The following is a 61,980-nucleotide window of genomic DNA, read 5'->3' on the forward strand; positions in this document are numbered from 1 at the left end:
CGCAGGATCAGGCGGACAAGGGGAGAGGACGAGTGGAGTTAATGAAGGGAAGAGACAGTTCAGGTCTCCTGAGGGCCTCTAGGCACCTGTCTTGGCAAACTCCCACCACCCAGTCTGCTCTGATTGGCTAATTATCAGCATGGATTTAGCCCTGAGTCAAATCACTGATTGATTGGACTGTTTTAAATCTGTCTTTGGTCTCTTGCTGTCTTTCCATCTCGCTCTCTGCGGAAACTCTTAGTTGTTGGAGTCCTGCTGTGGGGACTCACACAGCACGATAGCAGTAGGTGACCGGTCCTTCTGCACAGTGTTGACATACAGCCTCAACTGTGGTGATTTCGTCTCTCAGCGGACACATAATTAATTTGTTAACTGCACAAAAGAAATTATTCGTATCTACAGATAATTGCTAATTACAGCATAATAACTGACAGAACATTTTTCAAATGGGAGCCAGGGAAGAAAGGCCGTGGTCTCACTCATATTGGGTCAACATCATTTCAGTAATAGATGATATTTGCCATTACCATAGCGGCCGTGGAGGTGTGATTAAATAAGTGTTGCTACAGTGTGTTTGCGTATATTCATTTATCAGCAATTAAGTAGCTCCTGTTCCAGTAGGAATCTCAGGCCTGGTTCATTAGAGTTTACATTAAAAGCCAAAGGATATTAATGCTGTACAGCTTATGACACATTGGCATTAGTCACAACTGTTGTTTCTCTGTAGAATCTTTTTCTTTACCACAGATCCAAGGGAACTTGTAATAGCTTACTCAGACATGGCTCACAGCATTTTCTTCTTTCTTACAATAAAAGCAATTAATTCCTCCAGCATAAGCCAAAGTTAATATTATAGCAGTCTAGAAAAAGCGCAAAATAGAATTTAAATTCGGTTTTGCTGGATGTTTTCCTCGCGTCTATGAGTATTCAAATACATTACTATGTGTGAGTGTTTCTGAAAAACTTTCCCTTTGTATCCTTATCTACCTCTGGTTCAAACTGTGTGCGTCAGACGTCGTGTTTCTCTCCTGAAAGAACAAGAGATGAAGAAGCAGCAAAAAACAGGCTGAGCACATGTTGTTTGTAAAAGTATGCAAGCAGGTACGTCTCTCTATTTTTCCTCGCGTCACATTAGTCAGACAGACCATTCTCTACTCTGAGAGGAAACACAAGAGGGATGGGAATATTTTGGCAGTGCACAACCACAGCTGAGAGCTTTACTGGAACACTAGAATCCTGAATCCCAACCTACATTGGTGAGGAGATGTAGAGTGCAGATTTAGCTCCATGGTTACAGTCCACAAAACTGTTCAGGATGTCTCCCTCTTTTTTGATGCAGTGCATCCTGGGACAGGACATCTATAGCAGTCCTGGGAAGCCCCAGGGGAGGCTGAGGGATTAGCACTGGCCTATCTCTTCAGAGCTGGGAATTAATTAAGTAATTATGAAAGCCAGGCAGGGGGATGAAATATGCATGAGCCCTGATTGGGACGTTTGTGATTGTGTAATCTAATTTCAACCGGCGGCTCGTCCCTGTCAACCAGGTAGAACACCATACGTATGCTCGCACACACACACGCACACACACACACACACACACACACACACACACACACACACACACACACACACACACACACACACACACACACACACACAATAATGCTTTCAGGGCACAGAAAACATAACCAAAGATCACATTCACTGTTAGCAGAATGAGCATTCTGAGTATCTCATTGTGTTAATTAAAATGAGGTAATCAGTATGGATTAATCACCATAGTAATGAGGATTGAACAGCAGATTATGTCTTCTTACCTAATCCATATAATTGTATTTGTATAAGCATGAGATTAATATGCTAGCATCCAATTAATGATGAAATAATTGATTAAGCACGTTTTTCACTTTGGGATTCTTTTGCAGTGTGAAAAGTAGATTTTTGCTTTTCTGTTGTTGTAAATGTTTTGGATTCCACAGGGTTTTCTGTTTCTCTCTCTGTTCTGTTACTCTCTTTCTCTTTATTGATGGACTCAAAGGTCTGTGTGTGCAGCAAAGAGCTCACTCCCTGTTCATCTGAAAAATACTTACTGTGGAAGACTCAAACAGAGTCGATACCAAACAAGATATCAGTAGCCACAGGATAAACCACAAGAACAAAACTGTCGCATTCTTTATACATGAGCGCAGTATAGCTGTGTAATATAGGTCTTAAGTGTAACCACAAGCATACACATGATGTTAACACACACGCGCACACAAGGACACAGCAGGGCTCCCATTTCCTCTCAATCACCTGCAAGTGTATCGACTAAGGTGCATCCTCCTTCCTTTCATTTATTTTGCTTTTTTCATGTATTGATTCGTACATCGGTGTATTTGAAAAAAGCTGCATCACATATTGCTGGAATATCATGTTCTAGGTTTTACCATTTGTGTCCTTTTGCATCCTTACTATGTTCTGCCTGTCTTTAACAGCATCAGCATTCAGTGTAACAACGCTGCTTTATATTATACTTTAATTAGGAGAAGGGGAGACTATTCATAGAAATGAGAGGAAAACTATCCCCAAAAAAAAGTGAGCTTTTTATGTTTCACTATATGCTCTAGTTCACCGGAGCACTGCAGTGGGAACCTCCAGTATTTAAACTGGTCCCCAGTGTTTGAACTCTGCTCAGAAAGCAGAACATAAAGCAGAGAGATGAGAGGATAGATACAGAGAGGGGAGCAGAGATGAAAGGCGGCGGTGCGCCCTCCAAAGGGAATGTGGGAGCCCGGGAGCACGCTTACTCACAGTGATAGTTGTATGATTGTTCCTTTGTCTCTGTTAGTCGCAGAAGCAGCTACTTTAAAATGGGAACACAAGAGATGTGGCAGGAGAAGGACTGAAGTTCTGATTTTTCAAGTTCACATCCTTGTGACTCTTTACTTCACATGTGATCACTTTCTATAGGAACTGTTGAACTTTGTGAGATTGCGCTACAAATGAGGTCAGAAAGAGGGTTTTTTTGTCCAACTAATGTCAACCGTCATGTCATTCCTCAAGTAACAATTATATAGAAGCTGAGAGGAGCAGGTGTGTCTCCAGCATCATATGCCCACCTTTTCAACCCCGGCCTGTTCCATATAAGCAGCTGCGATACTTGCTCATTAACTTATCTCAGGTTGTGACCTACCTTAGAGTTTAGTGTGACCTGTTTTTTTTGTCTCTCTCCTACACCATTGCTATTTTTTAAAATATAAATCTGTCCTTTCTTTAAGATTCTCTCCACAAGAGTTGATTCATACTTAATGCTTTTATTATATCTATTTGTCAATAAAATCCTGCACGTGGTCTGTGCCTTTTGTTTATGCACCTGCTTTACTACTCCTTTGATGTCATTTACATCAGCTAAAGGAAATGCGTCACTGGTGATATTACTAAATAGATTCCATGTTTTCGTCTGGCTGTTTACAACAATATGACCTTATTCCATGCTGCATAATCTCTCCCTTCCTGATTTGAGGCTTGTGTGGATTCAAGCTCAACTGACTGCTTTGCATGGATTTGACTAGCAACCATAAAAGGATTTGCATCTCTTGAAAAGAAAATGCACCTCAACTGCCAGAGCACAAAGGTCAAAGAAAAAGACTCATACATGGAAACAAGATAAACTCCAGATAGTCCCTCTTGCCTCTGCTTACTCTAACAACCAGCCAATACATTGATTATCCCCATTTTCAGATGTCTAATGCAATTTGTGGAAAGGCCACTGTGCTCAGAGTGCACTGCAGTATATTTAATTCATCTAATGACGGACATGACATGTATCATCATTATTGAGTGCAATCACACTCATCTCAGAAGATGTTAAAGTCATTTAGTGTGAGAAAAAAAGTGCCATGATTTCCCTTCTGCCTATTTGTCATCCCTTTCCATCCTCCTCCCCCCTGTCTCCCTCCCCTTTCTCTCCTTCCCTGCCATAGTTGGCTCCCACCTCCAGAAATGAGGTGATATTGGTGTGATGGGAGACCATGTCCAGGCAAACAAAGCGCGCCCACACCTGAGCTTTTTATAGGCTAATAAGATGACCGCTGGCTGTCTGCACTGCGAGGTCAGCCCCTGTGTTATCCATCCTCTGCCTGCCGAAATCCTCCCTATTATGATCAACTTGATTGGCTGTCTAGTCAGACAGCTAATAATAGTGTTCATTCAGCTTGCGTGAGAAATGTAGAAAATTGTCACTCGGTTCTATTGACTTTTTTCTATCATTATGCCTGGAAAGGTAAATTGTACTAATATTAAATCCTTTTGACGGATATTGTGCTGCAAACTATGATATATAACCCTGCTGTGCTGTATTGCATTGCGGGATGCCACTGAGTCTTGTACAGGCTAGAACAGTACACATGTGGTAAATCAAACACTTCTTCATGCATTTGATACAAAAATCATAACAATTCAACGCTGCAGTTGTTTCAGAAGTGTGAAGCTTTGTTTTGTTGTGTGTAGCTGCTTAGAAACCGCTCAGATGTGTCAATTGTGTCATTCCAAACCCACAGAGATTGCCTTATAAATGTGGATGTTATTGGTGTACACTTTCTCAGGCAGTCCCTCCTTCTGCTATATTGGAAACGTATTAAATCGTGACACCAGCGTAACACATCACATCAAACCGTGAATTTTGTAAATCATCACACTCTTAAAGAATGGCCAATCCTCGTATAGCATGGTTGACTATATCCTGCTCTGTCTCAATAACAATAATCTGCTTGTGCAATTGTGTTAACGCACAAATTCCACACATATCACGCCAAGACAATTACTCTGTTTTCAGGGGGACGTTTTGCCTCAGTCTCCACCCATTCTCGGTGGCAGCTAGAAATGCAGTGGTGGCAGCTCTTGAGTATTATTTTCATCCAGAGCTGTCAGCGTTTCCAACCAGATCAAGGCTGTGATTAATAAAATGGGCCTCCTGGTCCCCTCCAGCCTATTCTCACCTTCTCCCTACACTGTCTTTGCAACACATGCTTGTCTCACAGTGTCTGCCCCTCTGTCAACTTTTCTCCTTATTCTAATTCTCTCCTTCTGGATAGCGCTGTTGCTCTCTTTCAGCATTCCCACCTGCGTGAAATAGAGAATTTCTTCCTTTTCCACTCTTTGTCTCTTTGCTTCTCTCTCGCCACCTCTCTGAGGCTCATGGTAAATGATGCATGGTAGACTCACAGCCGCTGAGCAATCATTAGTGAGGTGGCACAGGTGAACAGGAGCGATGGATGATGAAGAGAGGGAAGGACGGTAGGAGTAACAGAGGGAAGCAACAGGCATGTTTCCACCCTGAGGCGTTTCCCTATATCGTCACAAAACTAGAAGTTGTTTGTGTAAAACGCTATTCACTGGCATTCCTTATGCTACTGGTCATTAATCTAGATGCTTAAACACACACTCATACACACACACATACGCACATACAGATATGAAGCCACAATGTTGCTCTAATACATGAAACCCTGACTTACAGTGTCCTAAAGCCCTGTACAGCCATAAAAAACAAGTCCAGACTGGACTAGCATAGTGAATGTGCTGAGCAGCCAATATTACGAAGTGTACATAATGCATCCCTTATGAAATATAATAAGTCAACAATGCCCTGACGCCCCTCATCATAAACAAGATTTGGGTTTATAGTTCATATCAGGGCTAATAAACTGAGACATTACCTGACAAAGGCTCACAGTGGATTGAAAAATCCCACAAGTGAAGCTTGCGCAGGATGTTTTTCTTTTTCCTCGCTATCAATCAACTTAATGTATTCAGTTTGATAGAAAATGACAAAAACATTGTGGTTTGTAATAGCTGATGATTTGATCATCAGCATCATAGCTGCCAGACTCTCCGATTCCAATAGATGTAATGTTTAATTAATGTTCAAACCCACTCTTCACTGCAGTTGTCTGTCTCACCACCTCACAATTTACATGCACCCCCTGTTTTTAACTGGCAATAAACACTAACAGTATTTCAAACACCTTTTTCCCCTTTTGCGTGTCTAAGTAAGACAACTATAATGAGCCATAACGTAATGTGTAAAATAACACACATACACACACACACTGCATCTCATCTGTCGCTGGTGAGATGCAGCTGAGTTTCTTGTCTTAATGATCCATGCTTCTCAACATGCATCAATCAGTTTCTACTGTTGCGGGAGGCTGTGCACAATAGAGTTATGTCCCTTATCTTAACAGAGAGCTGAAATGAAACAGTCTCCTTGGGGACTGGCTTCTCTTTCTATACAAGTATTCAGCACAAATGACCATCATGTTGCTCCTCATTCCTCCTGTTTACTAATGAGGCCTGTGTACGGTTGAGAGGAGAGCTCAATCTGATCATGGCCATTAGAGAATAAGTTGAGCATTAAGCTTCCTATCTTTCCAGAATAACAACAAATACAATTTGGGCATGAAGGTAAATCCAGCAAAGTAATCATATCGACTTCAATGTGATATTTCTTGCTGATGATTTCTCTACTTAGAAATATACTTTTATGGATTGACATGAAGATGACAGAATCTGTCTACATTTAAATCAGCTCTTACTTTTCCCAACTTTAATAAACTCTGGTAAAAAAAAAAAAAAAAAGTCAGAAAAAAGTTTTGATTTCATCAGGCAGTAAGAGAACTGACCTTTCTATATATGAAACTCACTCTGATTTGTTTGTCAAGGGATCCATAAGGTACACTCAGATGTATTAAAAGCAGCTTGTGGACAGATTCTCTCATTTTCCACATTGTTCTCTCACCTTTAATTTTATTAGCGTTTCCCCCCCAGAAGCAGAGGGACAGCAGAGTTTCTAGGGCAACAATCAGTGTAATTGTCCTAAGTCTGACATATGCAATCTGCTAAAAGCCCTGAAGCCCAAAGGCCCAGGTGTACACAGGGATTACAACGGTGGAGGACAGGTGAAGTCAATGCTCACTGACAGGGACGCACACAAACAGACACCCGCACGCTGTCTTACTCTCTCAAACACACACATACCCATACTCACACAAATGTTTAACATACAGTAAACATGAACAGACATGGACATATGCAGTGTCATTGTGCACAGCTGTTGGACAGTTTAGTTTTTGTCTAACAGCTGAACAAACCTGACAAAAAATACCCAACATATTTTCTAAATAGTTTTCATTGGGAGCTAATTTTTGGCAGAGTAGTTCCAGTGAAATCTTGTCACATTGAGGTCTGTGGATGATCCAGAGAAGCAGCTGAATATGTTTTCAGATCCTTAACTTAAGAAATAAACATAAAATACTTCATTACATGTAAAAGTGCTGCTTTTGAAATCCTACTCACATAAAAGCACAGAGGTAATATCAGTGAAATGTACTTAAAATATATATAAAAAAAGTTCTCATTATTCTTCTTCTATTTGTATATATTTTTTATAATACTGCATTATTATTATTAATGCATGAACATGATAAAAAGCATTTTCATGTTGCAGCTAATATGATGATACTTGATACTTTCATCTAACTTTTTGGCTTTACTGGTAGATACAAAGAGGACATGGAGAGAGAGAAAGAGGGAGATGACATAAAACAAAACAAAAAACAAAAAAAAGGAGGACATTGCTTTGTTATGTGAACTGTGTGCACCATATTTTATAATATGTTTTATATGTGAAGCACCCACAGTTGTCATATGAATGCAGTGGAGTAAAAAATACTATATTTCTGTTCTGAAATGTAGTCAACTAAAATTGCCATAAGATGGAAATAATTAGGTAAATTAAGTCAAAATTATATTTAAACACATTTGACAAAAACATTTTTCTTGAGGCAGCATGTTGAAGCTGAGTTTCAATTATAATTTTTCAATGCTTTGAGCTACACAAAGGAAAATTCCTTCACCTTCATTGCATTGTGGTGGAGGGAGATATTTGAAAAGATCATGATACCAGAGTTCACGTCCTGAATCTTATACACATCCAAAGAAAGTGGCAGAGGACGCCAAATACTGCAAGGAAGACCTGTGATCGCCCCCAAACCCAATTTTGATTATCTGTATTTTCATTTTTCCACGGATGATGTTTTCTTGGTCTGCGGAAAGCCTGCAGATTGGCTGCTTTATTTTGCCTTATTCACTGCAACCAAAATCTATTAAACAAGTTCTCCTCTGGCCTGCAAGAAATAATTAGTCTACTGGATAGGTCAACTTAATCATTCCTGAAAATAATATTCAATTATCTCCACAGCAACTTCTAGAGCATGCCTCCTATTTTTAGACCCCCTCTGTTTTACAGAGATAGGCAGTTTGATCCTTTTTATGTCAAGCCTGCAACACAAAGCAACGGAGAGTCAGCGGTGCTAAACAGTCCTCGGCGGATAACCTATTATGTCTTAATAATAGCCCCAGCTTTCTCATTGTCTCTACCTCTGTATGTTGCACCGCATATGAGTTCCATCCTACTCGATTATGGCTCTTCTTTACCCCAGCTTTTCTCTCCAGTTTTCCCTTAGATGCCCTTGACTTATATCTTCAATTAGTCTTAGCAAAAGATTGAAAAAAGAAGAGCTTATGGCAAGTTAAACATTCATCAGGTCTTTTCTAATTGGGGATACGTGTTGTGGAGAGGCGAGAGAGGGCAAATTGTCTAATTAGACCTTGCAACGTGTTAACATCCTGTGTGACCTCATCAAGGTAGATGTGTCACCATCGTCTGTCACATAAAAACTGTTAAATGATCTCCATACACACAGTGAGAAATACAGCTAAGCAATTTGAAAAGGAATGGGGATGATGTTGTATGAGAATATACTCAATGTGCTCAAAAAACGAAAAAAGAGACCCGTAAAACTGGCCTAGAAACACAATCAGAAACCACGGCATGCACAGACATGTAAACACAAAATGCATTTGCAGCTCCATGAGGAAAATCTGTCTCAAACACAACCTGCGAACTCCATTTCACGCATAACTTCTCTCACTCTCACCGGCTCCGTCACTCTCTTCCTACCTCTCTCACTCTCCCTCTCTCACCAGTCACAATAAAGTCGTAGAGAATAAATAAATAATCCAGAGTGTATTCTGTGCTCCAGGAAACAGCATAATTGTCATCGGAGGAGGGAGGCTCTGGGAGTCATCACTTGTCCAGGCAGATTATGACCTTTGAAGTTGGATTTGAGCAAAGTACAGCAATGCTGTTCTGTTGCCAGATACTGTCACATCTCAGAGCGGGCCTCGCTTTAGGCTCAGAAGCATGCGTGCATCCTGTACATACTGGCTCTCTCTCTGCCTCACCCCATGCTTAAAGCTGTGCGCTTCATTCTTAAATGTCGTATTTGACTCCTCAGCATTTTACACTAAAGCGTTAACCCAATCTCAAAGTCCAAGTCATGCAATAGGTTAAACCTTCCCCTCACTGACCATCAGTGTGACTCTGCAACAGAAAGACAGAACAGTATAAACCAGATCTGTAGTGATACTGCCCATAGAGAATAATGTCAGAGAAAGACAGAAAATAATCTGTGACATTTTCATATAAATAAATGCTTGTTCAAAACTGATTATTAATATAGACAGAGCCACCAAAGCAGCTTCAACTCTCCTTTACAAGGATTCTCCTCTACTGAGAAGATGTATGTCACGCTTCCTCACGTGGCGTTTTGATGATGGTGGTGGAGAGCTAACATACAGATGTTCAACTGGGTTGAGATCCGATTGGGACCACCAACGTATAAGATTCACATCATTTTCATACTCTTCAAAACATTGCCCATCTGCTCTGTATGGAAGCATCTGCATTTGGTATGTTTCTCCTTTCATTTAATCAGTCTTTCCATTACTTTTTCACCAATCTGCACATCATATGTCCATGAAAGCATTAACAATAGACACTGTGTTGGTATGTGAAAGGAAATCATCCAGTGTGCAGTTATAGTTTAAAACCTACAGAAACATTAAGAAAAGTAATTTTTGTCATAAATTTGGGAAGGAATTAGTCGTTAGCATAAGTAAAGATTGTTGCCATGGTCAAGAAACAGAAAAGAAAAGAAAACTTTAAAAGCGGCAAATTCCTATACTGTAGGATGCCAATGTAATAATTAACAGATAATCCCAGGAAACATGCAATTATGTTGCCAATATTCAAATTAGACCCCCACCCCCGACTTACTTCTGTTCACTTGTGATGCTGAGTGTGGTTCTTCAATCACTGCTTTTAAAAAATATATTAGCATTAAAGCACTTCAAGCTTCAATTCTAAAGCAATACTCACCTCTTCATCATGACCCCCCTGTGGTGTCCACTCACCAACCAGGCAGTAACAGCACCACTGGGACCCAGCCATATAGAAAACGACTTTCATAATGAAAAGTGCTGCAGAAGATCCAGTCAGTCCTGCTCCTCACTGGAGATAGGCTCATTTATGAAAGGCTGCTCTCTTGTGGCCACCGGGAGTAAAAATATGATCCAGGGATGTTGGGAGGATGGATTGACAGGAAATAATATACTCTCATAAACCAAGATTGGTGCTGCTGTAGTACGTGGATAGATAGATAGATAGATAGATAGATAGATAGATAGATAGATAGATAGATAGATAGATAGATAGATAGATAGATAGATAGATAGATAGATAGATAGATAGATAGATAGATAGATAGATAGATAGATAGAATAATTTAAAATAATTTATAAACTCATGAACTCAACTCCACCTGTCTGCAGTGAGACCTTAGAGCCTGTAGTGTACCGAATCCAGAGCAGTACTGTGCGCTCTAGGGTCCGGGTTTTCTATCTCTCCCCTCCCATCTATTTCCTCCTGGCTTGCTACTAGTTTACCTTCACTTGTTCAGCCTTCACTCTGAGAGGAGGAGGAGGAGGATGGTATGTGATTGGGCAGGCGGGGACTGGTAGTCTGGAGGCTGGCATTGAGCTCTGCGTTGATCCCCGTGTTCTTGTTTACACCTTGCGGACGGGAAAGACACCCATGGGCCCACAGCAGATGCGGGAGTCCAGTCTGCAATGAGCGCGGCTGTCTGACAGCATCTCCCCCTAGTCGTAGCCCACTAATGTTGTAAGGTCGCAAACCAAGTTTCCTGTTTTCTCTGGGAATCGGACTCTGCCGTCTAATTGCATATCTCCATTCAGAGCAACGATGCGTCAAACTTTTTGGTGACTTTTGTGGCACATCTGCTCTTATGGCTCCAAGAAAAGCCGCGTTTAAGTGGAAATGAAATCTACCAGGAGTACTGCCCACAATATTTTTGTTTATATTCCAATGGTGTGATATCTACGGACCTCTTCAAACTTTGATTACGAGCGGAAATTACACCCTTTCAGTTTTTGTCAGACACTCAAGCTGCTCGCTGATGGATGTGTTTTGAGCGTTGCAGCCTGTTTGCGTCCTAAAGAGTGAACTATTTACTAAAACGAATTACAACATCAATTACTGGACTCGTTGGTGTTATATGCCCTCCTGATAAATATTTCAGGAGCAAAGACTTTGTTGGAGAAAAGACACACGCTGTGTGCACTACCCGGGGCGTTTCGCAACGGCGTAGTCGGAAAAGATGCTCTCTGCTCGGATGCAGCGTGACCAAGGTCTCGGTCCTCTGGTGCTTCTCCTCCTGGTCGGAGGATATGTCGTGTCTAGCAGTGGTAAGTTCCTTAATTAAATCTAAGTTTGGAGTGTGATAGTTGTGAAATACTGTACACATGTCACATGGCGCATCATTTACAAAACACACACATGCGTGCACAAACGCGCAGAGTTTATTTTGATAAGATCAAGTCAACACTACCACAATAATCAGACAGTGCCATTTCACATCCGAGTCCAACTTCAAAGTCGCATTAAATTGTAACTTTGTTCTATGGGAATAAAAAAAAGATGCTCTGGATTGCAGGTATACACCACAGTGCAGGGGTCTGGTGTCGCCTGCTGAACAGCACTTTACTGTAACTAACAGCAAAGTCTTCATCTTTACAGTAGACCTGAGCTCAGAGCTCCCTTTTTTCTACTTGGAGCGGAAAATCTAACTCCCCCGGTGCGCAGGGAGTAATGGTTTTGCTCCGTGCCTTCTTGGCCTCCCCGGCCTCCCCAAAAAGTAAATGCAATAGCCTCGTAAAAGTTAAGACAGTGCACTTGAAGTGCTAGGGGAATATAATTTATGTCTCATTGCAAGGAACAGTATCTAAATTTAGTGACTTAAGTTTGGATGTACCAATTTGTTCTATAAATTCTGAATTCTCTCAGCTGGTCATAAAGCATTTATACCTTGTTAATCATTATTTTATTAGACATAGTATTACAGTCTGAACAGTACAGGCTTTGATCAGGGCAGAGCAGACTTTTATCAGTGGATTGCAAAGCCTTAATGCCATCAAAGACTGCGGCCGCTTCTGATGGAGATGAAATCACTTGGCATACAGGGCAGGTCAGTGTTGGTGAGCTGATGAGACAGAACCTGGAAACCAAGGTGACACTGCCCATCTCCAGAGTTAGATTAATGACTGCCTTCAGTGTGGCCTAGTAGAAGGCAAACCTAGACATTTGCTTTTCCCTCCCTCTGTCAGATCAGATTGAAATACAAGGCAAAAATCTGAGGGTTTAGTGGATTGTGGATTAAACTTGGTTTACAGTAGGAAAAAAAAGAACAATGCGGACAACAGTGAGTGCACGTCTGTGGATGCTTTGCTAAGAGACCACTACAAGAAATAAATCTGACACTGTGGTGAAGAGGTCAGTTTTTTCTTAATGACAGCAGTAATCTTTCCGAGGAGACCCTATCACACTCTGCCCAGGTCTGTGGCCATTTCTTTGAATACCAGTAAGACCCCCACCAACCTTCACCCCCACCCCTCTCGTGTGTGTATTATTCCCCGAACAGGCGGAGCAGAAAAGAAGCTTACGTTTATTAAAATTGTGGACCATTCTGAAATCCTTGCATGAGAAATGAGAAACGTTGATGTAAACAGTTGAGGATTGCAGTGAGGTCCTGTTAAGGGGGAGCAGAGCCAGGAGGAGGGGACACCAAGGGGACAATAGCTCAGTGTGGCCCAGTAAAGTTTCTGTCTGTCTGGGAGAGAGGAAGGCAGAGATATATTTAGGGAATGCATGATGGGACAGACAGATTGCATTTATCTTCCCTCCCATTGTTTGTATACCTTTCCTCTGCCGCCTCCTCCTTATCCCTCCTGTCTCAGTCTCTGCCTGTATTGTGGATGTGCTGAGCTCACATTTCTGCAATGGTGCTCCTCTTTCTGTGTTGACATACACATTAATTATCCAGACTGCCAGGAACACTTGTCTGGAGTAACTACCCTGCTGTCCACAGCCTCTCTGTGTGACGTTATTAATGACTTCATCAGAATTAGAAAAACCGACATACGGGAAGTGTGTTTGAGCTTTGTTTGTGACACATGAGGATTAAATGTGGAGAAGACCAGGTGCCCAGTGAGCTCTGAGTAAGGGGGAAGGGTCAGGGGACAGTTTCCGTACCGGGAGGTCAAGACAGGAGGAGAGCGAGGCTGAGGGGAGCGAAGGGGCAGCCGAGTGTTCAGAGTTAGGGAGCGTAGCATGTCAGACACTCCCATAGAGGGCTCGATGAATAGTGACACCCTTCTAGGATGTGCTGTCTCATTTGTGTTAAGTGTGGGAATCCTCCTGTTCCTAAAATAACGGTGCAGTGACTGCAAGAAGACTCACATTCTTTAATATACGTGAGCAACTAATAGGCTATATTGAAATATTTGTTGCCCCGCTCTACAGTTTGGTCAGAGGAATTCTTTAAATTTCCGACAGCTGAAGTATGAATTTTAGATGGATGAACAGAAAGGAATGTGACAACAAAGCTAACCTCGAACAAACACCAAAGTAGATTTGGCTTCAAAGACGCTCAGCAGATTGAGATGTCAGATTAGATTAAAGTGTCTCTGAAACATGTAGTCATAACAAAAGTGCTGCCAGGCTGTTGCATCTGCAGAGATTTGGACAGGTGGTTGGGCACTGTGATAAATAAACAGACAGACAGCTCTCTTTGGGCCATGCCACAGGCCAGACTAGTTCTTCAGGAAAGTCCTGCTGGCAGACCAGACTAGGCCTCACTCTGTCCCGGAGCAGTGCATTAGTTTTATGGCCGTCAGGTGGCAGGGGATGGGATCGCTGGCCAGCCATTGCCCTCTCTGCTGTATTATTCATACTTGCAAAGTGGTCTTTGTTAATATTTAAAATGTGCTTATGATGCTCAAATTCTTGACATCAGAGGCAGCGAAAGAGAAGGAGGTGGAGGGGAACAGCTGCTTGGCTCTCATCAGCGCAACTGACCCGGATGGCTTCAGGGGGTAGTGAAGAATTTTAGGGTACCAATAGGCATCTATAGACTAGATAAAAGAGTGGCAGCTAGAGCAAGTGTGCCAATTGCAGGCAGGGGCTGGTGCAGAGGATGTGTGAACCAAACAAGGAGAGAGGTTACGCAGGGTAATACTATCCATCTGAAGAGGGGAAGAGGAAAAAACAGAAAGTGGAGATGGAGGAGAAATGAATCCATGAGAGACACATTGAGATAGATTGATCTCAGGGCATGGCTTTTAAATATCCTTTATGAGAAAAGCACGAAGAAGAAAACTCCATAGCAGTGGCATTCAAGCGTCATTAAATCTCTGGCACAGGCTAGAGAATGAGGCGGGGAGTTGGGGGTGGGTTGGGTGGATAGGTGGTAAAGAATGAGAGGAAGGGAAGTGATGTGCAGCAGCAGCAGCAGGTTAAAGCTAGCAAAGCAGCAGAAGAAACAGTGGTTAAGAGAGAAGGATATTGTTGAAGAGGGAGGCAGAGGGCGGAAAGTGAAAAAGAGACACACAAATCCACTAGGGGGATGTTTTTATTAAGGCTCTTATCGATGGAGAGAGCTCACAGTATTAAGAGTAGACATGTTTAATGCTTTGCCAATAATGTGCATGTTAGACCGGACCATAAATCTCCAGCAAACAGCAAGGGCTCTGTAGAAGAGGGCCAAACAGCAAGGTAAATGGAGGAGGGAGCTGACTATAAAAAACGGAAAGAAGAATTAGTAGCAGAAGAAAGTTTCGAGCAGAGATTGACAGACTTGAGATGAATCTAGTTTTAAGCACAGGTTGTTATTGTCTTCCACAAAGACTATTTGTTTAATAATGTTTAGAATCTGTGGTCATAATGATTTAATCAATATGGTGCCTGGCAATTAATTTAAACTGTGTTATTTAAAACATGCGCAAAAATGCTGTATGTAATTATCAAGTGAAGCTATTCAAACATTTCATGTGATGCCTTCTTGGATTCTGGTTATAAATGTCTTGTTTATCTCACTCCAGATGGTCTCCCCTACCTGTGAGCTTTCATAGAAAACAGTGATAAAATGCAGGAATGTTTCAATTTATTCCAGACATTCAAAGCCATTCATGTTTGAAATGTAAAAATGTTGGGCCAAGCTTTTTATCCTAAGGTCAAAGTAGTTTTTCACCAGTAATGACCAAATTAATTTTATTCTGTGCTTGACTTTTGAAGGCGTCGTTGCCAAATAATAGCCTGAGTTTGCCACAATTCTTGGAGTAAGTGGACTAAGAAAAAGTTGAGGCAGGAGTGAGAGAGAGGGGGATGGATGGCTGGCTGGACCCGGGGGTGGAGGAGGGAGAGTTTCGGTGGCAGATGGGAGCTGAGTTGCTGCTGGGCCGGCAGTGCAGGGTACCCCCTGCCCCTCTATCCTGCCCTGTGGGGGGAGATGGGTGGGGCAGACAGGGAAACAGGAAGAAAACCTCTGTGGGGTTCCATTGTGCTTTAGATGAATAGGAGACTCCAGAGAGCTTTTGCTGCCCCTTTGTGTGGGGTAAAGGGGGGCAGCAACAGAACACACACACACTCAGAACTCATTCACAACTTCAACAAAAACTATCTAGCATATGCGTGCGTATGTGTGTGTGGCGGGGGTGTGTGTGTGTGTGTGTGTGTGTGTGTGTGTGTGGGTGGGTGGGTGGGTGTGGGTGTGTGTGAGATTGATTAGAGGTGTGTTACTGTTGCATAACCCACTCATGCACAGGAAAAGACCACACCTGCTTGTTTTAGCTCCAAAAACTCTGATTCTCCTGCTGATTGATATGCTAAGACATGCTCACTGACATCTGACATCAAAAGGAGTGCACCCACCTACACACACACACACACACACACACACACACACACACACACACACACACACACACACACACACACACACACACACACACACACACACACACACATACATACACACACACATACACACATACACACATACACATACATACACCCACGCATGCTAAAAGGAGCCACATCCTCTGACGAAGAGGTAGCATTTATGCGTATTATGGTGGAAGACCTGCTGGGTCACTTGGGAGGAGTGAGTGAGCGAGTGCAGGAATTTTCATTTAAGATCTCAGCAGCACTCTGAACATCGTGACCAATAGGATCAGGATTCACTACAGGGGGTCAGACCAGATCCTGAACAACCCCCTTTACCCTAAGATAGACACACACACACATATACAGACGCACACACTTTGTAAAAGCTGGTTGTGCTGAGGTCCATAGATCAGAGGCTGTGTCAGCATTTGATTGGCTGTGCTGTGTTCCAGCACTCTGTGTGTGTCCTCATCTAAAAAGCGAGTTTTTTCAGGCCATGTAGATTCCCCTCATCTTCTTAGCAGAGGCTTTTTTGTCTTCAAAAGGCAGTTGAGCCAAGTCCACTCAGAGCTTAGACCACAGCCAATCTCTTAATGCTTGTGTTTGTGTTTGTTTGTAGTGTGTCTGTATAGGCTCAGCTGACCGGAGGAACATTTTCTTTAAAGCATGTTAATAATATACTTTCTCTCCGGAGCAGAAATGTGCTGCAGTAGAAATGCAACAGTGATGGTAGAGGCCCAGATGTTTAAGTTTCCTTCGGTGAATTTAGCATACAAAGCTACATTTCCCCACATCCACATTAATAAATTGCCTTCACTTGTCCCCATTTCCCCTTCCTCTTCCTTCAATCTCTTTATAGTCTCATCAGGCGTATTTATAGCTTTATAGTCTCACATATACCAACCTCTGTCATCCATATCTCTCTCACTCCATCATTTTTTTCTCCCAGCCAGCTCTCTGGTGGAGTTTGGGGGAATTGCTCTTTAGAAGGCACTGTGAAGAATCCCATTTCTCTGAGTGTAACGCTTATTAGGGTCCCATCTGCCCTTAGGGTACTTATGAATGTGGGGGGTGTTTGGATTGTCATGGGTAGGTAAAGGAGGGGAGCAAGAAAGGGGGGAGCTTTGTCATGCCTATGTGTAAGTGGATGTGGGTGCCTCTGGGGGCTTGTGCAAGGTGGGAAGGGGCTCTTAACACTGCTGAGCACACACTGAGCAGCTGGTGTGTCTAAAGTAGGGGAATGACACACAGACCTACACAGAGAGACGGGCGTGTTGAGCGTATGTGCGCGTGTCTCCGGATGAAAGAGGGAACGGAAATGATCCTGCGTCCTTCTGTCTGCATGGCAGGCAGCTAGGCAACAGAAGGACTTTCAAACAACCAACAGTTTGTTTTTTTTCCTCCCCTGTGTTTCAAATCAAGGCGAATGATGCTTAATGAGTGTATTTGTGAGAGTGTGTTGTTGTGTGTCGGCGGAGAGGGATAGCTTGGGGTTTTTTGTGTGATTGGCTGCATGTCAGTAGTGTTCTATTGTGTTATTTAAAGTGATGACTGTCGTGACGTTTAAGCACTAGGTGTCTTGTTTGCTCATCGTCCCTGTCTATAACGGACCGGTGATTGGCCACTTAATCAGAGGTCAACAAGGGTGCATCCAGATCTTTCCTTTCCTCTCCTCTCCTCTCTTCAGCTTGTGCTAAAAGGAAAAAAGTTTGCCGTTCAGTATCTATCTTTATCCCGAAAACATATGCAGACACACAGAAACATGCACAGCAGGGGCAGTAATCCCCGTTTCTGCTCACACACTCTTGGAGCACAACCATCACAAGGAAGAGACTGAAAGAATGAATTCTGCCCTTATCCACCCTTTAATTCCTCCGCCCATCCTCAGGCCCAGGACTTAATTCTTACTTTTTCCTCCAGGGGCTTTGAGCCTCCAAACACAGTAAAGATTCTGTTCTCGCCTCAGATGCGCAGGTCTTAATCAAGGGCTGACAAGCTCGTCTTGGCTTGCTATGCGGGTGTGTGCATACGCGCGCGTGTGTGAGTATGAAGTGTGTGATGGGCGCACGCTGATGGGAAGCCAGCCATATTGCTTAGGTATTACTCCCTTTTTCTACATGGGTCACAGTGGGGTCACACTCCCAGTCTCAATCAGCACACAGCTCGCACAAACACTGATCATTCTTCCTCTGGCAGGCTTTCTGATTGCACAGGAGGAAACCTGGTTTATCCTCCAGGTGTACGCGGCGTACGCTGCAAAATGCCACCAGACATCAGTCACCGAAGAGCTGCTGGGAATCGTTTTAAATGAGCGCTATGTGTGAAGTAGTGGGACGAGATCTGGTCTAATGTGGCAGATGTACCTGCATGTAATTAAGGTTAGATTTAAGTGTATGAGCTCACACACGCACCAAGTGTGTCAGCGGGTGTGTGTCTCAAGCCTCTTACCTGCTGCTGACCAGATGGGCTCAACAGCCGACCTCACGCTCACCTCTCCTCGCCACTCTGCTTAGATTAGCTGGTGAGCTGAGCTTTATAACGGACACATCAGCCCCCATCCTCCACCCCTACAACATCCAATCTCACGCACACACACACACACACACACACACACACACACACACACACACACACACACACACACACACGCACACACACACATTCTTTATGTGGGATATTTAGGATGACGATATGCTGTTTGTGAATGTGTGCTTGTGTGTGTGTGTGTGTGTGTGTGTGTGTGTGTATGTGTGTCTGTCACTGGTTGGGCAGCACTCATGGCCTGCTGTTTATGAGGATTATGAAAGCAGATGGACAGCCATGCTGACTGGTGAGGGTTCATTAACTCTGGGTGTCTCTGCTCTGACTCCACCGCTGCTGTTGCTCAGTTTCACTTGCCTCCAATCCGTTCAGCAAGAAGAAGTGTGTGTGCTTCTGTATTTGTGTGTGTGTGTGTGTGTGTGTTTGTTTGTGTGTGAGGAGAGAAAGATTAGATACAGCAGGTAGGGAAGGCACCTCTCACTAGCAAATGAAAGCCATATAGATGTTTATTGATCGGGGATAGGTGTGAGCTTGAAGTTTCTGCTTGATTGGAAGCAGTGCAGTGGCTGCAATTTTTTGTTGTGCTCTCTGGCATCGTTATGTTAAACTGTGTACAGATGAACTTCAATGGTATTGACATGTTCCTTTTGTTGTTTAGTGTCAAAAGAGAGATTTTGTACATGAAAAGTGGCGAGAGAAACATGTTTCGTGTGATCACATTGGTACCGGCTGAAGAGTTATGATGTAGCATGATGCAATATGCTCAGCAGAGGACCATTTCCATGGTGTTTCAGTGCTGTGGCGGGAGGAGATGAATAGGTATAGTTATAGTGGGTCATTAAACACTGAGCAGTGTCTCTCTGCCTATGTCTTCAACCTTCACGCTGCAGCCAGCTACTACCCTCTCCTTACACGACGTTAAAAAAGAAACATGTATCACGCAGGGACAGACAGACATACCTGCAGAGAGATAGACAGACAGGCAGACGGATGGGCAAATTCTTGGGCAGATGGGTTGTTTGGAGCCCCTCGGAGGCCTCGGCGCCATCACACAGTAAGAGGAGTAGTCAGTCACATAATGTCACGCAGGGCTGGAAAGGATGTGACTCAGAGGGGGAAAAGTTCAGTGGAGCAGGGATATAGTGCTACAATTAATGATTGTGTTCATTGTCAAACAAGCTCTTAATTAGTATTACAAGATTTAGCTGGATGTATAAGCAGAAATTGAATGTAATATTCAGTAGTATGTTTTAATTAGTGTATGAACATAAGAATCAATGTGTTTTTGTTACCTTAGAATAAGTACGCCATGTTTCTACAGTAGCTCAGAACAGACAAACCAAACACTGGTTCCAGAGAAGGCCTTTCACATTTTGTTTGAGTATAGCAGCCACTGTACACGCAAGGGGCAGATGAGGGAAGGGGTTATCAGTTGGTTGCAATCTGCAGCCTCACTGCTAGCTGTACACTGGTCCTTTGAATGTCATAAAATAGTGAAAAGTGCTCATAACTATTACTCAGAGTTCAGTGTGTGATCTTTAAATTGTTGATCTGTCCAAACAACAGTCCAAAACTGAAGATATTCTGTGTACGATTTTGTTACAGAAGGTTATTTGCCAAAAAAAATTCTTGGCTTTGAACAGTCATTTCCTGGAGTCTCTGCTGGTTGCCTGGTAACATCACCTTGACAACAAGACTCCCAGGAAGTTACTGTGCCTGGCTATGAAAGAGTCCAATATAATCCAACATAATGCCACAAAATGTCCTTTTTACGCTTTGTTTTTTGTAAGGATGGGACAAATAAGATAAAATAGTGAGCTTTAGAAGTGCTGGGAAGCAGATTTTGTTACTTTTGACTTTACACCTGTAACAGAAGTTACAGGTGAAGGGTTAGGGTTAGGGTTAGGGTGACTCCTGTCAGTTAGGCAAATAACAAACATTTATGGACATGCACAAGTTAGTACAGTGTGATGTCAGATGCGCTCGACCAGTTTCTGGTTTACAGCAGTTGGTGACATTTCTAAAAGCTGATGGCAAGACAACACACATAATTAACCCAATAATAATCAAGCTACAAATTCACAATTTTGAGTTCTTCTTGTCTAACTTGGTAAAACTATGAGACAATATGACCAACACACAGATCCCTCAGATGACCACTTCAACATAGCTTCAGAAGCAAAGGGAGATCATTAAGAGGTACTGTACCTTTCTGGTTTTTACCCTCTGAGGTCTGTAGAATGTGTCCTAAATAATACTTTTTATGGAAGAATATTGGGGTTTTACAGTAAAGCAGCGACAGATTGTAACTTCACTGCTGCTCTTAAGCCATTTGCGACGAGGTGAAGGAGTCTTTTATTAGATTTAGGCTAGGGGACTATGAATGGCAGAAGAAAATAGAACATTTACTTGTGCGTGTCACTGTCCACCCACACTTCAGTGCCAGTGTGTGTGTGTGTATGTGTATATGTGCATGGATGGATGGATGCCTGCATCTGTGCACGTTGTTTGGTGAGTGCGTGTGTGTGCTGAGATGCTGTCGCTCACGGCGTCCCTCTTTATGCTCTTGTGAGTGTGAGTTTGTGACTGACAGTTATACAGTGGTGTGGAGTGTGTAAATCTCCTTCCTTCTAAAGCTCTCAGCAGTGGTCCTTACATTAGCACAACAATTTACACATCTGTCCTGAGGCGAAGACCAAGCAACTCTGATGAAAGTCAAAGCGAGACTGTGTGTATGTGAGAGAGAGAGAAATCAGTAGAGGTAGGAGAGACTCTGTAAACAAGAGCCAGAGGAGGTTTATTAAAACCCCACCACCACTCACCATCCTTTTGTCCTTCTATTCTTTGTGTCCCTTCACCTCCTCTCCCACTCTTTCAGTCAGAGGAGCGATTACATGCCACTGTCTCTCTTGTCTTTCATCTCTCTCTGTGAAGACAAGGAATGAAGGTCTTCTGTGGCGTGTAATTACACAGAGACATCCTGGATGAGGGCGTCTGTCTCCACAAACAAAAAAAGCAACCCCCTCTCCCCCTTAAATACCTCTTGATAGGGGGAGATCTAAAAAAAAGAGTCATTTAAGTGCCTTTGATCCGCCACAGGTCCCTTGTCTTTACCTGCCACTTACAGAGGGCTAATAAGTACTATCACAAGTCTATTTATTTCATTAGAAGCACTGACACTAACATACGCGTGGCTCAGCTCCAGCACCGTGGGAATGAAATACACAGCTCCCCCATTCATTTTAAGCACAGAGTCATAATCATGACACATTTACAGGCCGTTGTTCCAGTCTTACCCATGAGTCATATTGCTGAATGATTATGGAAGGGCGGGTTTTTATGGGCTTACATTGGTATTGGCTCAACCTCTAATTGGCCCAAAGCATATTTGCATTCTGGGAAGGTAATAATGAGGCTCTTTGGAGGCACTTAAAATGAGAAAGTCATTGCACTCTGACTTAATTCTGCCCATAGAAGTGCTGATGCCTCCAGATGGCTTTTTTACTGAGTATGATATGGCCATTTTGTGTCTGTGATCATTCACTTACACAAGACTTTGGGAATGGCTACCTTGCTAGCAATGCCGCTGGTGTCTTGTTTTTCCATTTTTGCATTATAATGTTTTGTTGCTTCTTATTTTATGCACTCAAACTGAAGAGAAACACAAATAAACTGCGCTAGAATGGCATGCTTACAGAAGTACAAAATAGGTGTTGACATTAATAGGTTGTTTGTCGTGAATCTAATGGACAAGTGTTGCATGACAGAGGTTTTTCTTTTTCCATCACCTTTTCTCTGTTGGTATCTAACTGTGTGTTTCAGTGTTGTGTAGAAGGAGGCAAAGGGAGGTCATACAGTGCGGTTTGACATTCAGCAGAGGTCACAGAGGTCAAGCAGCTCTCTGTTTGAGAGATGGAGTCGGCCTGAATGTGTTTAACATGTCTTTTTACTTGTGTAAATCCGCCCCTATTCATTGAGACTTAACTGTTTCTCTGAACTCACTGGGAGATGAAGTGAGCGTTCTGGTGCAGCTCAAACAGACCTGGCATCAGACAATAGACCAGGGTCTTCTATTGCACTTAGCTGAAGCTGCTGAATAGACTCTCAATAGACCTGGAGTGGTGCAGCCATGCAGCTGCTGGACAATAGCCTGCTCAGCAGAAAGGCAGGCGGTGACCTCGAGGTCTGCTCTGGCCCTGTCCATTCTGATCCCTGAACCCTCACCACACTGGGAGTCAGCACTGGTAATGTCATAACACAAACACAGTCCAGTAAACTGAGCAAATCAAACAAAATCATAGTTTGGAACCATAAACACTGTAATACAGCACGGCCTCTAGTGGCTGGCATTAAAGGAATAGTTTGACGTTTTTTGGAAATACCCATATTCACTTTCTTCCTAAGAGTGTAGGCTAAATATGAAGCTAGAGCCAGCAGGTGATTAGCTTAGCTTAACATAAACACGGAAAGCAGGGGAAACACCCAGCTGGGCTCCTTCCAAAATTTACAAAAAATCACCTTCACCACCAGCACCTCTAAATTTTACTTATTATATATACAGTATCTCTTTTGTGTAAACAAAACAGAAACATAAATATGATGGCAACAAGTTGTGGTTTTACAGGGAATTATGTGATGGAACTATTTCTTGGCTGGCAGCTGTAACTTACCTCCTTGCTTGCTTTATCAAAATGTCAGACTTTTAAAAAAAAAATTATATTGGCTTCAGCTTGTTCTAAACAAAGTTCTGCATCCTGATGTTAAGATTAATTTTGGATTTGGCAGCTTTTACTGTCTTCAAGTAAAAATAGTAGAACTGGTATGACAGACCTACCACTTTACTCTCTCATGCTCTCAATTCTTGCACCAGTTTTTCCACATCTCTCAAATTGCAAACACTGTTTACACACTGTTTAAACTATACATTTGCATGAGTTTAAGGTCCTTGTCTAACTGAGTGGCAATATGTTTAAAAAATTGAATGAATTTATTCAATTTGGCTTCTCCATTGAAGATGTCCATCCCAAAATAAACGCCACTATTACAGCAAAAAAAAAAAAACACAACTTTACACAAATCCCACAGCCAAGAATACAAACATACACAGGCAATGTGACTCCCCTCCCTGCATTTGATCACAAACGGCCTCCCCCCTCCCCATTTGTGTTTATTCTGGGGATTATTCTGACCTAATCTCTTTAGAGCATAATTCAGATTAGATTTTGTGTTATTATTATTGCTATGTCCATTCCCTACGGTCCTGCTGGGATTTCCTGACTGCCGTACTGCTCCTGTGTTTGGAAAATTGATTAAAACTGCTGACCACTGCCCTAGATAGTGCAGTCTCTGGAAATTGGATGAAAAAAAATAAAAGCAAACACAAATGATACAGTGCTGCATTTTCTAAAAATATGTATTGTCTAATAGAGCTGTGGCAGTACATGCTCAGCACAACGGCAGTCACAGAATCCCACTTCCATGCGTTTATCCTGCATCGATCCTGCATCGGAACAGCTGAGATTTTTTTTTATTCATAAATGTTTTACGGTATGGTGAAACACAAGATTAACTTCAAGCAAACAGTTACTGTAAGTTTGCTTTTTACTTCCATAAAGTGACCAAAACAACTGAATTACATGAAGCAAAAGCCTGCATGCATGCAGTTAAAGCTGTGGGTGCCATTTTGGCGTGAAGGTTGCTCAGCAATTTGATATTCAGACGTCATGTTTAGTCTGCATTTTTAAGATAGTGTTTAAACACCATCTGCCTTTTTACCTCTCTGTCTTTAAGCTCAGAAATCTGCACCAGAGAAGCCCTGAATAGATTACAGTGTCTGCGTAAAAATCACAGTGAGCGCAGAAAGTTTTTAAAGAGTCACTCCTGTTCCTTCCTCCATTATATTTGAAGCACATACTAGAGTAATTTTCTGGGTGACTTTGCAAAACTCCCTTTAAATTGCCTCATACTTGCACAATGATAACTTATCATTGTGTGAATTTATTTGACTATTGTGGCAATTGAGCAAATGACTGTAAAGTCTACTCCTTAAATCTTGTACTTTCCTGCATAATCTGTCCCTCCTTTGTTTTTCAACCTCATTAGAGAAAATACCTTTTTAAATAACATTTGCACAAGAAGGAGGAGAGAGGTGAATACATTTTTTTGGAACAGTAAGCAGATACATTAACTTTTCACAGGCACAAAACATACACAAGGTCCCTCAGTCCCAGAAATACATGACCTGCACTTTACATAAATAAATGATAATAATACATTTAATTTGTAGCGCACTTTTCATTCATAGTGAAACTCAATGTGCTACAGTATTAATAAATCCTTCCAGTGCTCCCATTTTCTTGCTTGTTTTTCTCAATTAAGATGAATTATACAATCGCACTGGGGAGCAGGGACAAGGAGCGCTTTATTGTGATGCTACCCCGAGGCACTCAGTCAATGAGTTGGAGAGAGAAACAGAGTGCTGTGGATATTTTTGGTCTCTGTGCCTCACACCCCTCAGATTCCTAATGGACCACACGATATGCAACTTAAGTCAAACATATGAGAGCCTGTGCGTGTGGGGAAGGACAAGAGAAAGAGGGAAGAGGAGGAGGGGGCGAAGCTTGGGTTTATTGCTCATATGTGGAGGCGGAGGACATGAAGGAAAGGAGACAGGGGGAGGCGTGGGGGCTTTGTTTGTGCTCGCTGTTGGGGACTTGAAGATAGACCGGGCTGCAGTGTACATTTCATTACTCTCTTATCCTCCAGAGGCCCAGGTGTGTGTCGCAGCTCCTTCTGTGGGCAGCAGAGTGCCAAATGATTAGATGAGCTGCACCTCAGTAAATGGATGCTATTGAAATGGATGCTATTGATCTCCACACGGTGTTATATGGAACACCTCAGAACGTGATGAGTCTAAGACAAGACAGCGTGATGAATCTCACACTGTCCAATATTGCCTCTTCTGCTCAGCTAACTTTCTCTCTTTTTCATCTTCTCACTCTCACTTAAGTACACAGGTAGCATCACTTCACCCCGTCAATTCGGCTCGCCTGTGTCTTTCTGTCCCTCTTTCTTTCTAGTTTACTTCCTCCTTTGATTGCTTTCAGTGTTCCCACCACCATTAAAATGATTGGAGACTGTAATGTATATTAATGTGCTTGTACTTTTAGAGCAGTTTTGCTGTACATGCTCTAATATTTCATAGGAAGAAAACTCAATAGTGAGCCTCTGTGTCAGGTAATTAAATTGAGATTGTGATCTGTTGTTTTTCTACACGCGTGTGCAGAATAGTCACGTTCTCTGCATCAGAGCGGGGCCACTTATGAGGAACCTATCGCAGATGGAGGTGAGGGGTCAAGGGTCACAGAAAGGTGAGGCCATGGCACAGGCTGAGAGACCTTTTATGGCAAGCCTGATTGCTGTGCTTTTTTTTATCAGTGTAGCGTAAGGTCTTAAAGGTATTATAATATTGAGCAGTGGAGCCTGGAATATGAAGTTAACAGAAAGCTGCGACCTCTGACCTACAGATTTGTACTGGATAATTTGCAGTGTTATATGATGATGTGTTATGAGGGCACTGGTGTGAGCCATGATAACAGAATTAAACCACAACATGAATCTTAAATGTTATTTACTAGCATCTGTACGCTGTGGAGTTAATAAAGCTGGGCAGTCTGGCATAAATTTTGCTTCATGCATATTTGTAGAGAAGCACACACACCATCTCATTTTATTCACATCAATCATTTTCTATTTGCTTTTTCTTCTGGTGTGTTAACTATTCAAACAGCCTCAGTTTTATTGTGTTTCACGTCATGTGCTGCATAATGCTAACAGTATTGCATTGTATATCTCAGATTGTTTCTCTGGTCTACCACTCAAACACCGTTCACCTATATGTTCTCCAGCATAGACCTTACATCTTTTACGCTCACTACACACACACACACACACACACACACACACACACCAAATCCAGTTCTTTGTTGTTGTGGAAATGGAAGTTGTGAAGTCAGTCGTGCTGAATAGATTGTAAATTGTGGGAAAGATATAAACACCTTTATGTTTGCAGCCGGCCATTGTGCTTCACAAATGACCCAGCTGAACGCCGGCATATGAGGGTCAAGCTGTTCTTTTCTTACGATTTTCAGCACAACGTGGCTGTTGAGGGCCTGTGCTGTTGTTGCTGTGTGGGCCGTCGGTATTAGAAAAACTGAACCAAGAGACATGTCAGGAGAGAAATTAGATAGTTTAGAAACTTTACTTTTATAGCATCGGCATGTTTTGAAATATATACAGTCAAACTCTTTGTATTTAAAGCTGCTGCGATCAATATTTTTTATATTAAAGGAGAGTCAAATAACTATGTGTAATGGGAACTTATTGAGAGTTTATGGTTTTGTTTCACTCTGCAGCAGTGTTGATACATGATGATAGCAACTAGATGATGACCACAGTATTGCATTTAGCAGATCTTGATGCCACATTTTGCTCTTGTGAGTTAATGGAGAGTAAAACAGAGATAAAAGAAGAGTGACCAATGGAATTACATTTATTGGTTGGCTACTGGCTAGAGAAATGACACAAAGTTATTGTTGCTTTGCATATGCTAAATGCTTGTTTCTGCTATCCTCAAATGACCGATAAATCTGTTTATCTAGTTTAGTTTTGGTGATGTACTGACTACTTCCACTGTGACACTAGATTCTAATTTCTAACTTCTGTCTTTCTTTCTTTTTTTTTATTTCCCAAAACATCTGTTTTCTTTGCTTATTTTAAAATAGATGCATGTAGTGAAGTGACAGTACTTGTAAGGCCCTATGGATAAAAGTGTCCTCCACATTTTATAAATACTGTACCACATGAATGCTAATGTACAGTGTGTGTAGCTGAAGATAGCAGATTGTTATGCATGAGTGTTTGTGCTACAGTACCTGTGTTTCATTTTATTGCATTGTAGTCTTTGATGGTGCATCTTTGAGCGGCGTCAGTGCTTTAAGCCCAGAATTCTCAAAGCGATTATACAAAGTTAATCTACGTGAATCAGAATAATCCAAACTACTAAGGGGAGATGGGCCTCTCTGTTGTATGTATAAAATTGTTTGTGGTTTCAACCCCCTATACATCATCTATACACATTCCATCGATTTGTCCCATAAATCCCACACAGAGTAAAATCTAATCAGATCATGTTGTCACCCATATGCTGTATGTATGCTGTTAATACTGTTGGTATGTGGATCCAGTCTACACACAAACAGCTCCAGTCCCTAGCTGTCATACTTTTTTATCTATGAGACTGTATTATCCGTCATAGATATGGATTAAGAAGACGACTTGCTTCCATCTTGTCAGATTTAAGCCAAAGGAGCTACAATAGTTAGATCTTGAGTGTGTACATTTTAGTTGTTACTTTCACCCAGTTCTGTCTCTCCAGGTCTGTGTGTGTGTGTGTGTGTGTGTGTGTGTGTGTGTGTGTGTGTGTGTGTGTGTGTGTGTGTGTGTGTGTGTGTGTGTGTGTGTGTGTGTGTGTGTGTGTGTGTGTGTGTGTGTGTGTGTGTGTGTGTGTGTTCATTTATCTAATCTCTAAGCAGAACTCTCTCTTCTGCTTTTCATCCTTAAGTAATCAATACTACTCCTATGAATCCAGGTCATCTTGGCTCCTGTGGCTTCTCTGTCTCCCCTTCTCTCTAACACTCTATCTTGATCAATCTCTGTCTCTTTTTTCCTCTCTTGCTTGTACTCTCTCTTCATCTTTGTCCTCTTCCTCTCTATTCCTGTCTCTTTTTTTCCCCTGCTCTGTCCTCACGTTCTGTCTTCCTCTTCTCGCTCTGCCCTTCTGAAAAATTACTTTGCCCATATGGACAGAGCCCTGCATGGCCGTTACACTATTAGTCCTCGTGTGGCAGTGATTAAAAATAGATGAGAGTACCGAGTCAGAATTAGTCAAGACTTTTCTTCCTCTTCAGCCTCCTCTTTCCACTGCATAATGTTAGAAATAGATATGAGATTGAAAGTGAAAAGTTAGCAACAAAATGTCCCAGTATTTACTTTTTTCTGAGCCTGTGTGTGTGCTTGTGTGTGTGTGTGAACAACAGTGAGTGTTTGTCAGTGAGTATGTGTACTGCCTGCGGGCTGCGGACCTCCTCGCTGGGTGCTGTCTCATGTCGAGCGGTGTGTTTGAGAGGCTTGTCGAGGTAAAGCTCCTGTCAGCGCCTGGCCTGAGGGAGTGTACTGATGAAAGGCCTCTTCATCATCCTAATGGGATACACAAACCTCTTAACCAGCAGTGCTGCCATGGCTTCGGCTGGGTGAAGCCGTGGAGAGAGAGACAGAGAGGGAGAGCAAGAGAGCCAACACTGAGGGACTAGCAAGGCCACACACACCAACGACCACACTGAAAACATACACAAATGCACAGGTCAGAAAAATGTACTGTGTAAACAAAACAATGCTGTTGGGACTCAGTACAGAGGAGGAATCCTGACTCTGGGCTGTCTCGGGTCTGTGAGCTGTTCAGTGGGCCCGGGCTATTAGGATCTAGGACAGATAGTTAATGCCCTGCTGTCCACTGGAGCCACAGACATGTGCCCCCTCACTCAACTGGCTTAGACCCAAAGCAAGTGGACAAAGACCAGAAATATGTTGATTTATATTTTCAATCATGTCTATCCATTTGATTTGCTGGACACATTTGAGTATAGCATATGAACAATCAAAATTGGAGTACCAGAAATAGAAAGACATAAATGTAACAAAAAAAATCTCCTTTATTGCTTTATTGATGAAGCAGAGTTCCAGTTTCAGAGAGCAGCTCTTTTTAAGATAGGACCTGTTCACACCTGCACACATTCACACCTGGAAGATGCCGATTGTAAAAAGAGACTGACCTATTGGCCACTGAGCGGCCAAGTGGGTCTTGCTCAAGAGAAACTTTTGCCGCAATCCAGCACAGCGCTGCATTGGCTGATCACAAACATGCAGATGCCTGGTTGTAACGAGAATGATGTATTTCTATCGTATACCTTGTGACTGTCTGGACAAAATCACTTGCTGCCATGATAACTTTCCAAAGCTGTAAAATCTTGAACAATATAAACTATTATTCAAACTGGACCTACTAGATTATACTTTATGAGTTTTATGATAAATTCGTATGTAAATGTAGAATATATACAGTATAATGTTTGGTGCCTAGGCTCTGACCTTGTTGCTCTTCACAAAAAAAACGTCAAGCTCAGCACAGCAGGGAGTGAGGAGCAATGTCAGCTATCCCCTGTAGGGGAAAGTATATTCAGAGTCTACAGGTGAATGCTGAGGTGGAGGCGGGGCTCTATGGTGCTGTATGGGTGGCAGCTGCCGTCGTTGCATCCATGTACACACAGTCAGAGCACACAATATATCACATTTTATCATGACAACCTTTTGGAAATGTGTGCACTTGGATGGAAAAATATTTTCTTCAGTTTTGTCTGACTCCTGAGTGGAAGAGGGAGTATGCTGGAACGAGGGAGTATGCTGGAACAAGTGGGTATGCTTGACGATGTGATTTGACCCAGGCTGGAGTAGGACACGTGGTCAGGGTGTGGATCAAAGCACCAGTCTACTGCAGGGTGTGACAGGAGGAGGAGAGAGGGAGAGGGGGAGAAGAAGAAGCCAGAGAGAGAGATCGGGAAAGAGTCTCTCATCATTACTGTCACCGTGTCACACACTCTGGCCACTCAGTGTCACCATCAGTCTGTGCTGGCCCTGGGCGTCTGGCGGGTGACGCTCTGCCTCTCCTTCCTCCATCCATCTCTCCTTGTTTCAGCTTACGCCCACATACACAAGCACGTTTTCTCTCGCTCACTCACAGCTGCCTATTATATTCGTCTACGCCAAGGGGGTTTTCGTCATGCTCTCTTCATCGTTGCCCTCCATCACCGCCACTCCAGCTAGTCCAGTCATACTTGTAATGTCTGGAGACAGAGTTGAACCCACAAACCTTGAAAACAAACACAATCAAAGTTAAGGTAACATGAGTTTTTCAAATAGCTCAGACAAAACAGACAGGCAAGGGGTCAAGCCAGGTAATCTGTCCAAAAGGCAAACAAATTGGATAAGGGGTAAGTGAAGGGAATCCAAAAAAAGAAAGCAGTCAAAAGGTTGGGAACAAACAGGCACAAATACAAGAACAGAAAGCTAGGCAGAAAAAACTGGACAATCTGGCAGAGCGGGAATGCAACTGGTCTAGTATATTTACACAGATGGACGAATAAGGGAATGGAATGCAGGTGATAAGGTGAGCGGGGAAACTCAGGTGAGGGGAAGAAGGTAATAACGGGCCGGTGGGAGTGACTGGATCTGAAACGGCAGTAAAATTAGAGACAGGATCGATGACAAACAAAGCACAGCAGACGAATACTGGACCTGGCCCGAGGCTCTGAAATGTCCTCTTTTCTGCTCCAGCCCTGTCGATCCTGTCCCCGGGTCAAGGACACGTTCTCTAGCTGCAGTAAAAAACTTCAGACAGGAACTAATGCCTCATGAATGATTGATGCGCGAATGCTGACTCATCACACAGGGGAAACAACCATTATTTTGACCTGAAACATAACAAGATTTACATTTTTAGAGAAGAGAATAGAAACACAGGCCGCCCAGGCTGCAAATAAGTTTGCAGGGATGCTACTGGTCCCTTTGTGCAATGCAGAGTTATCTGCTCTCACTGTTTCACAATCTGTTGGTAGCAGAGATTGCCAGATATGGAAAAGTTGGCTTGGCCTAAAGTGATAGCCTGCTTGCGCTTTAGTTATTACTTTTATGTTTTGGTTCTGCACTGCGCTGAGATTACCTGGCAGTCAAACAGTGTGGTGTATTTTTTCCCTCCCTATCTTGAACTGCACATTTCCTTCTGAAGTTTGGCTTCCTCTGGGGTTTCTTTTTTTCTTGCTTGCTGTTGGATAGGAAAAACAAGATTTATCACAAAAGCTTAGAAAATAGCAAAATACACCCTAATTTTTGACAATGATGATATGATAAGTCAATGCCAATTTGGTTTACTGAAGCACAAGGTTTGGATGGACTAACAGGGTTTTTTCTTGCCACTTAGCCCTTCCTGCTGCCTTTGGCCTGGTTTGAACAAATTTGTCCAAGCTGAGGTGGGGAGGGATTTATTCTGAGAGAATGATGAAGCGAGGCATAAAGGGAGTGAAGGAAAAAGATCAAAGGAATAAAACAGACATTAGCTTCTGCAGAGGACTGCTTAAGCTTACAAGACCCCGACATTCTGTGGGGTGAGGAGATTGAATCTCACCTCGATCTTCTTCCTCTCTATTTGTCCTCCTCTGCTATCTCCACATCACCTCTCGTCATCCATCTCCTGCAACATGGATTTTCTGCCTATTAGTGCCCTAATCTTTTCTGTCTACCTCTCTGTCTTTTCTTTCCCTGTGTCTATTTCTGTCTCTGTCTTTCTCATTTTTATCTTAATGTCTAGTTAAATATAAGACTGTTCCTAGTAAGTTGTGGTTTACAGCTTTAATAACATTTTATGTCTTCATAAATATGTAATTTAGTCAGCCTCGAAGTTAGTTTTGCCAATGTTTTTTGCTTGTAGCCTGTTTTCATGGTAATGCACTTTCATCATTTAAAATGTATATTGAACGGTACGTTTTCACAATTTTTTTGGCCAAATTTCCAAAGCTCACGAACCATGTCTTCCTCATTCTCACATACACACACAGAAGCTAGCCTACAGCATGTTGCTTGTTGTGTACTGCATATCTAGGGATTTCTCTGATGCAAGGGGACGCAATGAAGCAACAGAGTGACGCCAACCTCGCTGTGTTTGTGCGGGATGTGTTTTTTTATTAATCTCACTTTGTTTGTCCATGTGTTGTCACCTCCATCACACTAACTTGGTACAAGTTATTTGTGAAGGGGGATGTCAGCACCAGCGTGTCATATGCTGTACACATTTATGACAGCGAGGTCTGTTTGAGTCTTTGTATATGTTGTCTAACTCTCTGTTTGTGTGTGTATGTGTCTGTGTATGTGTGTGTGTGTGTGTCTGGGTGTGTGAGAAGTCATGCTCGTGTCCCGTCGATCCGCTGTCAATCCGGCTCATCTCCTCATCTGTTCATTAGCATGACAGAGGAGCTCTCCTGCCAAAGCAGTTAGTCACAAGAATCAGCCCCTGTCACAACACATTACAGCAGCAGGCATCTCTAATAGCACTGGCAATCGTGGCAACCATAGCCAATACCCACAGTACTCACAAACAGACAGACACACACACACACACACACACACACACACACACACACACACACACACACACACACACACACACACACACGCACACACACACACACACACAAACTCACACACAGACCAATCAAGAGTTGTACTTGATCTGTACCCAGGGACTGTTTCTGTGTCTCCCTCCATCTCTTCCTCCCTCACTCTTTCCATCCACATATCCTCCCTCCTTCCTTCCATCCCTTCTAGCATGGCTACCCACTTACAGCAAAGCTTACAGCCTTGTTATTAATCTCCCGCTTTCCTCCTCGTCTCCCTCCATCTTCACCTTACTTTAGTATAAGTTTACCTGTACCTACCCTTCTATCTCTCCCATTTTCTTGTCCTTTTCCTGAAGTTCTCTCCTCGACTATCTCTATTTCTGGCTCCCTTCGCTCACGCTCTCTGTCTTCATAATGCTTGAAGAGATCGAGACTTTTCATTTTTAATCCATCCGTCTCCCCCCCCTGCGATTTTTAGTTTCTCTCTCCAGCTCTTTAATGCCCCCCCCACAACACTTTCCTCCGTCTTCATTATCACCTGCTCAGGGTGTCTGATGTGATTTGTACAGGAAGTTTGATCCGGCCGTCTTCCTGTCTCCGGGGAGCTGAGTTGTCATATCAAATAATAAAAAGCACATATGTTGTGACGCCTTTTGCCAACTCTTCTCAAAATCACAGTTCATGCCTCTTGTTTTAAAGCATTGTCAAGTGACAGGACTGCAAGACAATATTTGTGAAATGTACTTAAATTTTAAACAAAAGAGCATCTTGAAATTCTGAGAACTTGAACAGGCAAACTGTAAATGAGTCCCACGCTGAATATGTGCTTGGAGACAAATGAAAGAGTAGCAGCGGCTCAGACTCTTGGTTGTTGCAACAATTGAGGGGGTTTGGGTGAAGGACATGTAATTTGACTGTCTGTGTGTCTCCAATCTTACCGGAATGCCCGCCTGGGGTGGACTTACTGGTTTTGTCAAGGTTTGTGTGTATGTTTGAGGTCATGTACTCAACCCCACCCTTGCTTTGTGTGTGAGTGTTTTGAGACAAAGGTGGGGTGAAAGAGCGCAGGGATTTACCTGTAAGGCAGGAGCTGTCAGTATGTCTTGTCTGGAGGAGTGGCCATCAGGACTGATTGGCATTTGACAGCAACCCCCCCCCCCCCCCCCCCCCCCCCCCCCCCACACACACACACACACCATGGAAACGCCTGCAATTGTGGTAGTAGTATCTCCCTCCAGAAAATCATTACCTTGCAATTGTAATAATTAATGCAAATAACCAATCGCCACAGTATTTGTGAGGCAATTTCTCTGCATTGAAAGTGCTACTAGGATTATAAATGTAATGTCCATACCATGCAATGAGAATGAGAGACGATTCCGTCAATATCCCTTCTTTTTTTAATTGATATTGTTTGCTACTGATTTGGATTCACAGGAGTTCTGCTGAAGGCATTATGGCACAACGTAGCCTTTCCAAACAAAACTTTATCAACAAAAATAACTCCTCGTTTACCATTAGCAAGGCTCTTCAAACTCTCCTCTCACCATTAAAAACCCCCAAAAACAAACAATGCCGGTTAACCGGAAAAAAACGGTAAAACAGCAAGTGAGAGGGTTTATAGGAAATGTGGTCTTATCATGATAATTAGGCTACCAGTCGTGGCACTTCCTGTGTCAAACAATCAACTTGATGAGTCATCACATCCAAATCAGGCATTCAGGTGAAAAAAAGAATAGCAATTCTTTCCTCAACTTGCAATTTTTGCCAGTTCCCCCACATAAAACTTTGACAAACTGAATCGCAAATTTTGAGAAAAGCCACTGCAAAATCAAGCATAACAATCATAAAAAAACTCTCCTGGAGGGACTGTAGTAGCTGTTGTAGTCATCAAGAACTGAACAATATGGGATTTGATTTAAGTACAGTGTTAATATGCATACTGCAGGATCCTGTCTACTGTTTTAGGAATCCCAATGCACCATACAATTTCATGTTTCTTAATAAAAGATCTGCATGTGCATGATGCCACATCTGCTATTTGTTGTCTGAGTAGTCTCTTAGTGTGAGTAGTAATCAGTTTGAGGAGCAATGAGAGAGGACAGAAGAGTGACCTGGTGAGTGGAAGGAGAGGTGGAGTGTTGCAGAAGTTGGGAGAGAGGTGGATCAGAGGACAGGAGGAGGGGGGGTTGAACGCGACTGTAGCCCCGTCGAGGCAGAGCAGAGCCGATACGAGTACAGTGGGATGGTGGGTGAGGCATGGGGGTGAGGAGGAGGGGGGAGGGAGGGGGGGCAGAGTAGAGTGGGTAATTACAGGGGCCCAGAGAGGAGAGGCCTGTAATCAGCCTGCCCTCAGGAAGGAATGCAGCTCATCTTCTCATGTAATTACTGCCATTTAAACGGCCCCAGCCTACAAACACTCATCCCACTGTACTGCTCACCTATTCACTATATGTACACGAGCGCACACACACAAACACACACTCCCAGTCACTGTGAGACAATCAGTGACTGGGAGACAGATTTTCAACAAGAATCCCAAAGTGAGGTGGCAAAAGAAAAAGCGAAGGAGAGACAGACAGACTTCAGACTGTGTGTGTGTCTGTGTCTGTCTGTCTGTCTGTCTGTCTGTGTCTGTCTGTCTGTCTGTCTGTGTGTGTCTGTGTGTGTGTGTCTGTGTCTCATAGTTAATGGCTGTGTAGACTGCAGGCCTCTAGAGGAGCCGGCTCCATGTGAATACCCACCATGGCAACCAGCCACTCTGGGTAGATTTGCGCAACTCTCATCAAGCAGCTGCGCAATGGTGGAGCAGACAAGCAGTGGCGCCTTACACTCAACACATACAGTTATGTCTATACATGCACACACACTCGCACGCACAGGAATGGGAAACTCATTCTACCATATGAGTTTGACCTCCAAGTAATAGTTGTGACATTGGTCTGTAATTTCGAGAGGATAATAGTTCAACAACATTGTCTCACCCACTCTGTCTCCCCTCCCTCTCTCCCTGCCTCTCTCTCTCTCTCTCTCTCTCTCTCTCTCTCTCTCTCTCTCTCTCTCTCTCTCTCTCTCTCTCTGTCTCTCTCTCTCTCTCCCCGTCTCCCCACCCCCTCCCTCTCTCCCCTGATAGTGATTGATAGTGCTACTTGTGTACGCCTGTGTTCCCATGCAGTAGGTGGTCGTCAGGGCACACACAAACAGCACAGGGCCACTTTTTGATAGGCTATGATTAATGAGCTCTATGGGGGGGTGGCGCCCCCTAGCTGTGACAGGTCACACTTTCAGCCACGATGTAGCTGCCCCGTCTGTCTATTCAAATGAACCCGTAGCAGCAGTGGGCTTGCTGCTGCAACACAAGCAAAAATCCTCTTAGTGCTCCCACTCTCACAGTCACACTCACCCACACGTTCAAAAACATAGTCACAGAATCTTATTTAGAGTAGGTTGTCCCTTGCATACACTCTGGGTGAATATAATCTATAGTGTGTTACAAACGCACCCACCCAACCTCTCACACACTGTCTGAATGTAGTATGGGTCCATGTAAAACAGACACAGAATTCTACAATATTCTCCTAGTTATCAGTAAAAAACACTGCTGACTGTCACTATGTCATTGAGCCTTATTTACTGTCTGGAGCCATGAAGTTAGATAACATGTTTGTGTGTGTGTGTGATGTGTGTATGTGTGTGCACGTGCGTGTGTGTGTTTCCCCCTTGGTTTACCCTCCAACAGGGCTGATTAAGTGTCATTATAACACCGATGGTTATGGGAAAAATGAGACAGACAGTGAGTCCTTTAAAAAAGGGCAGGTCACATTTCTTTTACAATTAGTGGGTTGTAGGGAAACACACCTTGCAGCTAAGAGTGTGGAATAACACTCCTTTTACAGGCAGATCTGTAAATGGTAAATGGGTCTGTAAAAAAGCCTCTGCATTTATTTGCAAAAATACTTTTTGTCTGTGTGTGCGTGTGCCTGTGTGTGTGCATGTGCGTGTGTGTGTGCATGCGTGTGTGTTACCATGTCCTCAGGCTTGCTCTCTCTCCTCCTGCCACCCGGACATGGTGCATGGACAAGCGAAGCATTTCTGTCACTCTGCATCTCCATCACCTGCTCGGCATTCCCATGCTGCCAATCTGCTTTCCAGCCTCCTATCACCTCCCTTTTCACACACACACACACACACACACACACACACACACACACACACACACACAGATACACACACACACACACACACACACACACACACACACACACACACACACACACACACAACACACACACACACACACACACACACACACACACACACCTTTTCAGTTCCTTTCTCTGACTCACACAGATTCCATCTTTGTTACTCACTTGCACACGGTTGCGCACACGCCTCACACAACCAATTACACGCTCGCGCTTGTATCTCGATGAAACAGGGAAGGCTTCGCACTGCACAGAAATAGCCACTCTGCAGGCGTCCTCATTAACATGTTGGAAGCAATCAAAGGTGTGACATTTCCTCTGCTATGATGAACTTCCAACAAGTTGTAACTCACAAGTTCCTGAAACAAGCATGCACACATGTGCATGTATGTGACGGTGGGGTGTCATGTGAGTGCATCTTTGTATGATTCATAGTGGGAAGTGTTTGCCATAATTGTCTTTGGGGTTTAAAAATGAGCTGATTGTGAAGTTAATTAACTAGGAAGAGATTATAAAAAATAATTTACAACATTTGTTTGTGTCCTTTTGTACCAGAGTAAAAAGGGAAAACAACTATTTCATTTGTGTGTAGTCCAGCAACAGTTGTAGGACAAGTTATCTTAGGAAAGTTATCATAGGAAAGAAGCTAGCATATCTCAGTCACAAGTGAGTTACATCTGTGTCATGTTGAATATTTAACATAACATGTACACAAGTAAAGATATAACATTGAACTATGCAGTTGGAGCTGTTTGTTGACAAACCTTTTATTAATTTGTCTAGCACCTCTAGCAGATGTTACCAGGTACACTCACTTGTTAATCACCTGGGTTTAATTAGCAAAATAACTTAGCAGTTCCATGACTTTTGAGGTTTGGCAGAGCTTCTTGAACAAAAAGACTCACATAGCTATCTACTTATGAAATTGATACACATTAAATACACAATATGCAATGTGTAAGTTGCGTGGAAGTGTCTTGCTTTGGCAAAGCTAGGCTAGCTTCTTTCCCTCGTTCCAGTCTGTTTAACTACACTAACACATGCTGGACCTGTAGATGACCAAGAGACACAACGATTAACCTGATACTGCTTTTGGGGGGTTTTCATGGTTTTTTTGTTTTGTATTTTTAGTTTTGTCTGACTCCCACCATACTATAAAGGAAGTGTCTTTCTCCAAATGCCAGACTATTCCCTTCGTCTTATCGAGCTGTAATTTAAAGGTCTTATTAAAAAGAAATATATTGTCAGTTTTGCTAGTTAGAGGGGGGAGAAAACATATAGAGCTGCAGACAGAAAAAGAAAGGTAAGTAACAATCTCAGAGGACCTGAAAAGGAATGTTTTTGCCCGCATATGTCAGAGATGAGTTCTGTTAGTTAGAGAGTTACCATGGTGAGTACAAAGAGACAGGCTGCAGAGCCATGTGGAGCCACCACAGGTGCACATCTTGGTGGTAGTATCAAAATATCCAAACAAGAATTTTCAAGGCCAATGTGTCAAAGGCTTTATGACAGAGCACACAGTGTTAGATCTGTGTCGCTCTTAGCAGGACATCATATTCTGCTTAATACCTCCTGTCGCCTCACAGCAACCATGATGAAATGAAATTATGGCGTGTCTCTTAGTCCCTGGTGAATTAACGGCACTTCCTATTAAAAGATGACCAATTTTCCCCCTGTTGGCGCTCAGAGGGGCTTATTATACTGTAAGTGTTGGCGCAAGTGTGTGTGTGTGTGTGTGTGTGTGTGTGTGTGTGTGTGTGTGTGTGTGTGTGTGTGTGTGTGTGTGTGTGTGTGTGTGTGTGTGTGTGTGCTCGGTCAGATGGGTGAACTGCATGACTCCTCACACTCTGTCTGCCTTTGTTGATGTGAGAAGTGATGCTGCGTTGCTCCAACCTGCACTCATGTCTTCTCAAGCTTTGACTGATGCCAATACACACACAGTCTGTCCCAATCACACGTTCAGTGATTTTCCATCAAACCCATCGTCTAAATCGTGACAGTTGCTTTTTCCAGTCCTCACATCTCCTCACTTCATCTTTTCTCTCCTCCAGTAGAGAGTTGTTTTCAGGCTGATGACGATGAGGTCAGTCTGAATATCAATCACTCAATGTAATTGTCCTTTAAGGAAGGCAAGGAGAGACTGTCTCCCTCCATCCATCTCTGTCTCTTTCGACCTGCCTCTGTGTGTTTGTGTGCGTGCGTTTTGCGTGCGTGACTACCTCGGGGCTTCCTCGCAAGAATGATGATAATGAGGTAGATTGGAGGAGGATGATGGATATGGTCAGCCCGTCAATGTTACATAATGACTGCTGATCACTCTATTTATTGGCCTTGTTTCCCCTATCTCTGGCAGCATTGTCTTATTTAACTGTCTGTCCTCACAGCTGTTTGTCCTTAGCGGTCTCAGCGAGCTGTTTGTGCTTCATAGCTGTGGGCTACAGTTTTTTTTCCCCGCTCTGTTTGTGTGTTTGCATTTAAGGCTGTAGGATGTCATTTGAAGTCGACTGGAGCTCCAGAAAGTGCTTTGAATCCAGCAGGCAGGAGGGAAGGAAGTCTGGAGTCAGGGGAGGGCAAGAAGAAAAGCTCTCCCATGTCAGACACAAGACTGGAAAGCGAAAAGGGAGGAGCAGGGATGATGTGCTGTTGTTTGTTTGTTTTTGCCCTCACAGGATACCTTAGATATAACAGGGGAGAAAAAAAGGACTCCTGATCTTGCCAAACACAACCTGACCCTGTGCTTTTTTTTATAATGTCTCTCCGTTGTTTGACTGCTTCAAAGTATTCTCCCTTATGCTTTATTCTCTTGCTCTCTTGTCCCCCACCTCTTCTAAGTGCACTGTTAGGATAGTGAGGGCTCTGGAAGGGACAGTAATGACTAACTCTGTAAAGGTAATGATAAAGTACAGACGCTTTAGACTCCACTCTGGCTAGAGGCGTTGGGGCTAAGAAAATTACAGTCGTCCTTGCGTTCATATGTGTCTGTGTGTGAGAATGAGAGGAAGAGAAAAGAGAGGGTGGAGAAAAGACAGAGGGCAAAAGGAACAGAGACAGTTCCAGTCAGGCTGAGACAAAGATAGACATTACTGTGATTCATTTTCCTCTGAAGCTATCATAGAAGTGAAGCATTGTGTGCGTGCGCGAGTGTGCATTTCGTGTGTACTCCATCTTCTTTGTCCTATCCACTCGTCTACTACTGTCTTTTGACCTATCTTTAGCCGGCCATCCTATCTTCCTATCTTGTCACCTCCGTCCAGATTCCCTCCATCTCTCTCCCACACAGTTATCTCTTCTAGTGTGTCCTCGCTCCACCACTGTCTCTCCAACTCTGGGTTACATTGCATTGAGGCTCCGCCACACACTCGCCAAAGGAAGGGATTCCTTCAGATATACGATATGAGTTTAGTATAGATGAATAAAAGTGAGTGAGAATGCCCTGTATGAGCGTAGGTTGTCATCTTGTGTCTGGGTCTATGTGTTCGTATGTGTGTGTGTGTGTGTGTGTTGGTGTGATTGTGCGCTCGAGGAGAGAATACCCAGGAGCCTGTGTTTGCTCTCTAGCTGTCTGCTGTCTGTCATTACTGTAATAAAAGACTTGCTGTGCTGCATGGCAAGGAGTTCTTGTCTTTAAGGCTCTTCCATTCCGCACAAATTGCCGGCTGCTGAGCTCTGATGGATGTTTGTATGCTGGCCCAAAAACACAGGTTCCACTTAAAACCCCCAGCTCCATTATCCCAGAGTGAGACAGGGAGGGAGAAAGAAGCTGTGTTTCTGTCTCTAGCTGTCTGTCTGTCTGTCTGTATGTCTGCTACCTCTATCATCCAAACTTGTTTTAATTAAAATGCGCCTCTCTGTAGGCCCCAGAACCTACACACACATACTGCTCAGTGAGAGGTTTATCCAAATACACAAGGGCTCTCCTTCCATTCTGTCTCCATCTCAACCACCGTCTCTCTCTCTCTCTCTCTCTCTCTCTCTCTCTCTCTCTCTCTCTCTGTTTGTCTGTCTCTTCTGCCATTCCTCCTCTCCCTTCCTCTTTCTCTCGCTCCGTGCCCCCTCTCATCACGCCTGAAGAGTGACAGGCTGTGTTTTTCAGCCGATGTTTGAACACCGAGCGATCAATGCTGGACAAAGAGAAAGAGCGGGGGTGAGGAGCAGGGAGGGGCAACACAATTGGTTATTGACAGAGAATTCAAAGCCTGAAGGACTGGAGGCAACAACTTAGTAAGAGGAGAGCAAGGGGATGGAAGGAGAGAAAACAGACAGAGGGGAGAGGATTGTGAAAGAGGCACAATGATAAATGTGATTCATGCTCATGGTCAAACATCACTTGAGATATGTTAACATTAATTATTTGTGTGTTTTTGTGGACACCTGCATGTGTACTTAGTTGCAGCATTGTATGTGCTTAGTTGAAAATGGGGGCTGCTGTTGGGGTGACTGTATATTTATGTGCTTTGTTTTTGTTCTTTTGTACTGTTCTGTCCTCTTCTTATGAGCGCCACTTTGTGTTTTACATGTAAAGTCTGTCAGGGGGAGAATTTAGCAGAATAAAGTCAATTCTTGTTCATATTCATGTTTAAAAGGTGTCGGTTTGGTATAAAAGCTTGGTTGTATGGCTAAAATGAATACATTTTTCAGTTGCTGTGACCATGCTAATCCATCAGACAAATGTGCGATGCACAATGGATTACATGGAATCATATATCACAAATTTCCATGCATATACATGCAATCTTTACCTGCGAATGCAAACCATTCAATGTGTGAATGTGTGACCAAAACACCTGTTGAGATTGAGAAGCTCTGATGAGATAAAAAGGGACCAAAGTCATTTTGATCATTTTTAGAGAAACTACATAATGGAATATTTAGAGATTTCTTTTTTTAAACACATTATACATGTTAGAAAATAATAGCTGAAAATGTTAAAAGACTGTGAACTATGTAGTACTGAATTGAGGATTTAGACAATTTAGAGCATCGGAATGAGTCAGAACATGGAATTAGTCATTTTGGGGCAAAGTTTGAGTATTAACCGCGTCTATATGTAATAAATGTTACTGTGGACTATTTTTTAGAAAATGTGAAAACATTTCAGGACATTTCACGATCCATATGAATCGTGCAGCCTGCAGAAAGTGAATGTTTTGTGTGTGTTCTATTTTTTTGTATTTTTATTATTATTGTTTTATTGCACTTCTAAGGATTGCATTTCAATTTCGTTGTACTTGTACAATGACAATGAAGACATATTCTATTCTATTCTATTCTATACAATTGCAAGACAGCATTTTATATGTATTTCCTAAAACTCACATGTAATCAGTTTAATTAATCAGCATAAAGCTTTCCACTTTAACTGTACAGCGCCTGGGTTTAGGTAAGGTAAAGGATAGTGTGAGACATGTGGTGGTGAAGGCTCAGTTGGAGGTCATGCAATGGTGAATACATTTTGTCAGTGAAAGGTCCTTCTAGAAGAAGATCAAGGATTTGTTTGTAAGACAGTCAAGCAAGGCGGACACAGACTAAGGACGATGGCTGTCGGGCCTGGAGCAGCTGTTGCACTTTCCGGGCTGTCCTGTTCTGCTGCAGCCTCTTCCGTCCTGACAGGCCACTTCACACATCACACAAAACATTAGTGAAGTGAAGAAATAGTACCGTCCCTATACCTGAAGATGGTGCAGCCTCTGGATTCCCATGAATCCCCGCTAGCCTTGGTTTGAGCCCTGCCACAACTTTCTCTACCACTTTCCATCACGCTCTGTGTTCCTCTTTGCTTTTCCCTAATGTCTGAGTGCAGACTTTGTCAAGGGGAGCAGTGAGATGGGGGGAGGGGAAGTCCTCACTTTCCTAAAATAGGTGGTATCTTTCTAAGTAGTTTCTCTTGTTCTGTGGTTGTAGAATAACATTATGTGGAGCTCGAAACATTTTGAAAACTGAATGCTTCAAATTCTCCTGCTTTAGATCTCATTTTTGAAAGTGGCTGCATCTGCCCTGACACCTCTTGCTTTATCCAGTGAATGCAGAAAATGAGACAGAAGAAGTGTAAGCGCTATGAGACTGTGTGTGTGTCAAGGAAAGAAAGTGCACTTGGTTGCCCATACCATTTTTTGCATCTCCTGACTGGAGCCACCCCTGTCAATCCTCTGCACTCTGCTCCAGTCTTCCGTTTAATGCTTATTGAATTCAGATCATTTTCGTAAGCAGAACAGAGTTTTCTATTGGAAGGTCAGACCTATTAACAATTTATAAGAAACTGGATTACCCGAAAGGGAAAATCAGAAAGTGATGATGAGAGTTTGTTTGTTGATGATGTGAAGGCATTGCATAAAAAGAGAAAGGTTTCTGGCATCTGCTGACTTAGAGTGTCTTTGGAAACATACTTAAACTAAGTTGCTAAATGTGTCAGGTTGACTGTTGTCAGGTTGTTCTTCATGGAAGAGGCTACTACAACCTTGTTTGCAAGTGTTATGTAACAAGGTCTTCTTCAGTTCAGCGTCTTGCTCAAGAAGAGAAAGATGCAACCCAGTTGAGGGGCAAACATGGGACGTGGTGAGGGTTGGGTTTGCTTTATAGTCTGCCATCCTAAAGCTATAGCCTATGCTATAAACAGACATGTCTGACTGATGCAAATTTGGTGCCCAATGCCACTAGTAACAGCTGGGGAAAAAGATAAATAAGTGATGTGACAGTTTATGCCTTGTTGTAATGATTCAGCAACGTACTTTATCATTATAATACTCTTGAAAATGTCAAGTCAATTCAAGATAATTATATTTATATTGCCCAAAATCACGAAACAAACATTTGACTGACAGAGCTTTATAATCTGTACAGCAGATGACAATCCATATATATTATACCCCAGTGTACAGTGAATGTCTTTTTTTTTTTAACAATGCAGTCCTTAGTAGCAAAGTAACCAGTACATATAGGTTCATGTATGGGACTACTGCTGCACCAGTAATAGCCAATAACCCTGCAGCATTGATATACTGCCTGGAATATACCCGTCATTATTAAAGTAACAAGTCAGAGTGAAGAGGTCGGAAATACTGTGTCCTTCCTGCCAGGAGAAGTTCTTGGCAGCATTGCCAGGAGGGATGTGTCAAATCGAAAATGTCAGGGGATAATGTGCGATCAACAGGACCTGTCCGTGGAAGGTCATCAGCTCGCCCCCCCCTGCTGAGAGGCATGGACTCTTCCAGAGAGACCAGAGTAGGAGGCCTGCGTTGACCAGATTACTGACAGTACAAGGGGGCGAAAATGTCACTGTGACCCTCCATTTACAGTGCAAACTGTCAGCACCTTAAATGTCTTCTTGAAATACACTAACAGGGTCATCTTAATGTATACAGTGACACGGTGCTGACAGATTTGTTCACACATGCCCTGCAGCTGGATGGAGATACGCAAGACAAACTGTCACACACACACACTCACACATCTTCCCTCCAGGTATATGATAGCTTATTAATACCTGAGGGACAAGTTTGTCATTTTGCTTATTTCTTACCTCCTCAACAGTGAGGTCAGAGTGCATTGTCAGCCCCACAGCAGCCATCTGAATACACAGTTACACTGCAGCACTGCTCACCTCCAGCAGGGCTTTCACAGACATGGACGCTCACGTCTTTCCATTGAAGAACAGTCCCCCTCATCCATATATGTCTGTTGTGTGTGTTTTCAGAGAGCAGCGACTACAGTGAGGCCGAGGTTCTCCCTGACTCCTTTCCATCAGCACCAGCGGAGCCTCTCCCAGAATTCCTGCTTGAACCGGAGGATGCTTTCATCGTAAAGAACCGGCCGGTCCAGCTACGCTGCCGGGCGTCACCAGCCACCCAGATCTACTTCAAATGCAATGGAGAATGGGTCAATCAAAATGACCACGTAACCAGAGAGAGCCTGGACCAGATCACAGGTGATACTTTCATACTTACAGATGTACTGTAAACACAGCTTCACACACATAGTAATGTCACCTTGTATTTCACTGACATAAACATCATACTCAATTACAAACATCATTTTCAACTATATAATCCATTAGCTCCTATAGGGTTTTATGAGCATGTTAACTGCATTTGGCCTGCAGCCAACGCATTATTTATATGCTCAGTGAAAAATATGCCCCACTAATCTCTCTCTCTCTCTCTCTCTCTCTCCCCCTTGTTTTTTTTGTTTTGCACTCTCTCTGAACAGGTCTGGTTTTGAGGGAGGTGGAGATCTCAGTGTCAAGGACCCAGGTGGAGGAGCTGTTTGGGTTGGAGGACTACTGGTGCCAGTGTGTAGCCTGGAGCTCGGCTGGCACCACCAAGAGCAACCGTGCCTATGTCCGCATTGCATGTCAGTACCAACACTGTGTGTGTGTTTGTGTGTGTGTTTAAGAAAGAAGTAAGAGAGACACCAGAAGGGCAAATGTTTCCGACTTTTTGCTTGTCATCTGTGTCAGCTTAAGTATATATGCAAATAAATCTGCTGTAGCACTCTATCTTAGTCCCCCGTGGTAATGTGTGTTGTAGCGTGATTGACACTTTGCATGTTTATGAGGGTATGAATTGAAAAAAACCTGACAGGGTGACAGAGGCTTTTTTACAGTTTTGCCTGGTGTCTGTGTGTGTGTGTGTGTGTGTGAGAGAGAGAGAGAGAGAGAGAGAGAGAGAGAGAGAGAGAGAGAGAGAGAGAGAGAGAGAGAGAGAGAGAGAGAGAGAGAGAAAGAGAGAGAGAGAGCGATAGACGGATAGAGGGAAAAACTGTCACTCTGCTGTCTAGATGCAGCCTTCACTAACTGCTGACTACATATGTGTCACCCCCTGTAGACCTGAGGAAGAACTTTGAGCAGGAGCCACTGGGACGAGAGGTGCGACTCGAGCAGGAGGTGCTACTGCAGTGTCGCCCCCCAGAGGGCATGCCCGCTGCTGAGGTACAACATATCTCTATTACCGTCAATTGTAGGAGCTTCAGTCTGCAACAACACAAAACACAAGGGAGCAAATTAAAGATCGAGCCATTTAAGTTTGAGAGATTTAAGTCTATGCGGCTACAAGGCAGCATCAAGAAAAAGCTCCATGCACTTAAATCCATTTTGTGACATGTTTTAACATCAAGCTGCTCTATCTGCACTTCATCACTTTTATTGTTTTCATAAAACAGCAGTAAAACAATATATAGAAAACAAAAAATCATTATTCATGAATGTTTATTTTTTATTATACAAGTAAATAATCACCTTCCAAGCTGTATTTATTTTATATTTAGTGGCTAACTAACATTGTTATGATGTGACATAAAAGAGTGAAAGCACATTATGTGATTACAGTAGAGCTTTTATATATTTAATAATGAATGGTAATTGTCTTGTTTGTGGTTGTTATTATGACATGATGGCCCTTAGTGAGGAAGATGTTTCAAAAAGAAAAGAAGGAGAAATCGAGTTTGAGCAAAAGAAGCAACAAATTATATTTTCTTTTTCCTGAGCGAACTAAAAATAATCAAAAATTGACCATGTTTGATCAATATAACATGTGGCATTGAAGCGTGCTGTGATGGCTTAATACCCTGCAGGTTTATAGTGTTTACTGAATGTGTCTGTGAGTGGTGCGTTGACACATGTTTATGCATACACACCAGCTGATTTGTACGATAATTTATGTGAAGAGTGAAGAGAGAATGTGCCAAAAGAATTAGAGGAAGTTCATTATTCAATATTGCTGTGACACAGAAGATTGAGAGTACAAGATGAATAATCAACTAAATTATTAGTTGCTATGGTTGGTACTGTTGCTAAAAAACTGTCTTAATTTAATTCATTCTTAATGTGTAATTGATGTCAGTGCCTTATGTGATCACACCAGAGATTTCTGTCTTTAAGACAAAGTATTTTAATGTATTCATGTGTGTGTTCCTCCTCCCAGGTGGACTGGCTGAAGAACGATGACGTGATAGATCCATCACAAGACTCTAACTTTCTGATCACTATTGATCATGATCTGATAATCAAACAGGCCAGGCTCTCAGACACCGCAAACTACACCTGTGTGGCTCGTAATGTGGTGGCCAAGAGACGTAGCAGCACCGCTACTCTCATTGTTTACGGTAACACACACACACTTCTTTTTCTTCCTCTCGTACCTCACATATGAGGGTGAATCTGGTATTATTGTCGTTCACCAAAAATGAAATGAAAGAAAATACAAAATTATGAGAGAAGCTGAAAGAAATTTACCAAATTTTAGGGGGACTGGTTTATAAGTCAACCCTTTATATCATCATCCATGAGTTCCTTGTCAGTTTGGTTTAGCATTGCAATGTATCTAGTGAAAATAGTGACAAAACACGAATGGGAATATTTCAGCAGCACTATACATAAATTAAATTAAACCACAACTTACTCCTTTGAACCACCAATAAGAATTTTTACAAAGCATTTAAATGTGGTTGATAGCAGGAAAAAAAGATGAATATGTGATTGATAAATAACCGATGAATACAACTACTTATATCACATATGTGGATGTATGCTTTATTTAAATTTTTGAATTTGCTAAATATGCTAAATTCAAGCTTTGTTTGCATGTTGACATGAATGGTTTGTGTCTATATTTTAATTATATTATAGTTAATTTAACCAGGTTATAACTGTCGGTTTCACTCACTGTCACTCTCTGGTTGTCTGTCTGTCAGTGAGCGGAGGTTGGTCTTCATGGACTGAATGGTCGGAGTGTAATGCTCGGTGTGGGCGTGGCTGGCAGCGACGAACACGTAGCTGCACCAATCCTGCCCCTCTTAATGGAGGAGCGTTTTGTGAAGGCCCACCCTTTCAGAGAGTGACCTGCACCACACTGTGCCCAGGTGAAAATGACACACTCATCAGTATTACTGTGCTGAGGGAATTTCTGAAACAGGCTATATAATGGGAAATACCAGGATTCATTTTAAAACTTTCAAAACATCTACATCAGACGCTGGAGATTCAACTTTAGAGGAAACTAAAGTGTTTTAAGGTCCTTTCAAAATGATTAAATCCAAAAACAACTTCAACCAACCAGGAATGGATAGCTTTCACTCATGTAATTGCTCTTGTTTAATCCTGAAAAGTCATCCACATCAGGAACACAGTGTTGTCTGATTTACTGTGATACACCTTAAGGTAACATTGCTCTGGCCTGTGTGTCAGACCATCCTCACTCAAGAATGGTTTGAAACAAACAAAAGAATACGTTTGCAAATTGCAAAATTATGCACGTCAAACAATTATATATTCATCATGCCACATTCTACCGTCATGCTCAATTCCCCTCAACCTGGAGTGATGGAGGTATTTAGCTATTTAGCTGATGGAGGTATTTAGCTGTTGGTTAGTTTTTAAATGACTCACATCTCTGCTGTCTCATTCCAGTGGATGGAGGCTGGACAGAGTGGGCAAAGTGGTCTGCCTGTGGGACAGAATGCACCCACTGGCGCAGCCGCGAGTGCCAGGCCCCCCCACCCAGGAACGGAGGAAAGCACTGCAGTGGCAGCATGATGGAAAGTAAAAACTGTACTGAGGGGCTGTGTGCACGCAGTAAGTTGCCTGATCAATGCATTTGAATTGGGGTAACAGTTACATGTCAAAACTGAGTAAATATTTGGCTCATGTATTTTTCGTGATGTAATGTATCCAAAAGTCTTAGTTTACTAGTACAAATTCAGTAGTTCAGCTGTTTAATATCTGAAAGGATGTAGTGCACCTGTCAGGGTTAATTCCCTAACAGCACATTTGCTGCTTCTGGTGGTTGTTGGATTGATAATAGAAAATCTTGCAGGTTATTTTAGTCACTCATAGTTCACTTTTATAAGGTGTATTGCATTTCAAAGCTATTTTGTACAGGATAATATTCCCAAGGTGTTCAGCTATAGCAGCAGCATGGGAAGAGCGTGAATGATGTAGAGTGAGATGAAAGAAAAAACAGCTAAATCTCAAGCAGATGTTTCATGAAGGAAAATTTAGGTTCTCAAAGAGAGAAGGCAAGTGATCCACATCTAAAAAGCACAGATGGAGAGAGAGAGAAACAGAGAAAAAGAGACGGAGTGTGTGGAGTGGGAAGCGAGCATGACACAGCCAAGTCGAAAAATTGAGCATATGAGAGTGATTCAGACTCACACTGACACCCAATGTGCAGCCCGTGATGAGCTGGGAAGAATCCAGCTGACAGCGCATTAGAGTCTTAGAGACGCACATCCACAGAGGCAGTGAGATACATTCAAGTGCGCGCTTAAAAGACATACACACACAAGACACAAACCAACACTACCCAAGCATGCAGACAAACCTCCCAAACCTCCTGCACGTGCAACGGGAGGATCATACGCACACTCGGAGAGACACTGTGCTTCAACTCTATCTGACGTACACGCAAGTCCTGACATAAACAGGCTTCCATGGAGCGGCCAGATTAGACAAATACATTTTCTGATTTGCCTGCACAGAGCAGAGCATTCTCAGGAGGTCGTCAGGAAAACATGCACTCAAGTGACATGAGGGGGAAGATGGGAAGTGTAGCGCTGTAGAAAAATCTGTAAATTTGTGATTTGTAAAACTGCAGGTTACCAAACAAATAATTCATTTTCTCAGCACATTCATATGAGTATTCTGCAGTAAAGAATTGTCCCAGTGACATTGACTCATTGCTTTCTTTGCTTCAGACAATCAAATAGCGGCTCACTCTAATGTATCATCCACTGTAATTCCACTGAGGATAAGCCAAATACCGCAGTCATAAATGTAAAATGCTTTGAGACACCACAAACCATCATCTTCTCTGCACATCAGTAGTTTCTAATTGCTGTTGGATGAATGGGAGAGTCGGGGAACCCATTTGGTGTTTTGACGATGCTTGGGAGAGAAGGTTATTTGGTTTGAGATCTAGTAAGTGACACAATCCGACATTCATCAAAACTACTCGCTCAGTGGTGATTCATATCAGCGTTATCATGGAAAAGACTGTTCCCATCAGGACGGAGGTGTTTTGTTTTTCATAGGATGGAAGTGATAACATACCCTGTGGGGTGTATACAGCGATGTTAGTGGCACTGACAACATGGTTTCAATCTGCGTCGTCTCCTTTGTGTACCAAACACCACCACCACCCTCGCTCATATTCAAAACCATCTTTCATCCATATGATAATAATCTCCTTCAGTCATTTCTAATCAGCTTTTATTGTCATTTTTCTATGTACATTATATAAACAATTATGCTGAGCTTATACATTCATGCTCCAGCTCTGCCCATTCTCACACACTTGTAGAAAAGGTTATTATTTTTTTTTAGATATTTTCTTGCTTGCAGTACGCCTTTTATGTTTACATTTCTATTTTCATATTGATGAGCTATTGTTTACTTTCCCGTTTCTTCTTGGTATTGTTATTGTATCTTTCATTTGCATAACGACTAGTCCATCCATTTTTATGTTGTTGTGTTTTTTTCTTTCTTCTCTTGTTTTTTCTCCTGCTCAAACAGATAAAAAGATTTCTATTGAACATGCAAGCCATCGTAAGTTCACCTTTCCATAACTTCACCCTCTTACTGCTCACCGTTGCCCTCTATCATACTGTTTGTGTTTGTACAGTACCTGTGTGTGTGTATGTGTGTGTGTGTGTGTGTGTGTGTGTGTGTGTGTGTGTGTGTGTGTGTGTGTGTGTGTGTGTGTGTGTGTGTGTGTGTGTGTGTGTGTGTGTGTGTGTGTGTGCCAGCCTGTAGGTGCATACAGGTTAGGAGTCCTAACATCTGTGTTAGCACGTGGAGTTGAGTGCGTGCAGCGTTTTGTGTTGAGCCTGTGTATCCACACTTTGTTGTCATCTCAGATCGAGTTCAGTGAAGACATGCCTCACCTTCTTGTCCAGCCTGCTTATAAATGTTGTTATCCCATCTAGTCTAGTCTGTTGACTAAGTGTAGCGTAGGTTTTCTAAGCTAGCTCTGTGTTAGCACATTGTACCATTTACATAGCGGCTTGTTTCAACTGTGGATAGAAAAAAAATAGAAGATACAATTACACCAAACTGATTAATGGTGTAATTAAGCAGAATGCCCAAAAACTATTCATTTCACTCTAATCCAATGTGGCAGAGAGGAAAATCTGAAAGCTCTGTTAACAGAGAGAGCAAAATGACATGGCTCTAAGCTGAGACACTTTGATCTATAGGCTATGAGGTGGAAGTATAGCACTTCCTGGAGAAAAACAGCTCTGACTTTCAGTTAATCTGTGATATAGTTTACATTTGAAGTGATGGTAATTCCTGTAGCTCAATGTGACGTGGGCTCAGGGGAGAGCAGCCACGGTAATGCACCTAATTCGCTATTGTTCCGTTTCTGGTAATAAGTGCGGACGGCTGTCGGATTCGGTTCCATCGCGCCACGTGAGCATGGAAGCTCTCCTCTGCCAGCCCGTCTGCCTCCGGCTTTTCCTCTTCTCCACACTTTCTTCTTACCGCTTCTCTGTAGTGTCTCTGGTTTCCTCCAACTTCTTCCCCACTCTCTCCTGCTCTTTTAACATGGGCCTTTAAGTTAAGCACTGCCATCCTTATCTCCTCTCTCCTCCTCACCACACTTATAATCCCTCTGTCCTCTCTACAAATCACACCCTTATCTAACTCTTTCCCATCCCTTTTGCCAAATTGCCTCTCCTCTAGCTTTCTTCTCTGTTTATCCAGCCTGTCTGCTTCTTCTTTTTTGCTCTTCTTTGTCTCCCGCCAACCTCGCTTCTTGTCGTCTCCTCTTTTCTGCTGTGGTGTGACCGGCTGTGAGTTGGGTCTGGCTCTGCTAGTGTTGGGGAGTCACAGCTAAGCAGGCTGAGGTGGGCCTGCTGACCAGTCACAACCAATCACCCAGCAGAAGGAAAGATAGGGAGCCCAACGGGGAGCAGGTGAAGTTGAGGGCAACCACCCTCCCTACCCATGCTGCCTTTTGGTATCAGATGCACCTCCTGGAGGCTAGGAGGAGCAAGTTTTCTATTTTGTTTGGATGATCTTTAACAAAAAGAAAAAAGGAAGGAAAAAAAGATAAAGCTTTAGCTAGAATCAAACTGAACACTGTGTACATCCTGGCAGGCATACTGCCAGAGTTAAATAATAGGTTCATATTTGTACATTCCCACATGATCATTCCCCATGTATATACTGGCTGTGAAGTGATCCTGTCCCTACTGACATTCCCATGTAACAGATGAAGGACTAAATCCACAGTACACTGAAGCTCAAATGAGGCTTCAGCTGACTGACTTAGTCACACAAATAAACATTTTCCAGGGATGTACTGAACCAACTTTGTATCTCCTGATACCAGTTATATCCCTCCAATACTTACTGGCCAGTGCTCTCTTTTCTAACTTATAGCTTTAACTGTATAATCCTCATAGGGATCCTTATGTTAATGTTAATGCCAGAGTAACTCAGTTGAGAACTTGCCCTGACTGAATTAATGTCACTCATAGCAGAAACTGACACATTGTACCTGATCCACCTAATAAGATATAAACTGGATTTGACTCACTCAGTCTTCTGAAACTTCATATTAGCTTCAGCTGAACTTTTTATACAATATGAGGTCTGTGGATTTTACCCCCCAATATTTTACACTGGAATCACATTAGGGACGGATCTCTTCAAGCACAGTATAGACAGGGGACAAGTACAGCGACCGCTGCCTTCAATGTTCATATTGGCAAGTCAGCATTGTGTTAAGATATGGCTGCTCCAGTGAAAAAAAGGGCTGCAACCATAGACATGCAAGTTCTTTGAATAGGGAGAAGGGGTGGGATTATTAAGTCTTCCCACTCCTTTTTGAACATGTATTGTGTTAAGCTTGCTGTTCTTGATTGTTTTTTGTTTGGTTTTTTTTTCTCTTTTCAAATTTCTCTTTTCATGTTTTATTTCATGTTCAAAATCAAATTTTCATTATCAATTAATCTGTTGATTATTTTATTGATAAATTGTGTAGTTTATAAAATTTTACAATAAATAGAGACTAAAGGGCCTATCACAATTACCTAGAGTACAAGGCCACTTCTTCAAATTGCTTGTTTTGTCTAATTAACAGTCAAATTCCCCAAATGCCATTTAAAAAGATGTAAAAGGGAGAAAAACACCAAAATCTCACTTTTTAAAAGCTGAGACTTGTGATTTTATTTGACATCTTTAGATTGACAAAAGTGCTGTTTGTTGACATTCTGATGATTGTCTAATTAATTAACTAATCCACTCAACAATAATACTCAGCTACAACAGAAAATAATACAAATATCAGATATCCTAAAAGAGTACATTTTCTTCCCTCTTGTGTTTTCCTTTCATTTGTATCTGTGTGTTTTCACACCTCTCATTATAATATCCTGACCGTCTGTCTTTCTGTCCCTCTTACAGCACTAGCTCCAGGTATGGGTGTAGCAGTCTACGCTGGTCTGGTGGGGGCCTTGCTGCTGTGTGTGATACTGGTGCTGTGTGTGGGTGTGCTCGCATATCGCCGGAGGTGCCGCCATCTCCACGGAGACATCACTGATTCTTCGTCTGCTCTCACTGCCGCCTTCCACCCTGGCAACTACAAGCCTCCTAGACAGGGTGAGTTCACACACACACACAGTCGCACACAGACACATCATACAGTACACGCTCACACACAATTCCTATGTTTATTATTCTGTGTTTATTTTCACAACTATTCTTATTTTTAACCATCCCCATAGAACCACGTCTTATAATTCATTTCATTGTCACACTGCTATTTATATCATCCCATAAATTCATTTTTTAAAACCATTTTTATCTCTCAATTCGTCAATTCTCCATTCTTTACTGCGTTACATTTTTTACATATTGAGAATTTGTCATGGTATCTCTACTCTTGTTCTCGCAATCAAATATTAATTAGCAGCGTTAATCAATTTCACTTGCATCACTTTTAGCACTCTCAGCCCGGCCTGTGTCATTTATGGTGATAAGAGAGCTCTTCTCTTCTACGTCCACAGATAACCCACACCCTCTGAATCCTTCAGCTCCTCCAGATCTCACAGCCACAGCGGGGGCCTTCCGCGGCCCGCTCTTCTCCCTGCAGCAGGGTGTCAATGACAGTCCCCACAAAATTCCCATGACCACCTCTCCCCTGCTGGACCCCCTGCCCAGTCTCAAAATCAAGGTGTACAACTCCTCCACTCTTTCCTCTTTGGAGCTCCCTGCTGACATTTGCATGGGTGATGGGGAGATCCTCAGCCTGAAGTCGGTGGGTACTGTGGGGAGAGAGCGAGAATACCACAGCCACACCCTGTCCAGAGAGCCTGGGCTGAGCACCAGCGCCACCCTGGGAAATCTGGGAGGACGCCTCACCATCCCAAACACAGGTAATATGAAACCTTTCAAAACACAATTCTCTTTTTATGCTTGACACCAAAATGTGACCCAGTGTAAACCAATGACATCTCAAGCATATCATAGATAAAACAAGATAAAACGTGATACCTTCTCCCTCAGGTGTGAGTCTGCTGGTCCCACCTGGCACCATCCCCCAGGGGAAGTTCTATGAGATGTACCTCATTATCAACAAGTGGGACAAAACAACGTGAGTACTCCTCTATTTCACTCATCGTCTTTGCAACCACGAGACAGAATAGACCTCACTCTCACCTCAATCAGAATTTTTCCCAATGAAAGCTCTCCTACTGTGAACCATTTGAAGTTTATTTTGAAGTTCTGGCACTTTTTCTGAGGCTAAAAAATTGATCAACTTGTCTCAACTTTTATGCTAAAATTGGAATGGATTAATTTCTTGCCAATTTTCCAAATGTTTGATGTACAGTTTGCCTCAGATACATTAATACCAGCATATTTTAACAGTGTCATACCCATGATGTTCTTTTATAAATCAAACGTGATGTTTTTGAAACTGTTGCAAACACCAGGTGCTCTCTGTATGTGTGAAAATTACAGGCTACCCTCTGAGGGCAGTCAGACTGTGCTAAGTCCTGTGGTGAGCTGTGGTCCATCTGGCATGCTGCTGAATCGTCCTGTGGTCCTTACTTTGCCACACTGTGCCCAGCTAGACACTCCTACACCTGACTGGACACTCACACTCAAGACACAGACCCATCAGGGGGCGTGGGAGGTGAGACCGCCTCTCACTGGTCTCAAATAATGGATATCCTGTTGCCCCATGTGGCAGTATTGAACCTTACTTCAATCTTCTTTTCAGGAGGTGCTGACAGTGGGTGAAGAGACGTTGTCGTCTCCGTGCTACCTGCAGCTGGAGGAGGAGTGTTGTCATGTTCTCATGGAGCAGCTGGGAACGTATGGCCTGGTGGGCCAGTCCTGTCCTCCACAACCTGCCTGCAAGCGCCTGCAGCTGGCATTGTTTGCCCCCCGAGCACCCTGCCTCTCCCTGGACTACAGCCTCCGTATTTACTGCATCCACGACACCCCACATGCACTCAAGGTGCTGCTTGTGTGTTCGTCAGTCTTTTTTGCCTTAATGAGTGTAGATGTTCACAATCAGTCTGTTTATCCAGCTGGCCGCCTATTTTCTTCATGCTGTTCTGTTGCTATTTTCAGCTTTGTTGCGCCTTTCTTGCTTTTCCATTTCTTTGTGTTTGGTGTATGTCTTTGTTGTGTCAATCTGGCAGTCATATTTATAGTGTCAATAAGTACAGTGCTGGTAATTGACTTAAATCTGCAGAAGACTTTAGGTGTACTGAATGCCATCGCCTCTTAACTGCAGCTACACCCTGCTTGCAAAATTAAATTCTGGTAACACATATTTACAATTCCTTTCCCACTGGAACTAATGACTCAAAATAGTATGGCACAATACAACCAGCAAGTGAGCAGTCCATCCAGAGACTCACTGACATTAAATATTTTCCCTGTCTCACAGTCCCTTTTGTATAAAGTGTTAACAGACCAGCCGGGCTGGTAAACATGAGCGTGCTGTGTGCTGTGTGCAGTTTACTGGCATCACATTACATGATTTCTGGCTACTAAAGTTCAAACAGCTTTCAAACTGTTAGCTCTCACACATTCCAAGTAATATAAATGTTCTTAAGTGTTTTTAATTGTAATTCATAACAAACTGATGAAATAAATTAGTTTTTAAGCTTGTCTTCTCTGTGCCTCTGTGCAGGAGGTTTTGGATTTGGAAAGGAGTCTAGGTGGAGTGTTGCTGGAGGACCCCAAGCCGCTTTTCTTCAAAGACAGCTACCACAACCTGCGCCTGTCCATCCACGACATTCCTCACACTCACTGGAGAAGCAAACTGCTGGCAAAGTACCAGGTGAGACACTCAAAATGTAGCAAATATAAGGTTGTAGGATTTATGGCGGTAGCCATGTATGCAGTGTTATGTGAGCTCTTTTATACACAGATCCAGGCATGACGTGTAACACAACAGCATGTGCTCCCCATTAGCGTCCTGTCCCTCCGTGCTGGCTGTCCCTTTTACACAGACGTTGATACGTCTCTATGACTACCTCCATAACCGGCTTATTGCCGAGGCAACTCCGCTCCCCCACTCTGTGACTATACCTTTTATACAGAACAGCGAGGCGGAATAAAGGCACAGCATTCCCGCCTCGAACAGGCTGTGTAAAAGGGGCTATTGTCTTCAGTCTACCTCAGTTGCAATCAAGCACAAATCAGCAGCAGTTTGAATCATGCAAATAAAAATAAATATTTATTGATTGTCTGGGTTACTTTGAAAATAACAAGCAATAACTAATAAACAAAAACTTTGGTCTGTCAGACTTCTGATTTCACTTTAATAGAATGTGTTTTTTCTCTGAAAATACAGCGAGTGGACTTCCAAACTCTTTGCTGCATTCTTTTGACGACAGCACAGAGATTGCAGTCTGAACCCACTCTGAATAAACAAACAGGAAATCTGATTGTGGCCCTAATTTATGGACAATACGCTTTAGAAATAAATTGTGCACTGACACACAGAGACTGTGGAAACACCCAATATGAAAATAAAGCATGCTGCACACTCCTTGAATGGAAACAGTGTTCTATATCCTTCCTGATTGTGCTGCTCAGGACAAAACCACTTTAATCACAGTGAGAGACCATTTTTTCAGCTCTCTTTTTCATTAATTTGTTCATTCATTTTCTATACAGTTTATCCTCTAGAGGGTCATGGGGGGGCTGGAACCAATCTCAGCTGACATTTGGCAAGAGGTGGGGTACACCTTGGACAGGTCTATCACAGGGCTAACATAGTATGTAGGCAGACAACCATTCACACTCACATTCACATCTACAGGAACTTTAGAGTCATCAGTTAACCTGACTTGCATATTTTTGGTCTGTGGGAGGAAGCTAGAGTACTCGGAGAGAACCTACGAGGGCAGAGGGGGAACATTAAAACTCCTACTGACCCTTGTGGAGGGCCAATGGGTTCAAACCCAGAATCCTCTTGCTGTGAGGCATTAGTGCTAACCACTGCCAGCTCTCTTTTTAACCAAATTATTATTTTTTGTTAACAGGAGATCCCGTTCTATCACATTTGGAGTGGCAGTCAGCGGCCCCTACACTGCACCTTCAGCCTAGAGAGAGGCAGCCTGGCTGTGTCCCAGCTCACCTGTAAGATCTGTGTCCGACAGGTGGAAGGAGAGGGACAGATATTCCAGCTGCACACAGACATCCAGGAGGTAATGCTGACAGTAAAAATTGGGTTTCTGCTGAAGTAGATAATATTGCCATGAAAAACATCAAGTTTGGTCTCAATGCTTCTCACTTTCTCTTTCAATCCAGACTCTACCACCACACTCGCCCCTCCCCTCAGGAGGCACCTGCCTGCCTTCATCTCAAGTGGGACCTTATGCCTTTCGCTTGCCTGACTCCATTCGCCAGAAGATTTGTGCGAGTTTGGATGCCCCCAGCGCTCGTGGGTGTGACTGGAGACTACTGGCCCGCAGTCTAGGCTTTGATAGGTCAGATCTACCTCACAGATTTATGTGTGAAAGGCAGCTTGGTCACGACTCAGTGGTGTTCAGTCCAATGTTGATACCCAGATTCATAGTTTTATTGTGAAGTGATAACTCTGAACTCTGTGAAAGGTGGCATGTATACATTCATTTTTTGATTTACGAGATTAGAGATATGAGATTATGATATAAAATGTTTCACTTAGATTAAAATAAAATTGAAGTGCAAAAATGTAGATAGACCTCTATAAAAAATGTTTTAAAAAAAAGAGGGGGGGAAAGTGTTCATTCCTGGTCCTACTCATTACAATCTGCAAAACAAGACTTGACTATTAATCTCAACATTATGATTCAGTCATGCATGCTATATATTGCTAATCTACATTTCAGACATCATTTCATGGTACCTTTTATGTGGCTAACTAGCTAATCCAGCTGTGTGAAATTTGATTGCTAGTTGAACATCAATATCAGGCTATCCAGCAGTATTTGTAATATACAGTATTGGGGATTCAGAAATGTTTGTAATCAAATAGCCACTTTCATTCTGCCCTTCTCTTCTTACAGTTTGCCTTGTCTTTTTTTTCCTCAGGTACTTGAATTACTTTGCAACAAAGCCCAGCCCCACAGGTGTTCTACTGGACTTATGGGAAGCTTGTCACCAAGGTGACGCAGACCTGGTCTCTCTGGCGACCGCGCTGGAAGAGATGGGCAAAAGCGAAGTGCTAGTTGTCATGACAACAGATGGTGATTGTTGATTGGTCACGGAACAAGAGAGCGATCAAGACAGAAAAAAAAAATTAATACCTGCCTATGAATATGCACACCCCAGCACAAATCATAAGCCCACAGAGCATTCTGGTTCCTTCACATGTACTCTATTACCTCTGCCTCATCACCCTTTTCACTGGTCAGCTGCTGTAGCTACATCTCCACCATCACCCATTCCCATGCAGGCCATCCTATGACAACTGCTAACCTGGTTCAGCTTGAATCCTCTGAAGCACATGCATCTGAAAGATGTGAAAGCAATTTGAAGGTACAAAGGCGTAAAATAGGTGTAAAGTCATCTGTCATGTGGTGTTGACTGTCTCCTTCAAAGATTGAAAATGATTATATTCTTGTATATAAATCACAATGCTTTGGGATAAACAAAAAAAAAAGTCATATATTTATCCCACTAAAGCACGCACAATATCACAAACACACAAATGCTAATGCGGGATTAGCCATGTTCCAGTAGCAGCATGAAAGTGCATGATTAAACACCATCACACCTCATGGCAGGGGCTTTTGTTTTCTCACTGCAGCATCGTTTCTCAAAATCTCCATTGTCATTCTGTGTGCACAGTGAATGACAGGCAGCCCATGACCTGTCTGCAGCCTCCTCAGGCTACAGACACACTCCAACACACACATGGACAAACTGGTCATTAACGGGCTCTGAATCAGACAGGCTAGGATTTCTTGTCTTACTGCTTTAATTGTATACAAATCAAATGAGGATCGAACTCTCAAGGTTTGAGGGCCAGTGCAAATCTCGTTGGGCTGAAAAAACGAGGACAAAAGAAAAGCTGCCTCTTCTTTGTGGTATGAGGGTGGATTTTGAAGATTGTTTCAGAATTGGTGGATAACTAGACCGATTGACTCTTTATATTGTACCAACAAATGCCTCAAAGCCTTGGCATATCATTCTGACTCACAGGGGTGTTTCTCTTTCATCTCTCCTCACATCCCTCTATCGCTCTGCCACACTCCCCCAGTCTGTTGAGAATAAACTGCAGGAGAGCTTTCTGGTCATCCCTTAAAAGTTTCCTTTGGGGAACGCTCTTTAAGTTATTATCCATATTTGTGGATTATTTGTTGTTGTTGTTTGTTTTTTTTTCATTGTCATTGTTGTTACGATCATATAGTACCTGTTTTATCATTTGTGCTTGTTAAGGCTTCTGAGCTGCTGTGTTATATTTTTGATTCTATTAGAGCAAGCCAATCGGGAGAGTTAGACGCACAGTGGATGACTCAGTTGTGAATAACAGAACCACGTTTATTTGTTCTTTTTAATATTGTGTATCTATTCGAAATGTAAAATATAATCTGTAAAACATGATTAGAGGTTGTCAAAAATGCAGGTGAATATACTGTACGCTCTATTTCGTAGGCATTTTGCTTTGCTGTAACTGAGGGCGGTTTCTACTGTCCAGAGACAAATATTGCAGAATAGATTAGCCTTGTCTTGAATTAACTAGGCAGCAAGGGACCATAACATTTACCTCAACACTAGCTGCATTATGTTTCATTCTGTTCTGTCCACCACTTATCTATCTGTCCATCTGTCGGTCTATCGCCTTGTAACTCATTACGTCTCCCTTCTCTCAATTTGACATTAGCATATTGTTAACCTTTTTACTAAGCTACCTGCTTTGTGGTCAGGGTCCTCAAGCTATTTGCATTATCAATATTGTTCTGTCAGACGGAAATTGAAATTCTGAAATCCAACATTGTCATTACTTCATTTTTTTTTCTCCCTCAAAGCAAAAAAGTGTTCATATCTTTGAAACCACAAAACCAAAACACAGGCAGTATCCCTCCTCTTCAGCAGTGAGTCATGTCACTGTTTTGTGTGAATGAACTGAAATGCAAGTGTGTGAGTCTGTGTGTGTGTGTGTGCGTGTGGGTATATTTGGGCAGGCGGGTGTGCACGCACAGTCTATGGTGCACACGCTGAAGATCTGTCATTTCTCTTTGTAAGTGCTATGCAAGTACAAAAGAAAAGAAAAGCATTTTGACTTCTTTTGATTTCTGGAAGAGTAATTCTATTTTTTCAGATCAGGGCATTGACAGGGTTTTGATTTTCTATCCTTGAAGTGGTTTAAGAGTAGTTTAAAAAATGGTGCGATGGTAGTATTTGTGGGAATTCTCCACCTGGATCGGAAGAAATGGATTACTGAACAAGGAAGCTACTACTGAAAAAGCACATGTGGGAAAACAAAACAAAGTGTGGTGCATTGTGACTAGCATCATGAACTCTAGACCGGCAGGTCTTTGCCCATGAGGAAATATCTGAACATGACCAGTTCAGTACTTTGGATCCCTGAACACTGCAGGACTGTTCTCTTTCCTCAAATCTTGTTACAGACTGGCTAGCTGTAGACCACAGTGTTCATTCGTCCAGATCTCTTGAGTATCTTGTGGATCTTTGGCCATAGCTCGGGATAATTTCTGCTGGAGCTGGACTGGATTCCACCTTGCTCCTATCAAAGAGAAAAAATAAGCCTTTGTTCAAGAAGTCAGACATTTTTACAAACAAACAAAATGGATTCAGTGACATTATTTTATCTCTGTAAAGTACCAATTGTAAATAAACGTCTAGCCTTCTTACCTGTAACTAAATATAATTTTTATGCAATAAATTATATTTCTTAGTTTAAAAATAGGGCTTCTGTGTGTTTTGTTGTTCTTGATTCAAACTGTGGGAGCCGTTTCCAAAAAATTCATAGACCAAATTACAGGCTTCTTGTGAGTTCATTGGCAGGACAAAATTACTGTTAAATGGCATCCGTGTTTTTATCAATTACTCCCCATTTTTCACAGAAAATGCAGAGCTACTCAAACCGCCCCTCTTTTCCTCACACCTCAATGGAAAATTACCTTTAGGTCCATTTAGCTATGAAAGCTTTTAACTGACAGCCTTCAAATTAACAAGGTTTTAGAGACACTTCTAGTGCCCTTTAAGGATTGACTCAGGGCATTTAGATCAAGCGTTCTTACTTCAGTTTATGCACGAGTGCGAAATATGTGGGGATTCATATTACTCATATTCCGATTA

General features: G+C 42.6%; 1 protein-coding gene across 1 annotated transcript; it reads left to right on the forward strand.

Annotated features, from left to right (window-relative positions):
* The first annotated feature begins 15,622 nt into the window (after nucleotides 1-15,622).
* On the forward strand, nucleotides 15,623-58,912 carry unc5b (unc-5 netrin receptor B). Its single transcript, XM_062431006.1, has 18 exons — nucleotides 15,623-15,709; nucleotides 26,010-26,094; nucleotides 44,902-45,132; nucleotides 45,414-45,557; nucleotides 46,031-46,134; nucleotides 47,126-47,306; nucleotides 47,895-48,062; nucleotides 48,610-48,774; nucleotides 50,713-50,745; nucleotides 53,611-53,805; nucleotides 54,213-54,581; nucleotides 54,712-54,799; nucleotides 55,168-55,342; nucleotides 55,430-55,669; nucleotides 56,354-56,503; nucleotides 57,714-57,890; nucleotides 57,982-58,160; nucleotides 58,747-58,912. The coding sequence occupies exons 1-18, from the start codon at nucleotides 15,623-15,625 to the stop codon at nucleotides 58,910-58,912; spliced, it is 2,937 nt and encodes a 978-aa protein (XP_062286990.1).
* Nucleotides 58,913-61,980: the final 3,068 nt, after the last annotated feature.

This window comes from Scomber scombrus, chromosome 12 (assembly GCF_963691925.1).
Source record: "Scomber scombrus chromosome 12, fScoSco1.1, whole genome shotgun sequence".
In the NCBI taxonomy this organism is placed as follows: domain Eukaryota; kingdom Metazoa; phylum Chordata; class Actinopteri; order Scombriformes; family Scombridae; genus Scomber; species Scomber scombrus.

Coding starts and splice junctions, on each gene's coding strand:
- unc5b (XM_062431006.1), top strand. CDS start 15,623: ATGGATGGCTGGCTGGACCCGGGGGTGGAGGAGGGAGAGTTTCGGTGG. Junction 46,135..47,125: donor AGGGCATGCCCGCTGCTGAG/GTACAACATATC, acceptor TCCTCCTCCCAG/GTGGACTGGCTGAAGAACGA. Junction 48,775..50,712: donor TGAGGGGCTGTGTGCACGCA/GTAAGTTGCCTG, acceptor CTGCTCAAACAG/ATAAAAAGATTTCTATTGAA.